Consider the following 54,193-nt stretch of genomic DNA (forward strand, 5'->3'; position numbering starts at 1 on the left):
AAATCAGAATTCTTGCAACAGCACTCTAAAACTGGTCCTTAATTCTAAATCAAGCTTCTCCTAGAGATAAGCTACGAAAAAGGGGAAATGTTAGGACAGAAAAAGAAGCTGAGGCTAATTTTTCTGCTGACCTTTAGAAACTTCTCCCTATTCTGATTTGTGTCAAATTCTCAAAAAGTGCAGAGTGACCTATTACTCTAAAGTTAGCCTCTGAAAGAAAATGACTGCTTTTACTAATGGAAGAGCCTGTCTGAAAATAATGAAATAGCTCATCAGAGAAGGCTTAGAAAAGAGTTGTTAAATAGTGGGAAATCTGCTTCATAGCTCTGTCTTTATAACTTCTCAAAGAAGAGGTGCAGAAATAGCTGCATCACAGAATACAGCTACCTACATGGAGAACTAAACTTCAATGAAGGTTTTTCTACAGTAGAGCAAAGGTGTAAAACTTCCAATGCCTGGAAGACACACACAGACACCAGGTCTGCAAAGGAAATAGTCCTAAAAACTTTTTACATTTTCATAGGATCCTCATTGCTGGAACTGCCAGAATTTCACAGAATGACTAAATTTTGTTAAAAATAGTCTGAAGGTCAGCTACCCCAACCCTTTGCTCAAGGCAGGATAACTTCAAAGTTATATCAGATTGCTCAGAGCTCTGTCTAGATGAGTTTTGAATATCTTCAAGGACAGAAATTTCTCAAGCTCTCGCTGTGACATGATCCACTGTTCAACAACACGTAAAGAAATTTTTTTTTTCCAATAGGAAATAGGAACTTTCTGTGATGCATCCCTCCCTTCTTGTCCTTTAGCATTGACATCTGAGAAGAGTCTGGATTTCTATTTTCTAACAACCACATACCACACTGTTTAATGTGTCAAGCAGTCCCCCTCAAAATCCTCTTCTGGAGTAAGAAAACCACTTCCGCCAGCTTCCTCTAAGAATGTCACATATTTCTACTCCTTTGTCATCTCAGTGGCCCTTCCTTGGACTCCTTCTAGCTTCCAGTTGGCAAACCTCTCTTGTGGGTAGGAGTGGGTGGAAATGGAGGCATGACTCTAGAGGCAGCCTCAGAATTGCATGGCAGAGGAGAATGATTGCCTCAACCTGCTGCTTATGCTCTTACTAGCTGACCAGTGTGCTGCAAGGCTTCATTGCTAAAGGACACACTGCTGATTCATGCTGGACCTGCTGCTCTCTGGGACTCTCCAGATGCTCTCCTGCAGGGCTGTTACCTGCTTAGCTCACCCACAGCCTGCACTGAGCATGGGGCTGCTTACCACAGATGCTCATGTCTTTGTGAATTGGACAAGTTTCCCTTCAGCCAGCTCCTCTAGCTTTTTGAGGTCTCTGTGCCCTTTATCAGAGTCCTGGCCCTCCATCCCCTCCCCCAGCTTGGTGATAAGCCTCAAGCTTGGCAGGAGCTCTTTTTTATCATTCAGGTTGTTAATGAACACGTTGAGCAGTGTCAGAACACTGATGTTGAAGTAGTGCCCATTACCTTCTGAGCCCAATGGCTCATCCAGATTTTCATGTAGTCTATAGGTCCCTCAACAAACTGTATCTACTCATTTCTTTTATAAGAATATAGTTCATAGAATTAGGATCAAATAACCTGATAAAGTCAAGATAACATCCACTACACTTCCTTTTCCACTCAGCCAGCTGCCATTTCTTCAGAGAAGGCAATCCAGATCATCAGGCATCATTTGCCCTTGGTATGCCTGTGTTAAATATTCCCAACCACTTTCTTATTAGTGTGCTTGGAAACAATTGAATTTTCTCCACAGTACTCTCAGGACTAAGGAAGAGATAATGCAATTTATCTGATCCTGTCTTTCCCTTTGGTTCTTGCTATGCTTAATATGGATTATCCACCCAATAACCATTTAGCTACAAACACTAAAAAAGAATGTTGAATCAATAAAAAATAAACCCATTCTTGTGGCCTCACTTAAAATCAAGGTGGATAAGAACAAATTCAATCCTTAATTTTCCTTGTCTACTCATGCAGGGTGGCAGTGAAAAAGGAAATAGACAATGCATTACTTTGGGCAAATTTCATCTTATGCTGTGAAATCCAGACTATGGTCAGACTGGAGAAGGGCAACAAAATGGTATGGAGGTGCATTTGCTTATTTTCTCTTGCTCCTACAATCTCTTTTATGTCAGTACTTCACTGTTTCTTCCAGTTCTCTTTTTTGCTATCCTATCTGTTACTACTACCAAGCACTTGGTGTAGAAAAATACGCACAAGCAATTATTTGGTTTCTGTATTCAATTAACTCTCATAAATAAATAAACAAGCAGGCCCCATGGTATTATAGTAAGGAATGGAAACACGTTTTTTTTCTACAATTGTTCACAAAGAATATTTAGTAAATCACTTTTCTGTTAGAGTTAGGGCACCTTCAGGAGAGAGGACTATCATCTTCTTGCTTCAGCCAAATGTGAGGGATATGGCTCCCCTCTATTGGTTCAGTCTTACTCTTACATCAAGTTATCCCTGGAGAGGGTTGCAACAGCACTGTTAAGGTTGGGATGAAATAAGTATAAATGCAAAGACATGTTTGTAAACACGAGAAAAAGGAACAACAGAGCAGGGATTAAGCATGACGTGCAAAAAGTAGACAGGGCAAAATTAACACTGGTAAAAGCTGAAGAATTTGCTGCTCATACCAAGATCATGGCAGGGATGACTCATTAGCTGTAGGCCTGTGCTCTGGTAGAGGAAGGGGATTTAATGAGTTTACAGCCCAGTGCCATTTCTCTTCCTGTTATTCAAACAAGAATATACTCTCTAGCCTGAAGTGCCCAAAGCAAGAAAACAACACAGCATTATCATCCTCAGTGTCACACACAAGTTATCCCCATCAGACTACTTGGACACAGGTATCTAGGAGTTTATGAATATGAAATCAAAGAGTCACTTTATCCAGAAAGAAAAATAACCTTTCCCTTCTCCAGTCTCACACAGTTTTCTTTCAATCCAATGGTCTTGTGTCCCTTTCCCCCCTTACTCTAAAAGACAATAAATGCTTAGAATGAAATCAAGAAAAGCTGAAAATTGTTTATACATATCACAATTTGTAGCAGGAATTAGTCCCTGTCAGGCAATTATCACTCTAAGGACTATTGTCACTACAAGAACTTTACAAAGATTACAATTGCCATATTGAAGCTCCAGGACTACTTAGAGCTACTCCTCTTAAGGATTTCATTACTATGATCATCAAATTCTTGCCTTCTATATCTTTAGAAAGAGAATTTGGATATTGCTGAATTATGATGGCCGCATCTGTTTAATTTTTATTGCATACTAATACAGAAAAGGTTTAAACCACTCATTCCTCTGTTCCCTGAAGACAGAGTCAGGGTCAGCCTGTGGTTCAAGCCCTTGAGCAGCTCATGACCACCCTGCTGCCAAGAGCAAAATACCCCATCACTTTTCTGGCTCAACAAAGTTCCCAGTTGAAGTTTCAATTTTCCACATTTGATTTTAGCACTAATCAGTTACATACCTGCAGGAAAACACCTTTAGACCAATTTCAAAATCCTGTACTAAGCAAATTGTTTTGGAAGTGTTATAAAAGTCAGAACCATCCCTTCCCCTATATATAAGTGATTTATATTAACAGTTGGTAGATGTGTGGATAAACCCAATGCTAACAGTTCCTGGCTACAAGCAGTTTGTCTGGAACTGTAGTATGTCTTAGAATTCCAGCTTGAGACTATACCATTTAAATGCAGCTCACAAGAAAGAGACAACAAGAGGAGCTGTGTCCTTCCAACACCTGAAGGATCAGTGTGTGAGCCTTAAAAGTTCAGTAGACTGCATCAATTAGCATTGCAGTGTCCCCTGTCAGCAAAACATTGCCATAAGGAGACAGCAGTGTCTACATGATGATGAGAGCAAAGCAAAGATCATCTGAATAAAATTACCTGACCAAAGTTACAAAAATAAGTTGCAAATACAATAAGCTATTTTATGGTGTGTACTACAAAAACATTGACTGCCTTCGAAGTGCAGATAAATTTGTGTTAGAATATTTGTACCTAAACCTTAATTTCCCTTAGGTTCAGCCTGTATGGACCTAAATGTCTATAAAGAATGCCTTGGGTATCTGCATTATCCTACCAGGCTGCAGCTCACCAAATCTGGAAAGTCAGGACAGTTTTCATATAAACAACACAAGACCCTGGCATGAACAGAAAGTATTGTTCCCTGAGGTATAGGGCTGCTTTTGACTGAAAACCCATTAGCTTCTCAAAATAAAAATAATAAATAAAATATAAACAGTCCAATCATCACAGAATCCCAACTGCAATCACAGCACTCTTTGTTTTGGCAGATTTTCACAGAAAACACAGGTTATTTGAGTTTGTGCAGAAATTCTCCATACTGCCATTCAAGCATATGAGAACCAGAGTTTTTCATCCACCCATCACCACCTGCAGGGAAGGCAGGCTACAAAGAACCAGTGGACATGGCTCTTATTTTTGCCCTACCAAACTGCCAAATTGTGACAGTCCCTTCTGTGCCACACTGCTTCACTGCTATCACTTCTGCTAGTAAAAGGCAGCTCATACAGCTACCCTCATATCTGGACATTCATATGTGGCCATTATCACAGCCATTTGCATAAATAAAATCTTCATCAGCTAACTTAAATGGTTACTGCTGCACCTCACACTCATGCACCAAGAAATCTTGGTTCCTGTGTTTGCATTAAGTCTCTCTTAGTGGAACTTGATGGATTAGCACAAAAAGAACTAAGAAGTGAACCAACTGGTAAAATTTTACCTGGGAAAATCTGGAAAGGAGCAGTGTGCACTGGCAATTTTAACAAAGCCCAGTGCTACTAAGGAGGCACATGAAAAATAAAAGTCTCCTTAATCTCTAGCTGAAGGTTCAACACAGTGTAGTGTTGAACTACAACAGTTAATTTGGGCATGTTCAGTCCAAGGGATATTTTAGAAATAGGATGTTTGCTTAGCTCATGCAACATAACTTCTGTGCTTGCAGGGTTGGATACAGACAGCAGCATGCTTCCTTTGCAAAGTTGTCTCAGAACAAGAGGAACTCAGCAATCTTAGCACTTCCAATAGGAGTGAAAAAGAGTCTGATTTTAACAAGGAGAATCAGCAAATTTCCTTCCTGAATGGGGGGACTTAATTTGAAGTACATCTGCAACACTGTTTACAGGATTTCAGTAATTGTGAGAATAGGCACCTAGTCCAGGACATCAGTTAGGGATTTTTTGTTTTTGTTTGTACTTAGGGGATATTGAATCATTTTCCTGGTATTTATTGGTTGCAATTAATTCCACCCAATGTCTACAAAGGAGAAAAGGAAAAACACTTGATGCAAAACAGCAGAAAAGGAATAACCTAAACTGTAACACCCTGTGGCACTGTATGTCAGAGCCAATCCCATGCAGTGGTACCCTTAGGGGAAGCTTGGTGAGGTAAAGCTGATCAGGAAGCAAGAAAGAAAGGCAATTCTGATGCTGTTTGTACATTTGATGAAGAGCTATAGAGTCACCACTCAGTGGCAGAGACATGCCTGGCATTACTGTGAGCATAAGTGTGCATAACACTGGACTGCCAGCTCCTTGAGTAGGTAATCACCCCCTTCCTTGGAGGTGCAGCCAATCTGTGATTAATGCTGCAGAAGAAGCTGGGCAAAATGCAATACTTCTGAAGGTACTGATAAAAATCACTCTCATCCCAGCAGCATTTCCTGCTGCAGGCTGTGCAGACCCATAAATGGTACAGAAAAGCCTCCTCTGCTCATTCCAGTGTCATTTCCTTCATCTCATCCAGCACAGATTGAACTTTTGGCTACTCATCTGACTTTTATTGCTAAAACATTCATTTCTCCTTGTGATTTTCTGTATATGCTTGCTAATGGATAGCATGAGATCCACTTAGCTACTTCCAAAGATGAATGCACAGAACTTGCACAGAACTGAAGTTTAATTCTGGCTGTGTGTCTCTGCAATCCAATGTATCCAGTTTTTGAGGAAAAGGGGTTTTCTCCTGGTAAGTAAGCTGCAAGTATTTCCATCAGAATTGTCTTTGCTTCTCTGTTGGTATTCTGTGCATCCGTAGTCAGACTTTATCTCCTTAGAGGTCTTTTAGAACTGAACTGATTGTACAGTCATTCAGTAGCTCATACACATTCTAGAGCCCAATTAATTCAATCTTCCTTACAATAAAAGTACCATAATTCTTAATTGTAGAAAGGGAAAAACTGTGTATTTACAAATTATAGAAAAGAGATTTTAAAATAAATTCAACACATTGAAGGACCAGAAACAAAGAGGAGACAAAATAGCTGTTCTCATTCTAGAAAAATATAACTAACCAAAATGAATGGTTGCTTAAACTAGAAGACATCCCAAGAAGCCAAGGCTGAGTGACAACATGAAACCCATACAAATGCCATAAAACTGTCCTGATACAATTTATTTAGAAGAATCAGATCAGTTCAGGACAAGGAAAAGGAAATTAATCAGCGTCCTCTTTAGAGAAAGTTACCCAAATATCTTCAGTTGCTAATTTTAATTAGTGAGTCTTGGAAAAATACTGAGTTTGTAAGGGAAGTAATACACAGACATAGCTGCAAAAATAGCTTCTTCTAGGAGACTGATCAGTGTGTACATCCACACAGAGAGATTGAAAGAGCTGCACTTATCTGAACACAGCATTTATCACTTGCTTGGCCAATAGTACAGGTCACCTGTTCACATGGGGACTGTGGACTCCAGCTCACACACACACACACACAATCACACACAACACCAGCAGTCAAAGTTCTAAGTCCCTGTCTAAAAGGCAAGGACAAATCTGCAGACTTGGTAGGCCAAAAACAGCAAAGAGCATACTTGGAAAAGGTCAGAACCAGTAAGTAAAATTATGTAGTTGCATTTTTTCATCCCTATAAAGTGCTTACAACACTTCTGAACAACTACCTAAGCAACCAATTCCCCCCTTTTATTTACTCTTTATTCACTGTTTGTTGTCCTGAGTTAATGTTTGTATACATTCCCTCTCAGTTTCCTAAATAAAGGCTAACTGAGCAGCAGTGTGCCCACGTAACCCAGTTCAGAGTGTGTGCCTGGTGGCAGCAAGGTCGGGTGACAGAGGAATACAGAGATGCTGCTCACCACTGGTGGGAGAAAATCCATGTGACCAAAGCTCAGATGGAGTTGAAGCTGCCAGAAATGTGGGGGGAAAAAAGCTTTTCCAAATATATTAATAGCAATAGTCAGTGTAAAAACAGCACCATCCCATTCCTGGATGAGGATGGTCACCTCACAAAAGGACAGAAACAAGGCAAAGGTGTTTAATGCATTCTTTAGCTCTGTCTTCAGCTCCAGTGATGAACCAAGGGGTTCTTAGAGCTCTGAGCTGACTGAAAGAATGATCAACTCCCAGCTGACCCTGAAATTTTGTGGGATCTGCTGCTCCAGCTGAGTCTCTATAAACCTGTGGAGCCTGACGGGGTCAGTCTGAGAGTCCTCAAAGAGCTGGCTGATGTAATTGCAAAATCTCTCTCAATTATTTTCAAGTGACTTGAAAATGGGAATTTGGAGCTGACTGGAAGCCAAAACCGACGTTGGTAAATGTTGTCCCGGTTTTCAAGAAGGGCAAGAAGGAGGATTTCAGAAACTACAGGCCTGTCAGTCTCATTTCAGTGTCTGGCAAAGTTACAGAGAAGAATACTTAGGGTGGTATTGAAAAACACCTGAAAGACAAGACAATCCTTGGTCCAGCATGACTTCATGAGAGGAAAATCCTGCTTATCAAACCTGATTTCCCTTTACAACAGGCTAACCCACCTACTTGGCCTAGAAAAGTCAGTAGGCATAATCTCTTTGGACTTCAGCAAAGTTTTTGCTACTGTCACAACATCCTTCTAAACAAAATGTCCATCCACAGCTGGATAATCAAGTTGAGGTTGGGTGAGCAATTGGCCCACAGGTCAGCACAAAGGGTTGTGGTGAATGGGGTGACATCAGACTGGGACCTGTCCCTAGTGGGGTTCCACAGGGCTCCATCCTCAGTCCTGTGCTCTACAATATCTTCATTTATGACTTGAGCACAGGACTGGAAGGGATACTAAGTTTGCTAACACTAAATTGGGATGAGCTGCCAACTCTCTCAAGGGCAGAGGGGCCCTGCAGAGACACCTCAACAAATTAAAGAGGTGGGGAACCACCAACTGTATGAAGTTCAACAAGAAAGTGCTGGATTCTGCATCTGGGATGGGACAACCCTGGTTGTATGTATACACTAATAGTTCCTGCCTTGCAGAGCTTTGCCTTTCTAAAGCATTTGAGATGACTGCATACATTTGTTTTGCCATTCAGCAAGTCTCCATAGCAGGCTGGCTGCTGGCTGCTGGCAGCACCAGCCTCTGCCTCCTGAAAAAGCTGTAAAGTACTCCTCACCTGCTCTTCCAGAAGTTATCCACATTCCTCAGGTGCAGCTGAGTAGATCTGGCCATAGCTGGATCTTATTACATCATTACAATTGAGCCAGTAGATTCCTCCTATGAGCACATAAAATTTTTCTTAAAATCAAAGCAGAATTTGGAGGCACTGAATTTGTAAAATTATGTTAGTATTTAATATTAAATATGTGACCAGACAAAAACCAAAAAAGGTAGTCCTAAAATTTTTATTCAAGTGCATAAAGAGTTAAAAAAAGTATTTAAAAAAATCCATGTGGAATGAAGATCTTTGAGATTGTGAGTCTCAAGATTACACAACCAAACTGGAAATGGTGCAGGGAAATCAGGGACAGACCAGGGAGAGGTATTGCTGATTATAGAGCATGACTCAACTAGTTCCAATAAAGAAAGAAAACGTACCAAGCACCCATTATGACAGGTTCCGAGAAAGACAAAGAAAAGGAAAATACTGGAAAGCAAAGCAGCAATTCCTGTCAGAATACACACCAAGGAAGTGTATTGCATGAGAACTGTAAATGACAAACCAGTGGAGAGTGGGAGCCAGATGTGCTCACTGTAGGTATCACCAGTCACAACATAGACCAGTGTTTTTCCTGAATTGTTCACTTTCAGAATTAGAATTTTGTAGCAAACTAAGGGAGTGGACTGTTCTTTTCTCTGTTCAATTCTCCTTTGATTGGAGGCATGTCCTTTGTGAGGAATTCTGCAACCATGGTTTCCATTTCAGATTTCAGTTGAATTGCATAAATATTACAGGAAAACCAGCTGTGCCTCTAATAACAGTCTAAGATTAGTTTTCCATTAATTATCTGATATCCAGAATAAAAGTCAATGTAGTAAGTAAAAGGGTGTGCTCTGGTCTGGCTATAATTCTGATTCATACAGAAATTTCACCCATAGCCTTGAAGAAATGTTGGTCCAATTAATCTTCAAGTGGTATTTTAATTCTGTACTTATTCTCAGCAGAACAAGCAGTCAGAGAAGAGAAGTGTCTTCCAGAATACAAACAGTATTTTTTTTTTCCCATGGAAAAAAAGATATCTTAGACTGTAAAAGAGATATTTGATCTTTTCTGTTTTAAAGCTCCAAGTCCTCCAGATAGCTGGCTTGTTTAGCTCTAACACCAGTAAAATAAAAAATGCTCTCTTCATTATCCCAAATCAGGATAAGAGCTGTGTGTTTGTGCGTGCATGCTCATGCACAATTCTGGAGGATGTTGTACAAACACATGACTGTTTTATACACACACTGGGGAACATCAGTATCTTAGCTGTGTTTGTGTTGTTTGCCACCCATGCTAAAATATCAGTGGTCTCACACTGGATACAGTAGATAAACAGTTTTTAAAATTTAGTATGGGAGAAAATCCAGGAATGTGATGTCATCAACAGAGTGATGATTCTGCTGTGTTCAGGGAGGGGCAGTAAAATCATAAGTTAGACTCATTCATACTAGAGAAGGAGCTGTTGCCAGAGACGTGTTGCACTTCACTCATTTGTATCTGCTCAGAGGTGAATTTTCAGTCAAGGTATGTTTTTTCACTTCTCTTTCATAGGAAAAGCTCTTACTATTTAAATTCAGTGTGGTTTGTTGCTTCTTGGAAACCACTTATTGAATTCTTAATGTGTTTCTGGTTCAGAGATAAGAGAGCAGATATTATTACTGTTCCGGGAAAATAGAGGAGAAAAATTACTTTTGCTAACACGGTTTTGTAACTTGTTGGGTTTTGCAGAGCTATAATATTTACAGAAAAAATTCTTTATTTCAAAGTATACACTTTGATACACTATCAAAGCCACAGGGTACTTGACCTGCCATAGATACTGGCTGGTGTGCTGGAGGGTAGGGATTTCTCCTATCCAAGTCACACTTCATGTCTGTAATCTCACCACGGACACTGTTTCTTTCATCTCACTAAAATAATCAGAAAGTACAAGCAGCTAACTTTGGTTTCAGCTGAGAAATTACCTACAAAATCGTAGGGAGAAGAAAGAGTCAATTATTTCCTGTATGTAACAATGTTTTTTCTCTGTTATTATTTTGATTGTAAACTTTGTTGGGCAGGATGTGGAAGTGCATGTCTGTGTACCTTACACTGCTAATCTGTCTCATCTGTGCTGATTAAAAGGCAAAGGCTAAACCTTTGAAACTTTTACTTGTACTAGAAGAAGAAAGGTTTGGGTAACTATTAAGCAACGTTATTAATTTATTTTCAAAATCCATAGGAAAATTTTTAAAAATCAGTAACAGCTTGACTTTCAAGATATTGATGAAAACAAAGAGCTTAGTAGTGGTACTGTAATTAGAATAAAAAAAAACCCCACAAAGGTTGAAATATTTGCTATACTTTTAGCTATTCATTTTACATTATTCAGTATCCTAAGCAGCCTTTTAGTGTAATAATAGCAAATTACCATACAGCCAAAAGTGTTTAAATAGTTAGCCATTAGAATTCTTGTTTTAACATTTTGTATGTAATCTGAGAGATGCCATCTCCTAAGATAGGGGTACACTTTTATCTTAAACAGCTGTACATATTTTTCTTAGAAACTAGAGGACAGTTATCTAGGTAAAAGAAATCTCTAATTTTACATATGAGTCTCTAAGATGGAAGTATCAACATATTGAGTAATATCAGTCATATGACTTTTATCTTGTCTCTGATAATGTGCAATCATTAAGAAAAAAATTAAGAGAAGTGTCTTAGCACTCCAGGTTCATTTATAGACTTCCCAATGCATTTGTCATGTTTTCAATGTGAACAGTGAAAACATAAACAGAAGGGATAAATACACCAAAGTTAATAAAGACCTGGGAATAGCAGATCAGAGACACTTCCAGTAAATCTTTGTCAGGTTTTCCACTGGGCCCCTGAGTACATGCGAGAGCAAGATTAATTGAGTTACTCAGTGTTACCTGAACATTTTGTACCAACAGTCTAACAAAAGAACTGCCTTTCCTACTGAGTTAGAGCTTCCTGAAATAAGTATCCCATCCTTGCACAGGAAAACAACTTTAAAAATTCTTGTAGCTATTTAATATTTCGAGTATTTCTCAGGCAGAAAACAAAAGGGATTTGGGTGAATTTTAGTACGTTCATTATGAAGACCCTAAAATTTATTAAGAATGGCCAGTGTTTGATAATCTGTTTTTAATTAAAAGAAGGGTGTAAAAATCTCTTAGTCACTCAAATGCCACTGTTTTTTAAGTCACAGGAGGAAAAATAATTCATATTGCAAGTCTAGGAACACTTATCAGAAGTAGAGCTTTGCTTTCAAAACAAATTTCCTTTCAGTAACCAAATCAACTGCAAAAGCACACCTGAACCCATTAGCAGCGCTAATCAGTATAAAGTCTAAAATTAAAAAAAAAACCACAGAGAAAAATGTAGTTTGGCTAAAATGTCCACTTTTCTTTAAAATTATTCATTAACCTTTTTCTCTTGTCACTCACGGTTTTTTAAACCTCCCTCTCAAGGACTCCACACCGATGAGCTGCCCCCAACCTTATCAAAAGGCTTATCTTCCCTCTATCTCGCATTTAGCATACACCAAGATGGAAAGTTATGCCTCTGCCTGGCTGAGGCATAAAGGAACAGGGGACTTTAAAGTGAGACCCAGGCTGTCCCTTGCCAGCCTTTCCTGGGCTTTATGAGGAGTAGCTGGTGAGGAATCACAGCCTAGAGCAGCCTTGGGGTGCTGACTCACACAGGGGTGGCAGGCACATGGCTGAGCCAGCTTCTGCCCTGGCTGGGTGCTCTGAGAGGCACAGAGGGCACCCCAGACCTGTGCCAGCCCCGAGGCACAGGGGATGAGAGCAGTACTCTACATTTGGCCACTGCAGGTTGGCTTCACACAGATCAGGCTGGAACTGCTTGTGACCACCCCAGTGGTGACACCTCGTTTATTAGAAGTAAAGCTAATGAATTGGGGCTGAGGGGCTTTGATGATGGTCCAACACCCCTCTTAGGAGTTAAATACAGATACAGACCGTATAAATACGGACACAGACCAGAGCAACACAAGGAGCAAAGTTGCCCTGCTGAAAGCTCTTCAGTCTGACGATACGCAAGTCCCAAGCACACGGACATTGCAGCAAAGCTGCTGCAAAACTTCACCAAAATACTTCAGGACTTTTGATGTTCCCTGAAAGGGTGGATTTTACTTACTTTTGCTGCTGTGCTATATTTAAATCCCTTACATGTTAACTCCTCAACTTGATTCAGCAAGGTTGGGTTGGTTTGTGTGATGCCTGCAAACAAATCTGATCATGCAGGTTTGCAGATTCAGTAGCTTTGCACACTTTTTTCCAGAATAGTGATAGTATTGCAAGGACACGGTTCAGACTATGGTTAATTTGCAGAGAAGGGAGTTGTTAAAATGCAGAAATTCATTTTTCCCATTCGTTTTATCTGAGATTGCAGTTAAATACCACAAAAAAAAAAAAAAAAAAAAAAAAAAAAAGGCGAGTGATCCATCAAGAGGGCAAGGTCCTTTTAACACTAACAGGATTGAGGCATGCATGCCCAGAGGCAGAACTGGTCATAGGTGCTTTTCCTCCTGCACTGCTCCTGCCTTGGCACAAGGAATAAGCCCTTTGGGACCGCACCCAGGTGCGGGGGTGGTCTGTCCCTCTCCGTGGTGTAGGATTTCCTACCAGCTGCCTGACTGAAGGGCTGCTGCTCTGAACTGCCTGGGTGACAAAAGGACAGCAGGTCCCTGTACCCACACACATGGAGCACAGCCGTGTGGCCCTTTCCTGATGTGAAGGATACACTCCATATAGGTGGTGGGCAGGCCAACAAACTGGAAGTGCTTCATCAGGTACCTTCATAATTCAAAGCTGGGACCTGATCCTGAAACAAGCAAGTAGGACAACAGAAATATTGTAGTACTTGTTGCTAGATTTTGGCTCAGCTGTGCATGCACCTCTCATCTCATTCTGCAGCAGTCTTTCTCTATAATAAAGCATATTCTACATTCTGTATTATAATTGGATTTTGCCTAGATTGGAAGGTAATTGAGGCACAGCCTGTCCCTGTGCTTACAGGACTTTTGCACACTGGTTTTCCCTAAAGCCTCTGCCCATCAGTGTAACACAGACAGCATGGCAGTGTCTCCAGAGCTGTGCTCCTGGTCCTACCTGCTAGACAGCAGCAAACAGTTCACCAAGAAAACAACCAGATGGAGGCACAGAAAAAAGACATACAAGAAATTACACAGGCTCAATTCTCAGCTGGACTGAATGCAGTGTCCTCCAAATCAGCATCAGGAGAGTAATGACAGATTATAGAAGATAAGGTCTTATGGATATAACAGCAGAGATGAGTGACTTGCTCACTGGTAGCCTGCTGAACAAACATATCATTGACACATTCTCTTGTTCTGGCCTCAGACTCCAGAGGGAAAGGTCTGTGAAAGGCTGATTTTCCTAGCTGTGAAATTAGGAGATTACAAAAATAAGTACGCCATACCTGTTCCTTTATCTATCAGAACAGATAAACCCAGCTCTGGAACACATAATATGCTCCAAATCAAAAGCCAGCCTTTGTAACTATACAGCTTCATTCACACTGAATTCAGCCAATGAATCTTACAATCAGCCTGCTGTCATCAGGTTGTTTATTTTAACAGTCTAATCTGTCTGATACCTGAGCTCAAGGATGAATTTTTCTTTATTTCTTCAGATTGAATCATTTAACACAAACCCACCTGACACTGTTTGTACTGTGGGGAGCCCTCCCACATGCTCCTCATGCAGAATCCTGTTACACCTGTCCAAGACCAGCTCCCAGATGGATGTTCACCTTGGCATCACCTAGAAAGGTTTCCTATGCCTGGTTCTACTGGTGCTAGGAGTGCACACAATTTTCTCCCTGAGTAAACAGCAAAGGAGCAGGCAAAAGGTGTGAGGCACTGAAGGTGACCAGGAAATGTCTGCTTTGTGGAAATTCTCTCTCCTCTCTCTCTGTACACACACATATACATATATATATATATATATATATATAAAAACTCATAAACACATATTTAGAATTATTAGAATCTTGTCAGGGAAATAAAACACATTCCTTTGCATATCCATGCAGCCCTGTGCTACCCATTGCTAGGGGACAATCCTACATGGAACTTCCATAACTTTCCTCACAGATTTTTTACATTGCTCAAATCAACTATCAAATATTTTCATCAGACATTTCTGTATCTATTCAGATCAAGACACCAGGTGTATTTCTGATTTTTTTTATTTATCTATTTATTTATGTTTGCTGGGCAAAATCAGTTTTTTGCTTTTTTCTTCTTGCAGTCAATGACTAAATTTCCAAGTCATAAGGAGCTGGGACCATCCCTCATGGGCAGATAGATAAGCAAAAGCAGTTATCTGCTTCCAAGACTGTAATCTGTAGAGATTTACAGTAAATAGCAAATTTGAATAAGACAAAGAATTTACCAGAACAAGGGAACCAGTTTAAAACTTAAGAGCTTTCTCCATACCTGTTTTTTTCCTTCTCCTCTGTGAGTTTCAAGTTCATTTTCAAAATTATACTAGTGCAATCTGACTAAAGCAGACATGATGAATCAGATGTGAATGCAGCTCATGAATGGCTGGGATATCTGCCACAGAAGTTTTAACTTATATAGATTTTTTTAAAATCAGCATGTGGAGACAGATCTCATAAGACATCTTTGTGCCCTCACCTTCTGATTATGTCTTTCCTCTGGGAAACCTTTCTTTTTTTTCTTTATAATAGTCACCTTATAGCTCATAATTTCCAGTCAGCTGAGACAGCAAAAGGGACACTTCCCAGAAGTAGAAGGAAGTAGAAGTAACAAAGTGGAGTCAGTTTTGTGTAAGAGTTTCCTGCAATACTTTGGGAACCGTCTTTTTTGGAAATGTAAGAAGACAGCAATTCATTTTCTTCTACAATAGATGTAGTCTCCAAATTGGCATTTAAATCATACTACAGCTCATATGTACAGTATGAGACGTCTGGATTTTCAGTCTTCTGCTTTTTGTATCATGTATTTCCAAAGACAGGTTAAGTAGTTTCCACTGCACACTTTTCTCTGGTTTTAAAAAAGGATTCAATGGAATATACTAATAAATTTTGCCTTAGAATAAATGTACTCTGGTCAAATAACTTTAAAAAAATCAAAGAAAAGTTTGACTTTAAAAACAAGAATCAAACTATTTCAGATTTTGGGCTATTTGTAAGCTGGGTAAAATACAGATCCAAACTGTGTAAATTACCTAAATTTTCTAACATTTTAAATGAAAATCCCAGATAAAGCTCCCATAAGCCTGGAATATACCTGATTTAGGCAGAAATCGTTATTCATTCTTTGGTTTACCAAAGAATTGGTTTTGCTCTTTACCCTCTTGGGAAATTAAACCCCTCTTTTTCCCTTCTTTCCTTCCTTCAGCTTAACATTTCTTCTTCTCCATCCTTCCTTTCTTTCCAACAGTAGTGCTTCTCCTCTGTTTCTTTTAGCAGCATTATGTTCCATTCCAGACCTCACATCCATTCATTTCCCCTTCACTTGCTCCTGTCCTGACATCCTGCTATGAGCCTTTGCTGCCTGCTGCAGAAAACTGTCACACAATCCTGCACTGTGCTTTCTCTTCTACAGTGGGGGCAAAAATGATGGGTCACAAGGTCAACAGTCATGTGGCTAACTTAAATCAGAATGTTTTACAAAATTAACAAAGCTGGTCAGAAGACATTTCTGTTCCAGAGAAAAACTGGTGAAGGGTCTTGACATTTTTAACAAAAGCAAGAAAACAAACCACGGAACAAATCACACTCAGAGAATAAATCTGCCTGGGTATGGGGAGCATGATAAGGGATTTTGAAAGAGGCATCTTCCTTCTTAAGCAAGTGCCTGAGGCATAAACTGTAGTGAATCAGGCTCTGATTTTTGGGGTTTTTTTTTGGACCTATTCCACTTTGCAAAGATATTAAACTCTTAGTTGGCCAGAGAGAGCAAAAGTGGATCTGGGTCACCTGCTAAACTGCAAGCAGTCAGAACATCTTCTTTGTTCAAAAAAAGAAATTGCAACTTTAAAATATTTTCTGTTATATTACCCTAATATTTTGTGAAAAATCTTTCTTTTAAAATCAGTTTCTCCAGGAATTTTCTGTTTTAATAGTCATTTTAATAGGAAATAAAATTTCCCCTCCTCCAACACTTTAAAAACTATCTCCTACATAGCTGTAGTAATATGTGAGGTTAAGGTACCAGAAACTATGATCCAGCAACTGCAGCAGAGCAGAGAGGCAGAGCCCCTCCCTTGCCCTGCTGGCCATTCTGCTTTGGCAGCAGTCTGGAACACAACTGGCTCTCTGGACTGCAGGTGAACTTTGCTGGCTCATGTCCAGCCTCTCATCCACAGCACCCCAAGTCCTCCTTGGCAGGGCTGCTCTCCATCCCAGCTTGTGTTGATACCAGGGGTCACCCCAACCCAGGGGCAGCATCTTGCACTTGGCTTGTTGAACCTCCTGAGGTTTGTGTAGGTTCACCTCTCAAGCATCACTTCTCTCTGGGTGGAATTCCTTCCCTCTGGATGAAATCCTTTCCCTCCAGTGTGTCAGTCACCTGCACCACACAACTTGGGTCACTGGCAAACTTGCTGAGTCAATGTCTGTGTCAATGTCAAAGATATTAAATTTTATCTTTCTGTTTGCTTTGGGTACAATAGTTCTTTGAAGGAGCTGTGGCATATACTAAGGGAATCTGTCTCTCTGACTAAATTGTTACCCTGTATTTTTTTGTTGTGTCTGACATTCTGGAAGGAGCAGATAGGCCATATCTTTTTTGTGAACACCAGTGCTCAGAAACTCTAAAAGCAGAGTGAAAAACAAACTGTCTGCACCAGGTTCCAGCAGGGCTCTGTCATCTCCTGTTGCTAACAAAAAGGATAACAATAAATTAATACACAATTTAATTTCAACACTGGCAAAGCATGAAAAGGCAAAATTAAAATTGTAATCCAAACACTGACTGTTGTAAATCAGCATTGTAAATTACACTGCCTCTTGGCTACAGAAGTGTCCTGAATCTTCTAGATCTCTCAGTGTTGAAAGTCATATCCATGTTTGTACAGTTCAATCACCAAATCCCTATCAGCATCTATTTGAACACTTAAATCTAATAGAGATTGGGTGTATTCCACTAAAGAACTGTTGTCATTAGAATTCCCCTGGGTTTTCAGTAGAAAAATAGTCTCCATTTGGATTACATCTATTTTCTATCTGTTGTTACTATCAAGATAATTACAATAGAGTTTGAAGTTCACGATAATGTGAATTACACACCATTTCTAACAGGTAGATCTGGTTTTGAGCTTTTCTCTGCAATATATAAAGTATGGTGATTTCTAACAATACTATCTGAAAACTGACCTCTTTCCCTTTGCACGTACTTAATGTACTGGCAAAGTGAGGAGCAGATACACAAAAATAATATGAAATTACTGTCCCAGCTTCTCAAGAAACAACAACACAGGAGGATGTGTTTGACCTAGGAAGGACAAAGCAAAATAGCTTTCTGAAGTTTATAATTTAAGAAGTGAAGGACATTACAGACTAGGCTTCTTCTTGAGGAGGGAACTCACCTTTGCTTGCACTGCCACACTCTGATTTTAGTTTTTAAAAGAATATGAAATTTAAACCCTCAAATTCTTTTTTAAAGACAACCTGCCATTTAGACAATGAGTATCATGTCACATTTGTATTCTCTTCCATGACACAAATCAGTGATGCTAGGGACCATTCTCTGCGATGATCCACAGGAAAACTGAGTCAGGAGGTTGAAATCTGAGTTTATAGTTTAGTGTTGCTGTTGTCAGCAGTTCTAAACTAAACTAGGACCATCTTCAGAAACCCACACATTAGAGGTGCTAACCTGAACAACCTGGCTAAATTTATCTCTTCTGGATTTCACCTGTTCAAAATTAAAGCCCTAATTTCACCTAAGTATTACACAGTTATTGCTAGATACTTTCTAGCCTATTCTGTTGTCAGAGCCTGAAGTGCTGTTTAAAAACTGTGCCATTACTCAGTGAAGCCATCCATATATCCTGTGGTGAAAGGCATTAAGATACTCAAGGCATTTTACTGATTTAAAGTCCTGTGCTGAGGTCTCCTCTGCTTGCACAGAGCCATCAGCATGTGGCTCAGCAATGGGAACAGCAGTAGTGACTGAAACGTCCAGCTGCTGGCAGGCATGACTGTGTAGTTGCAAATGTGGTTTTCAGACATAATGTGATGGGTTAAAATGTCTTCTATGTTTTTGCTAGTTCCAGAGAAGTAAAATCATTAGTTACCTGTATGGTAAGAAATGAGGAAAGCAGTAGCTTTCAAAGAAATAATTATTAGACTTTGTGACAACAGCAAGTCAGCCACACATACTGTGAGCTTCTTTGGGAGCTCTTTGCTGTTGGAGACACTTGGGCTTTCCTCAAAGGCCACACCTGTGAAAGACAGTGGTGAAAATGTGAGGGAAATGCTGCATTACTGCAAATACATGACAACAGTGTAACTATTATAGTGGCTGGAGGCACTTGAGATGGCAAATCTCTTCTTTTTTCCTAAATGGCTGCCAAAATGACCTCAAGGTGCTAGAAGTAAAGTGCTTTCATGGCACACAGCCAGTTCATATGAAAGGCAAATCTCTTCATTAAATATTTAATGCTCAGAGGGACCAATACTGAAAATTACTATTAGGCCATTAGACCTTCACATTTTACATAGTCATGAGAACCTAATGCTGTTACCCAGGGAAAAGAAGTATTGCAATTGCTAAGAGAAAGGTGTGGCTAAACTGAGCTGAAGGGGTCTGGTGGGAGCAATGCATCAAAGAACAAAGCTTTAGAGAGCATTCACGTGCACATCAGTGAGGGAGCCTGCAGTGGAGGTTTGTGCACTTCTGAACAGCTCTTCTGTGCTTCCTCTACAGCAAGAACAAATAAAAGAGCATCACTAACTAATATTCTTGGGGAACTGATGTTCTTCAGGACTTACAGCCTTTTACCATTCCACCTCTGAGACTTTACTAATATCATCCACTTCTCTCTGCAGGGTATTCCTATTGTTCTCTGTAATAAAGATACTGAGCAATTTATGTCACTGTCATGGTTCATCAGTGTTCTCCTGTCTTTCATATTGTACAGGACTGTAACCAAACTAGATAAACCCCAAGACCAGTTTTGAGAACCCACACTAGGAATGGCTCATCTCCTCCAGCCCATGTCATCAGCCAGGTGAAAATTCACCTTTTTCTTTTCCAGCTTAGATGGTTTTAGCCTGGTTCTTGCAATATGTTTGAGCTATCTGGGTTTCAGGAAAGGCTGGTTTCTAAAGCAGGAAATCCTCACTTTAAGAAAGAAATATAATCTAAGTGCACAAGCCACTCTTGACAGGATCACTAGCATTTCATTTCTTTATCACTGGATGCCTTAGCTATTCACTGGGCTCAGGGTATTGTCTGCCATTTCATAGGCACATTGTTTGATACCATCAGACCTGCCATTTCACATGGTATCAGAGTCCTGCAATGGATATTAAATTGATCTCACAATGTTAGTGTGTTAAGCACTTAATTTTGTAGTGGTGGTGGGATACAGAAATCCCTTGTCTACAGCAGAGAATTTTTGTTGTGTCTGCAGAGCTCAGGGAATAGTTACAACCACCTTTGACATTGTCCCAACTTGTAAATCTACACACCACATTATAAAACTCAGGAAGTTTATAGTCTCTTATTTGTCTTTGTACTTCAGTTAATTCATGCAAGCTGTGATCATTCAGCTGTCTAGTCAGACACCATGAGTGCAGGAGTGTTAAGGGACATGCAAAATTTCTGCCCCAGGACAAGATCAGGTTTCCCAGCGGTCACTGACACCCACCAGGGAGCCTTGTGAGGCTCCTGGGACCAAGGCATGTTGCTTTCTCTGCAAGCACTGCTTTGGCTGCTTCTCTCACTGCACCAATGTGCAGTTCAATGGGGGGAGATATTATCAAGCTAGGCAGTGAACCAGCTAGGAACAGGAATAAATTATGTTAATATATGTCATCTTCTGAGCAACAAATCCAGTGCCAAACATAAACTCTGCAAATCTTAAAAATGTAAGCAAACCCCAGTGTGATCATATCTCCTGTTCGCAGGAGGCCTTCCAGCTAACAATAGAAAATACAAAACATCATTTTGAACCAAGTATGAAAATCAAATTAACAAAGCCCAAAAGATCACAAGTCAGACATGGCTACAGACCTGAAGCTCAGTGCTATGCTCAGAGCTTTCTGAAAGCAAATACTAACAACAGATTTCAAAACAGCAGTATGCAAAAGTAGACTGACCCAATATCACATACATGGGAAAACACAAAGGACTGGTAAGACTCAGTGTCAGAAACATGTCTAATGCATGCATGGGCCTGACAGGGCTCACCCTATCTCTGAAAGAGCAGACACAGCCTATCACTCTCCCAGCCCTAACCAAACTCCAGGTGTGGGCTGGATCTTACTCCATGCATGGTTCTCATGAAAATGTTCTCAAGGATGAAGTCAGGTGGATGAGTGTTCTTCATTCCTGCAGCCCTTTTGCAGTCCCACTCCTACTGCAGCTCCTAGATTTCTCACTCTCCTGACATTAACCTAAAGGCCAGTCATTGACTGAGCTCTGGACAGTGAGCACTCATTATTAACCTTACCTGTTCTCATATGGGAAATGCCAAAAGAAACAAACCAAACTATCCTGCCAGCCCTGCAGAGTGAGCTTGTGGTCAGTTTTCTCCTGTTTGAATATTTTCCTTCTCAGTTGTCAAAATATTTTGAACAAACACACTACAATACACACAAAATTGTAGATCCAGCTGTGACTTGTGTTGCATAAGATGTATGTTCTTTGTTGTTAGGATCAAAAAGTTATCATCTTGGTTCAGGGACACCAGGCTGTGGAGCAGAATCACATTAAGCCTAAGGGAGCAGGATTTGGGTGGGTCCAAGAAGATCAAAATCCTGAAGAATTAAAGAGAAGAGCAGTATTCACAAGGAGAGGGAGGAGGAGTTGTGAGGTTGACATTATAAACTTCAAAACTGATGATATTTCCAAAGATTTAAGACTCAGATTCAATATTTATTTAAGTATTTATTCTAAATGGAAATAGCTTCATAAAGATAAATACTCTCAATCAACATTATCCAATAAGCATGTGGCCTCTTGGTATACAGGCATGTGAATCACCCAATTTCCAGATTTTATTCCAAGTTAAACAGAATAGAGATTTGGAAATGTATCTTTCATCTGCCCAATGACTACAAAGAGTGGAACAAACTGGCTTATATTTGTTTAACACTTCTATTTAAGACCCTCATATACTTCATTTCTTCATAGAAATATACTGTCTTGAGAAAGATGGAGATGAGGGAAAAAATAACTCTGTGAATCAGAACAGCTTAAACTTTCTAAGCTGTTTGAACAGCAGAAGTTGAAGTGTGTGCTGGGAGGATTTAAAAGGCAGTGATACCTGTTTTCAGAGCAGTTAGTTTTGGAATTAAACTTCTTTCTCTGCTTGTGAACTACAATTATAAAAGTGGCTGAGAAGTACAGGCAGTTCTACTTCAGGGTAGTTCTACTGCTTTCACTAATCCATCACATACAAAAAGGAAGGGAAAAGCTGCACAGCATAAACATAACAGAAATCTTCAGGAAAACTAAATGCTAAACCAGGCCTATTCAGATCTATATTTAACTTAGGGAATTGTTGCTGTGATCACATCACCATGCACATGTTTAGTATGTCTCACATTTTCAGTTCTTGATGGTTCCACAGTTGCAGTCCTTTACTTTATTGATAAACCCTCTCTAATATTAGCAGAGGGTTTATTGTTTATCCTCATATTTCATTCCTTCATCCAAGCTGTGCCTTGCTATGATATGCTTCATCACAACTCTAGATCAGTGTTCAATGGATTTAACATTTCCCATTACTTATTTGCTTCTACACTTCCCTTTCCAATTTAATGGTGCTTTGTTTCTCTGCAAAAGGAATGTCCTCACTCAGTGTATCACCAACAGCCATATTTTATTGGGGTATTTTCTATGGACTGGGATCTGTGAAAGATTTCCATACAAGATGAGTTACATAACTCCAAAGAACAGCCCAGTGAGTTAATACATGCAACAAAAGTGCAACTACATCTTTATGGCAAGAGTGCTCCATCTAGTCCTAGTGTTCATCACAGACTGGATGTGCCCATGTAGCCTCCTAACAGCCTGTCTGAGAAATTTTCACAGGAGATACTGAACCCACTCACTTTCATAAAGCAATCTTAGTAAAATTACTGTTACTCATCACAATAACAACATGGCATTTATAAACATTGCAACAGGAATGGTAGGTGATCAGACCTGTTCCAGAGGGGTTGGAATTGGAAGATATTTAAGGTGCTTTACAACCCAAGACATTCTATGATTCTAGGATTTTGTTGTTGTTGTTGTTGATGGCCTTAATCCAATTGGAATTTTAATTTATTAGCACAAGAAGTGCAAATTAAGGAATTTAGGATAATGTGGGTTGGGAAGGTCTGTAGGCCAACCTCTTGCTCAAAGCTGGGTCACCTACAAGATCAAACTATGCTGCTCTGGGTTTTTCCATCTGGGTCTTTGAAATTTCTGAGGATTACAAGGCTGAAATTTAATGATTTAGTGGCTGGAGAAACTTGCAGATTCTGTGTTTTAACCTGAAACAGCCTCTAATGTTGAAAGTGTTATTTCTCACTTTAGATTAAATAGAATTCTTGTACTAAATCTGCTTTTTCAGAATGACAGCAAAATCCAGCTTTGGTAACATTTGCAATATTTTGGAGGTTATCTTAATAGAAAAGTTTCTAAAATATTGATGGCAGCAAGTCAGAGGTCAAACATGGACTGACTCAAACATCATCACTACATCTGAACTAAATCAAAACTTTATAATGAGATGAGCCCTTTCCCTTACACAAAGGTTCTGTTATCAGGACAGTTCTTTTCTCTGAACCAGTTCATATTTTCCTCCTCCTTCAGTTTTCACCACAGTCCAGCCATGCTGTTCTTCTCCATTTCAGTTATAATTATTGTACACATTTTTGTCAGAGTCATCACAGACTGGGTTTTATAAAGAGTACTGAAAAAAATAGCATACCAGGTTTCTAAAGCTGAAAAGTATAGGGTTTGTTTAGGAAATTATAACCCTAGAGAGCTTAAAGTAAAATATTCAAGATTTCCACTTGGAAAAATTATGCTATGCAAAGTGCTTTGCATAAAAGTTATAAAAAATATGTTATGCATTGCACTTGATTAGACTTTGCTCTCTCCACATCTTTCTTTAGATAGAATTGGCTTCATCTCCCACACAGGGAGAAAAATGAGTAGCCTCTTCTCACCTTAGTTTCATTGTTATTAAAATAACTAACAGAACAGCTTTTCCCTCCCCCCCCTCCCCCCCCCCCCAATTTTTCCTGATATAGTTGATGTAGATATCTTTTATGGCAATTCCAGAGCAACAGTTTCTTTCCATTGTGTGCTTCAAGCTTACACAACAATAAATATCTAAAAATTAGACTTTTAAGAAGTACCTCCTCTGTATATTTTCTTTACAGAAAAGATGTAAACAAATGTTTCTTTACTGTCAAACTGTGGGCCTGATTTGTGTTTAAAAGAATTTTTTCTTTTGCAAGGTTACTTTTTCCCAGGCAAGTTGCTGAATCTGGTTCAACATGAAGCTTCATGAACTGCAAGGCCAGCCATAAAACAAAAGGGACAGTGAAGAGTGAATGAAAAGCAGGAAACCTTTAAGTTAACACTGCCCAGAAAGTGTCCACTGATCTACAACCTCAAATGTAGTAAAGCCCATTAGAGATTCATTATACAAAGATTGGAAATTAAAAATTAATGTTGCGGGATCCGTAAAAGCAGAACATTTTAGGAATGTTTCCCAAGCTTCCTCTACCTCTCCAAAATAACTAATGCCTCCACAGTAACACAGAATTAAAAGGAAATTCAGAGAATATTTCAGAACATGTTTCAGAGATGCCACAAGAGTGATGTAATTTTACCTTCCAATATTCGTCCATCTAAAGATATAAACCCAACCCATGCTGAAGCCAAAGAGAGGGTTGTGAGCAGTCCCACTGGGCTTGGATTAACCCTGTGAACTTGGGAAAGATGACCAAGATGATTTTTTCAGGAGTAAAAGTTGCAAGAAGACCAGGTTGAAATAGAAGCTTTGAAAATAAACTTTATGGAGAAGGTATAGAATTTATAAACAAGATGGTTTGCCTGTATTTTTGTTGATACTAGATTCTGAATGTAGGAGTCCACTACTGAAGCTCAATCTTCCAGCACACCTTTGGCTTCTTGCTGAGCAAAGTCTCAGCTTATGCCATCCCATCATGTGTGCTTCAGGACTGCTAGACCTGCTGGAATGGTTGAGGGAGAAATTAGGCATTGAGATTGTTTTGTTATTTTGCTAAACAAAAATACTAGTCTTCTTCACAATGGACATTGTCCTGGAACCAAATCCTCCAAAGCTGTTAAAATTAAACTTCTCTCTCCTTGACCAGCAAATACCTGTCTGATGGTCACAAATGAGGCAGTTTAGGGGACATCACCACAGCATCCTAACAACTTGCTGAGTCTGTCAGGTTTACACTCCAGGCTCCTGAGGGCAGCAGTACTTTCACAGTCAGCAGGACTTCCAGGCTTCCTTGCACAGACCACAGAGTAGAAGACCTCCCTTACCTACAGCAGCTTTTAAACTCCTGCTATTTCCCATTTCAGTCACAGCAGATCTGTCAGGCAAATACCCTTTTCCTCTCATGGCTCTGGCAGCTCCTGTGTTACATTTACTGTAGCTTTTATGCTGGCATGAAGAAGCAAGGCTGCCTGGCAAATAGGCACCACCAAGGTGTAGAAGAATAGTTTGTAAAGGATAATGTAGAAGGAAATTTTCCTCGATGAATTACAGCTGTATCAATTACTGGGAAGTGGAAACTGCCTTGCCTGCCAATGGGCATGGGGGCTATAAAAGAGTGGGTCAACTGGGCAAGAGTTAGTTGGAGTTTGGGACCCTGAGTTTGGTGCAGTTTGGGATGGAGGCTGCTGGCTGTGCTGTGAGGAGGAAGGGATGTGTGGTTGTGCAAGGGATGGACAAGGTAAGAAGATGCTGTGTGAGGAACAGACAGGGTTGGGCAGCTTGGGGTTTAGCCAGTCATGCAAAAGGAAGAAGGAAATTTGCAGAGAAGGAGTCAGTGCTGTGTGGAGCTGCCTGTGAGGAAAAGAGTCAGTGCTGTGTAAAGATGCCTTAGAGAAGGCATGAAAAGCTTTTAATAAAGGATTGGTGATGATGATAGTTGTGCCCATCTTGACATAATTACTACACAGGAGACATGTGGCTGCCCAAGGTGGGCTCAGAGATGTTAAGGTGGACTAATTCACACAAAAAATACAGTGTCAAAGCAGGTGGGGCTCTGCAGAGAAATAGTCAGAGGAGAGGCTGAGGCAGCCCTTGATATTTCTTTCTGTGGCTAACATATCTTCTAAAATACCACCATGTCAGATGCCAGCCAGTTTGCAACTACCCATTCAAACCCATATTTTTGCTCCCAGCTTTTTCTCTCCTCTGTGCCACTGACCCCCAGCTGTATGTGAAGCTCTATAAATGTATGGCAAGCCAGATCTGTGTATTTGAAAACCTTTTTGGCCACTAACAGCACTTAAAGCAAACCAGATAGTTGTAAAATTCAACTAAGGATGCTACTGTTTGGATGTAGCATGTCTACCCTTCACATGGTCTTGCTAAGGAATCCCTGAAATAAATGTAAAATAAGGCTGCTTTCTAGGCAACTTTCATCATGGCTAATCATCCATCAAAGAAATTCCTCATTTAGAGAAGACTGGTGGGGCCTTGAGCCCACTCTATGCTTTGTCCTTGCAAATTAGACTGTATAGGAAAACATCAGACCTGTGTATCTATGCTTTTTAATATTCTCCTTTGCTCCAACAAAGAGCATTATAGCAGTTGCCATCATAACAGCATTTACCTTTTCTAGGCTCCACCTCTTGTCTCTGAGGATGGAATTAGCAATGTTAATATTATGACAACCTCAGAATATTCTAATTGCAAATTCCACACGTTGTTTCTGCAAAACATGTAATTGGCCAAGTCACAACAGCTGTAAAATACACATTACAAATTCTCTTACTCCCACAGAGTAGATCACTGCAAGTAACATTAAAATGACCTAAACATGTATTACACATTTCAGAACTTTTCCTTATATAAGACATGACTAAGACCATCATGAGACAATTATTTATTCACTGTATGAAAATGTTTACAATAGTACAAAAGAAGATTAACACCAGCAGCAGTACTAATAGTCAGAGCTGAGTAGCTGTAGGGCTTCATCCAGACTCAAAAGAGATGTGAAAAACATTCACCTGAAGCAGCATGTCCAATCTGCAGAGTAAAGCTGTGCCAGAGTTTGCATTAACCCAGTAGCAGCATTAACTGAGCTGTGACCTTTTTCCCTCTATCCTTCCATTCCTTAGCTCATATCTCTTGATCCTTAGAGGGCTTTTTGATCCAATTCAACATATTCCCCTCCTTTTCTTTCAAGAGCTTCCATAGGCCCCAGCATGTATTGCTGTAACATGGAGATTTCCCTCCACATTCTAGGATTAACCACTCTGTTGGACTGTAGGTGTTATCCTTGGCTTGCTGATTAACTCTTGCTGTTTTCTGGCATGCTTCCCCCAGTGCCATACGTGTGGGTCACTCCTTGAGCAGCAGGACATCCCATAAGTTTGGCAGGTGACACCAGGGTGCCCTGGTGACTGCCCAGCCCTCAGAGTCTCAGGCTATGGCACAGGTCACCACCACCCTTTTGGAGTCCTTTTCCACCTGCTTGTAATGACAACCCAACAGTTGATTAACCCCTTCTTCACACTCCCTCTGCAAGGGTTTGTTGTTTGCAGCATTGGCAGGATCTTGCCAACACCCAAAATATCCCCCATGAGCCAACCCCAAAGCCTTCCTGCCTTGGTGAGAGCAGTGTCTGCAAGAGGCACAGGGCTGGCTGCCACCAGCACTGTCCAGGCCATGACTACCCTGAAACCCTCCATACTTTGTTCCCAATGCTATTAAAAAAAATACTCCAGAACAGCATGAGATAATGACTGACAGTGGGTTTTATAGGCTGTCAAGGAGGAGGTGACTCACAACAGGATTTGAACTCCATCAGGTTCAAATTCAGCCCCCACAGGGGGCCCTCAGAATCAGTAGTAATAGATTATCTCAGTTGGGCAGTATTTCAATCAAATATGCACATAAAATCTTATTTAAAGTCTCTGCTGAGATATTAGGCTTGTTGTGCATTGCACAGAAAGTATTTGTAGAAAATGTGTGAAAGGATCATGTGTGTTTTCATCAAAATATGACAAGAAAACAGCAAATCACTGCCATCACTGCCTTCTATAAGCTGTGGCTTTGTCAATCATAATCCATTCAGCAATCATATATTTTAAATGAGTCTCCTGTGTGGCATAGAATAGCATCAAGCAGATCATTTCAACCCTAAACATTTAGGTTTGTAAATCGATAATTAGTACATTTTCCTTGTTCACACCCACATTTTTAGCAATTCATTATGGAAGGACTGGAGCTCAGGATGAAGGAGGCAGGTTGCCAGAAGCCCCATGTGATGGAATTGGTGACATCCTAACTAGTCCCTGCACACTGTTCCTTGACCAAAGTTATACGATATAACTAATTTATTTTAAAGTATTCTAGGTCTTTCCCTTCTAAAACCAAAATCTGAAAGAGATTAATTGCAGAGAAAATACAGACAAATCAATATGCAGTTTTGGAGCTGCTATTTACTGTAAATTGAGTTAATGAGGGAAAATCAGAAAAAGTCAACATGGCCTTTATGACCACTCTCTGAATTACTAATGCTCATCTTATTAAATAGGTACTTACATCCATCCTCAAAGTGTAAAATAATGCACTTGCAATTTACTTTTTTCTGCTGGTTCACTGCCTACCAGCAGAGGAAACAGTTTCTGATAATTGCATCAGACAACAGAACTTCTCTATTCTCAGATGATCTCGTGTTGGCCATCCATTAGTATATCACTTCTGTGTTTTACAGTGAAAAGTGCCAGCACAGAAAGGAAGGGAGACTTGAAACTGCTGTTTGCATTTTGTTAGTGGCAGCTCTCACATCCACACAAGCTGGACTTTGAGATATTCAAGTGCTGCAGTGTTTTATTAACACAAAGTACATAAAATATGACCATCATTTTTCATCAATTCTGCAACCAGTAGCCAAATTTCTGTATGAATATTAAGCACTTACCAGCCAACAATTCCAGCAACCAGAAAACAAGTGAGAACCCTCACCCTTTCAGGAATTGCAAGTGTCCCTTTTCACTGCCAAGTTAACAATTGAATAGGACAAATGTCTTAATTAAAAATATATTTGAAAAGCTCCAGTCAAATGATAATATAAACAGTGGTTATTATAAAGACCTGAAAAAGATTAATACTATTTCTGTCAATCATTTTAGAGAATCATATGTACAGGGAAGCTTATCTTGCATTTGAATAATATCTCAGCATTTATTATCCAAGAACACAGAACAAGAAAACACAGTTAAGCTTTTTTCAGTAGTGAATGATGCTGCACACTCAACTTCTGTTTGGTTCTTGTAACATTTAAGTACACATCTGACATTTCTGCCCATAAATAGCTCTCTGTATGATCCCAGGCTGTTCTGGTCTGTAGAATGTTTACAGTGTTCTGGTTTTCAGACTGTGCTCTTGCACCCAAGCTGGCTGACTGCAGACAGATCCTGGCTGGCCAGAATGGCCATTGTCTCTACCAAATTGCCAACCCACCCTCTGAGCACCTCTTAAAACTGAGCTCCCTCATGAAGATTCTACCATTTTTCTCTTCTGTGACTTGGTTGCAGAAAGAGACTGCAACAGAGACAGAAACACACAGACAATTTCCATGAGAAGCTGAAAAAGGCAACTGCTGGCAAGCACTGATCCCTCAGTGTTCTCAATGCAAACTACAGCTGCAAACTAAATGTCTTGTACAGTCATAACATTTGAGAAAATATATGCTGTTCTTTGGGGAGGAAGCACCACTGAATTCCACTCAATTCTTGCTCTACAGGGGAGGGTGTAAAATGTTGCAGGATGTGACACAGAACTAGCAGCTTTGCCATGACCCACCTGAGACACAAGGTACACCTGTCCTTTAGGAGAACATGGATAATGAAAGAAAAAGACAAGAAGACAAACTAATGATGAACATCCTCAAAGAATTAACACACTTTCTGCAGATCAGTTCTAGTGAACAAAGGCTTCTAAATGTTCTCTTCAATTAACCCATTCATAACAGTATCTGTTGTTGCTACATCCCCTCTGTTTTACTTGCCTAAAATTGCAATGCAGTCCATAAATAATATATGCTGTCCATAGCAATGCAGTCTGTAAAACATTCCACAGACACACCCAGTGTCTATGAGAAGAAACCCAGGGAACTGTAAGCCTGTCCAAAAGCTATGCTTCTACGACATGAGGAAAAGCAAAAGACAGCTTTCCTTATTGTGTCTTTTGCAGCAATGAGCTAGATGTAGCAATCTTATGTCACCTATTTTTGTCTTCACAGAAATGGTTTCCATCACAACTGAAAATGATACACAGCTGTACAACATGACCACCCAGGAGCTCACAGTCACTCCAGAATATTTCCACAATAATTCAGGGCACCAGATAGGTCAAAATGGATGTGTTAGTGAAGATGTATGGAAATGGATACAGGATTTTCAGCCTGGATTTCTCTGGTTTATATTTGTTCTGGGATCAATAGAAAATTCCTTTGTGCTCACTGTCCTGTGTTTCCACAAGAGCAGCTGCACAGTGGCTGAAATTTACCTAGCAAACATGGCATTTGCTGACCTAATGTTGGTCTGTACTTTACCTTTCTGGGCCATTAATATTTCCAATGATTTTCATTGGCCTTTTGGCCTGTTTCTCTGTAAAGCTGTCAATATTATGAGTTACATGAACTTGTATTCCAGCGTTTATTTCCTGACACTAGTGAGCATTGACCGCTACCTGGCCCTGGTGAAAACCATGTCCCTTGGACGGATGAGACGAACCGTCTGTGCCAAATGGAATTGTTTTGTAATTTGGACATGTGCACTGCTCCTGTGCTCACCTACAATGGTGTTCCGAAATTTGCGTTCTTTTGAAGAGCTCAACATCACAGCCTGTGTTCTTCTTTACCCAGACAGCTACTGGGAGCCCACAAACAACAGCTTGCTGAATATTGTGGGGTTCGTGATCCCGTTCTGTGTAATTACCTATTGCACTGTGCAAATCATCAAAGCCTTACGAAGCAGTGAGCTACGAAACATGAAGGTAGTCCAGACAGAGAGGAGAGCCACCATGCTGGTCCTTGCTGTGCTCCTGCTGTTCATCATCTGCTGGCTTCCATTCCAGATCACCACTTTCATCGACACAATCCGTTACTTCTCACCCACTCTCAAGTGCCTGGAAGACATCAATGACATTCTGACCCAGATAGCCACATACTGTTCCTTTAGCAACAGCTGCCTGAACCCAGTCTTGTATGTGATTGTTGGGAAAAACTTCCAGAAGAAGGCTGTGGAATTCTACAAGGACTTGTTCACAAAGAGGTGCAGAAAATTACAGCCTGCGCAGATGGAAAACTCCCTGGACACTTTAAGAACTTCCATTTCAAGCGAATACCCAAGGAAAAAGTCAGTTATGTCATTATCCCAATAGCATAATTTTAGGAAATCCTTAAAGGAAGAAAGCCTTCTAACAGATCAGTCTCCATATCTGTCTGCTACAAGTCCACAGAATAAACACGTGCGTTCCTTACATGAGTGAAAACAATGGTTTCATCTTAATGGAAATTCCATAGAGACCTGGTTCTAATGTTATTGGATGTTTTTCATTATTGTTTTTCATGAATCCCATTTTGTAGCTTACTTTCATTTTCGTGGCTGAACAACACCAGGAATGTTTTTCTAAGGTTTTTCTGAACAGAGCCCCAGTACAAAAATTATTGTCAAAACTGTACAGCTACATATGGTAACCATAATAGTGTGTTAGATAAGATTTTTGATGTGGGAGGGGCTTGTATGTGAGTAAGTTCTGTTAAGTGAATTCTGTAAGATGCGTTTTTAGATGTTTCCATCTTTTGGGGTTTTAATTTCTCTCTTCAGTCATTTGAAACTATCTGATTCTTTCATTGGCAAGCAGTGCCTTTTTGTAACTGCTCCTGGTCAGTTACAGATTTACATGAGCAAGTATGAAAAGTGGCTGAAAAAAGGTAAAGCAGTAGTGGAAGGGAACCTGCACCCACCTGCCTGAAGTTAGCTGAGTTTTCTCTGTAGAAGAAGATTCCTTACCCCTTCTACCTTGGAGTGAAAGCATTCACTTACTCCTTTTGAGTGACTGAATGTTATTTATATTCATGCTTACACTTCAGCTCAGAGACTCGGGTTTTTAGTATTCACAGAGCAAAATTAATATTATTCAATAGATATTTAAAACCTCAGCAGAACTGGTATAATCTCACAAACAGAAGAAACTCTTGAAAGCTTAGAGAATTCAAGAATGGCCTTTTCAGATTCTAGTAATACCTACATTTTATTTGTAGAACTAATCTGTGAGATTTTAATACAAGATAACTTTTCCCCAATTGTCTATATTTTTGAACTAAGTTGATTATATGCCTTAAGAAACTCATAGTGTACTGAATTGTCTGTATGCACTTTAACCTCTAGGAACCTTGATCAAAACTGAGTGGAAGGTGACCTAAGAAAGCTAAGAGTCTTTGTTCTTTTCAAGGCACTTAAGGTTACAGCTTTTAAAGCTACCAAGGGAAATGGAGTTTGGTGACATGAGTAACCTCAGATGACAGCTACATGGTCTTTATCCGTCAGAGCTTGAATAGAGCAATAAAGTTCATTTAAGGTGGGAAATTTGTGTTAAACCTTCAAAAAACTAAGCTGAAAAATAGAAGTGTGGAGATGCGATTTAAAGACTATGGGATTTAGATCACTGTATATAATTTATAGGCAATTTCCATGTTTTTTTTTATAATCCAGTATACTCCTATGTCATAAATACTTCTATTGCCTATCCTTTTAATTGTCTGAAGCAACAGGGACAACTATGATGAAACACTGCAAGACTTTTTGTTATATTCAGTGTTATACTGTCTCATCCATAAGCAACCCTTACACAAAAGGAACTCCTTACAGAGGTTATCGAGGCAACAGAAGTTATTTCTGAGTATTTGGTACTGAGAAGTAAAATATAAAAATGTTACTATGTTAATATCACATTAATTTAAATTATGTAAATATATGGGCACTTTTTTTTTGCTATCAAGTGAGCATGTACAAAATAAAATAAAGTACTTTGAGAAATGTGATTTCCTGGCATTTTCTTCTCTAGCCTGTATCCTGTTACTAAGGAATGATTTGCCAGAAGCACAACTGTTCCAGATGCTTACCTCACTTCCCATTACACCAGAGGAAAGTGAGCTGAAACAAGAGAATTTTAGCTACTTTGAGCTCTTTCTTTTCAAGGCCCATTTCTAGTGCTGCTGACCACTCTGGAGCCTTTGGAAGTTTCAATCAGGATTAAGGCAGCTAAGGGTACTGAAATATTTTTGGTAGCTTTTCTCTGCCTGCTGATAGCTCAAGGTTCTATGCAGACACCAGCAACAATGGAAAGCCCCTGCAGCAGCTTCTGCACATCAGAGAACAGAGAGTATCAGCTCAGAGGCTGTTCAATTCCCATTTTACTGACTCTGCAGTGTGATGAAACGTTTGTGGTATTCACATGCACCATTTATACACGCAACAAAAAAACCCCCAAGAAATAAAGTGCAACATCCAAGCTACATCTGACCTACTGACAATTTACAGTCACACTTGGCTCTGTTCTGTTCTTAGAGAAACATGACAAAATATGAGAAGGATTTTTGGTAAAATGATATCAGACCTCATCCTGAGAATTTCAGAGCTGAAGATGCAAAAGAGTAATCATATCTTTTTATTCTTCTTTATCTTGCCCCCCTCTTACCTCTGCTCTCATCTTCTCTTTTACTGAGCTTGCCACAGCTGTTATAAAGAATTTGGCCAAGCAAAGAGCTGACTCCCTATTCAGCCTGGCAGAGGTGGGGCCATGACCAGGGGCATGGCAAGGACATCAACAGCCAGATGATAATTCTGACCATCAGTGTTTACAGGCAGGAATCATTCTCATTTCTCCACTCTCTTTTTTAAAGTGGATTATTGGCTTCACTTGAAAAATTGAGAGTTTAAAAGCTGCCACAAACCCTCTGGTACTCGCTGCAGACAGGAGAAGTTTGCTCTTTTTAGACAAGGTTTCAGTGGAGGAGTTAAGATCTTGATTCAGGTCTCCCAAATCCCTAAGGAGCCTTTAGCCATTAAATTATCTTTCCATTCCATTCTTCCATCTGTACGTTGCTGGTTTTTCAATCCACATTGGCTCCTTCATATTCTGCTCTTTTAAGCTCTGCAAACTGTAGTCAGTAGGGCTTGATTATCATCACACTGGTGGTACCAGGATCATTCTTTGGGAATTGTAAATAACTGCACCAGAGTTTAAGCTCTCCTTAACAATTTCTATAGTATATGTGATGAAATCCAACTAAGCTGAACAAAGAGTTTTACAGCAAAAGGTAATATTAAAAACCTTTCCTGCTGTTTCAGAACAAATGATATAGTAGATAATTAAGCTGATTTGCCAAACATTTCAATAAATAAAATGAAATCATTAAAACATACTGATCCAAAAATATATTTTTGTCCCAATCATTAAAGGCTCCAGCAACCTTAAAAGGAAGATTTTTAATGGCTGAACTGTTGGACCAAGAGCCAAAACTTTGGAGACCTTTGGGATTTTTGACATTTGTCTACCTTGTAATGTGTGTGATAATTAAGCAAAGAGTCTGACCTCTAAGTTCATCAACATGTTTGTTTAATCATTCTGATCAGAGAGTCTAAGCATTTGTAAACTCTTATGCAGCTCTAGAAAGTGTTTATTTTGTGCAGGAAAGTGTGCCTAGACAGTGTTACTGAAGATCATTCAAGCTTAAAACAAACCAACTTGCTGTGAGTATCCTGAGCTGAAGATGCCAATAGACAGACAGGTTTTTTATGGTAAAAAACCTTAACTATTGACTCTTACAGATATTTTTAAACTTATCCTTCACATTCCTTCAATTCATGGTCCATTACCTCTGTGCAAAATTTGAAATATTCTTCATATACTTTCTATAAGTTGAAACAAGGAATGAAGTTGTAAAGACATCATAAATTGAATCCCTTTTCAGTATAATGTTGCAACTTCTTCTGTAGATTTGTTCAAAGATCTTTAAATGCTGGAGCTATTGCAGTGCCTATTCACTTTTTCTACTAAATGCATAGACTTCCAATTTTGAATCACTCTCCATTACTGAAAAATGTTCCAAATATAGCAATGAAAAACAACAAAAAAACAAGAAACTAGATTTGCAAAGAGAAGTTGGATTTGAAAAACCAGTATTTTGATCCCAAGTTTTTGTCAGACTTGTTATTTGTCATATAAATTTTAGAGGCAGCTGCAGTTTTTTATCCAGTCTGTGAGTAAATGTGGAACTTGGCAGATCCTAGAGATTCATGTCCAAGCAAGGAAGAATTCCAAACTTCTTGTTATTGCTCAAATGTCCTTCATTATGGAAAAAATCACTTAAACACGGAAATGCAGTAATGTAAGCAAAGAGGACACTTTGGAAAGCCTGTGACGAAGACCTCCTGTCATATTGCACTTACCTTTATGAGTCAGTGTGAGATGGGTTGTTTCAAGATTTTTCGCCTGCAATTTGTTAGGATTGCTTGCATAATGTGTAATTCACAAATTTTACAAGATATTTTAAAAATAAATAAATAAATCTTGAGCCATTTAGAGTTTTCTCCATTGTGATGGTGCTAACTGGAACATTTTTTGTTTAGCAATTGTAGCACTGTTTCCATAACTAATTTACTATCCTTTAATGAATAAAAATTTGGAAGAGAAGCATTTTTCATGATAGGGAAGCTCATAATAAGGTATCACCATTCAGCCTCCCCTGCCTTTTCATTTTAACTTACTTATCAAACAAAAATGGACACAATTTAATAAAAATTGAGATAGATGGTGCATGTGTTGGTTAAGTAGCCAATGAGAAGAATGTTTTCATATAAGTAATTAGCATTTCAATCCCTTGATAATTTCTCATTGTTTTGTTTGTTTGTTTGTTTTAATTGAAAACCCACATTGTTTACATGGCTATACTTAGGACAGATTTGCATGTAAAGTCTGAGATGCAAGATATTATCTTTTTAGAATATTGCTCTAAACCAGTGGACAATCAGAATGAAAAAGTTTAAAATAATTTATAAACAACTACTCTCCGTCTATTTGGTCCCAGAAAGTAATCAGAAAAGTAAGAAGCTTACTTGGGTGCAAGCCTGAGAAAATACATCAGTCATCATGAATATTACTGAGAAGTAATATTCACAGACATTCATGCTCTGGACACCTATAGTGGGATACAAAAACCAGTGCTCTTCCAAAGGAATGGAAATGGGGTTTAGCATGGTTCATGTTTCAGCAGCCATTCCCACCTATCTGTACTGCTCTACCCCCAGCTCCTTGGCATGGTTTTCCCTCATGTCTAGCAGGGAAAGGAGCTCTCAACACAAGAAAAACCTAGTTCTAAGTTTGTCCCTGTGAGCATTGGCACAGAGAAGGCAATTCAGAGCTGTTAATGAAGTTATTATTTTTACAGACATTCACACAATGGAACTTTTAATTGCCAAGGACAATTTGAGAGCTTTAATTAGTGGTCAAAGGACGACAATAGTCATGACATATGGCTTGTATTGTGTCACAATGAGAATGAAATATTTCATGTCTTGAAAAATTACTACCGCTGACATTTGGGAAAGTTTGAAAAAAATCCTATGGCTTTCTTCCAAAATATAACATCACACACATGGTCTGTGGCCAACAAAACACTCAGGACAGCCCTCAGTTGCTCAGTTGTGCCTCAGGATGCATCTTTGAATTTTCTCAGTAACCTCTGTACTGCTGTTTATCAACTGTTTACGAATTTGAAACTTTGACTGGATTGCCAGGAAGGACAAGGAGTAGGTATGCCTATCTTTTTAACTGTATTATTTTTATTAAAATAATTTCTATATTTTATCTAAAAAATAATCTTTTGTGCTCTCAGTTCTGATCTGTGCAGTCTAGTAAGACTTTCCCTTTCTTTTTCACCACAAAAGTAATTCTGAAGGTCAGTATTAGTTTATGTGAAAAGCCACAATATATTTTACCTAATTGGTCTAACTGGCTAATCAGTATTAATAGTAAAAAGGGTAATAGATGCACTGTGCATAGAAATTCATCAGAAACCAGTTCAAAGTAAGAAAAAAAATAGTCATTATTTGTATAAAAGATGACTGGAATATGTTAAGGACAGAAATTGAAAACCACTCATGTGGCTAATTGACCATTAATTATGCAATGGATAATTAGTAATGATACACATTAGTACTTAATACTTCAAAATACTTACAGAAATGTGAATTTTCTGTCAAGAGAACATTTGGAGCTCAATTTATAAAAGGTTTGTGGTAGTGCTCAGACACTGATTATTAGACTATGAAGAAATTTTTGCAATGAAAAACTCTACAGAATCCTCAGGTACCATTGCTAGCTGAACAAGAATTTGGATTTAGCTGTGAATGAAATCTGAGTTGCCATGAAAAATAAAACTTCCTGATGTTTTTAGCTGAGCCCATCATGAATGAATTTGCATCTCAGCTGAGAGATCATGTCTGAAGTGTGCAGAGTGACTGGCATAAACTGATAGCAAGAAGTGGCCAGGAAAAGGGCAAGCAAGGACAATAAGCATTTCTTTTTATTCTATATTTAGTAAAATAAATAATTCTGTTTAGGTTTAACTTTTATGTGTCATCTACATTATTTTTTAAATATGAAGTTACAGATTTCCTGCTATTGTTCTCTCATGCCTCAGCCAATCTCCTGCTGTAACAGCATTTGATTTCTGCTGCCTCACAAAGAGCTCTTTGATGCTAATCAGCCATGTATTTGCTATATGTATTTTATCTGTAGTTTTAGATCCTCTCAAGTTATCTTAATTTGCATGAGAGGTCTGTGAACTGGGTAACATTCAGACTGTTGTGAGGGAAATTCAGGGGGTTGTGCTAACTTGGATTGTAGCTCAGCTCCCCGTTAAGGCTGCCAGCTTGAATGAGTTTATGAACTCAGATATAACTTTGCTGCTCACCTAATTCTGCAGTGATGAAAAATGTTCTTTGTATTAGTAGCAGATAGCCTGATGTGAAATACTTAACTTATTCCTAGAGGCACCCCAAAAATTGGCACTGCAAAGTGCTCATATACAGACATCACTGAAGCTGTACATATGTGTAAAAGAGATGAATGATGGTCCTAAATTCTTTCTTCAGAAATTCCATCATTAGCTGTCTCCTAGGTGTAAAATACAGAAACTGAAAGGGCAGAGTTAAATAGCTACAGCAGAAAGTCAACATTTAGAATCACTGATTGAAAAATATTGATTTTTTCAAGTAAATCTGTTTTTGTGATTGACATGCTCCACTTGCATATGAAATACTGAAATGTCAGATGGCAGAACAGGCTCAATAATAACTTGCTATAAAGTTCTGAGACTGAATGCCTGTAAAAACCAGAATCCAGGTACTATCATCATGCGTGGCAGCACCAGAATGAAGCAGGAGGCAGCTCTGACAGTGGATCTCTGACAGAAAGTCCAGTGGATTTTCATGGAGGATAAGTTCTTACTCCTGCATGATCTCACATGGAGTTACCAGAAAGAAATAAAGGTATTGCCAATGCTCTGATGGACTAAGTACTTTGGAGCATGGGACAGCCTCTCTCCAGCTGAGCTCAAATTAAACTTTTGAACTGGAGAAGAGTGCTGTAAATTTAGAGCTGCAGAAGCCTTCCCTCCAGGCATGATTTTTAGCATAATATTTTAGAGGAGTCTATGTTTTATTATTCCAACTGCTGATGTTTGAAGGCAGTAAGCTGTCTAATCTAATAGCAAATTTGAACCCAAAATTCAGGGTGGGAGGAAATGAGAAGGAACAAAACAATGCAAAGATCAGGTTGCAAGTGAGAGTAAGCAGCTTTCCCAGTTCAGAAAAACAGGAATGATCCTGCTTCAGCAGGATAACAGAATATAATAATATATTAATTTATATATAATACAGTATATAATGCAGTAATATAATAATGTACATAGCATGGTAAATAAGAGTAAGAGAAAGTGCAGGGAAGGATGCAAAACTGGCTTTGTGTCACCAGCATATCTTCCACTACTCTGGGAGACAGAATTCTCCCATATTTGTGTCTAGAGGAGATGTACAGAACTACTTACACTGATTTGTCACTTTCCCTCCTCTGTGCTACTTTAAACAATTGAAGCAAGGAGAGGAAACTTCATGGGATGTAGAGGAAATTCTATCCTTGCTAATAGTGGGAACATTTGCCATTGCTGCACATATTAAGTATGGATTGATCAAGACTGTAATAATCAGTAAGGACTAATAAAGAATTTGCAGCAGTTCAATGTTTGTTACACCACTCACGGGAGGCAACTTTTGCATTTTTATATTTCTCTTTTGCAGTCATTTTCTCTCATTTCAAAGACATCTCCTGTTCACTTCCGAATTTTTTAAAGAATGACTGAAACTCCTCTACTGAATATTCTCTCCTCGAACAACAGTGAAAATCAGAGTAACTCAACTGTTTGCCCAGAGCTGGAAAACTGGTGGAACCTCGTGTACTGTATAGTACCCAAATACCTCAACACTGTCTGTGTTATTGGTATGCTTGGAAACGTGTTTGTTCTCTCCATTTATTCACTGCACAAAGGCCCCCTGAAGATAGCTGAAATCTACCTTATGAACCTGGCTGTTGCTGATCTTATCTTCCTCGTGTGCCTCCCTTTCTGGGCAGAGAACATCAGTAATGAGTTTAACTGGCCATTTGGCACTTTCCTGTGCAGCAGCATCAGTGCCTCCATCACCCTGAACATGTACACCAGCATCTACTTGCTCGTGGCCGTCAGCGTGGACCGCTATCTGACTTTTGTCCATACCTTGAACCACAGAGAGACATGGAGCAAAGCTATGACCAAAAGGATCTGTTTGCTCATCTGGTTCTTTTGCATCCTTCTGAGCATCCCAGCTTTCATGTTCAGGACGGTGAAAGACTTTCCCCAGTGGAATATTACAGCGTGCACTTTGGACTTCCCCACCCCGTGGTGGCAAACAGCTGAGAGCCTGGTACTCAACGTGGTGGGGTTCCTGCTGCCATCCTCAGCAATCACCTTCCTCAATTTCTCCACCATTCGGTCCCTACAAAAAACAGCAAAGGCACGAAGAGCGCTCGGAGCAAAGGGTTGCAAGTGGCACAAAGGCACAAAGGCAACCAGGCTGATCTTCACTGTGGTACTGATGTTCCTTTTCTGCTGGACTCCTCACCATTTTTTTGCATTCCTTGATATGTTATTCCATAGAGAAGTGATCAAAGGCTGCTTCTGGGAGGAATTTATCAACTTTGGGGAGCAGTTTTCTTTTATGTTGGCTACCACCAACAGCTGCATTAACCCCGTGATTTATGTCTTTGTTGGGAAATACTTCAGGCAAAAGGCTTTAGAAGTTTTTTCACAGTTTATTCCCTGTGGATTTCCTTTGAGATGGGTATCTTTCAAAGAAATGTCTTCAAATTTCAAAGTGCTTCCAGTCAAGAGTAGTTTAACATAATGGTTCTCAGTTCCATCTTCATTTTGATATTTCAACTTATGTCACTGAAAATGGCATTAAAAATTAATATTAAATGCTCTGTTCTGGCCTCACAGACAAAGCTAATCATCTATTAAAGTAAATCACTTGGTTGACTGCTTATTTTTCCTCAGGTTTGCTTTTCTAATTCTGTGTTATCCATCAAATGCATAACATGCGATACCAGAATTTTATACCAAATGATCTAACCTGTCTTACCTATTAACAGTGGCTTAAAAGAAAACTTTTTGACAAAATACCAGAAATCTGGCTTCTTTGCAGAAAGCCATAAGCTAGCTGAATGTTTTGCTGCATGGTATCTGTTGATGACAGCTGCTATATCACCTATAACACTATTCAGAAAACTGCAACAGGTATTGCAGAGCAAATATGAGCTTAATCTTTGGCTGATAAATGCACTTGAGCAGGTATAGACTAACTTTGGTTATTTTGAACAATCTTTTAGCTGGTTTGCATGTTCACAGTAAGATATAGAGAATTTTTATTTTTTTGTGCACTTTAATTATATAGAGTGCATAACTATTGTATAAGATGATGTAACAAAAAGACAGGGTACATAAATTGCAAAAAAATGCAAGGTAACACAGTAGCCTCCTCAAAAGCTGACTTTTGCTGATCCAGTAAAGTACTACAAAATTGCTCATCAAGTACTGTAAAGATCCTTTTTATTTTTGTATGTGAATATATCTATGATGGCCATTGATACTGTATTGTTTTGAGGCAATTCTTTGGATATTTATATTTTTATGAATCAAAATTAATAAACTACATAACATTTTACTTCATAGTCTTGTTCTTTCTTATATTTATTTTTATATTTTATCTCTTTCTCCCCATTCCTTTGAGGAAGAACAAATATATAGTTCTGTGATTAAAAAATCTATGTTGCTACGAGAACACAAACTCTGGTAGTAGAAGAAAACTTCTTTTCCATCACAGCTACAATGGCAGAGTAGATGTAAGGCAACGGATATCTGTTTCCATAACTCTAAAATTATGTGTATGTACAGACATGGAAGAAGATAGTGCAGCCTTTTCAGCCAGAAAGACATTGTTGCAGAAGGGAAACATCCAGACACATAATTTCTGTAACAATTCATTTAACTACTCATTGTAAAGTCTGTTCAGTCTTGTACTCACTGTAACAGCACTGCATTTTCTGTGCTTCTTTTTAGTGTTTCCATTTTGAATATGTAATTAATCTCTTATTTGATTATAGAAATCTGCCTATTCAACTTCATTGCAGTAAGATTTGTGTTAATTTTTGATTATTCTTTCGAACTTTTAAAATCTGAACAGTGGAAGCCTTGTGATGACTTATCTTCCTGCAATGATGGTTTAAGAATTAAGGGTGGATTAAGGGATCAGAGAGGAAGAATCTCTCATAGGTTTGCTGCTTCCACTCTTTCTGTGACAGATGTTTTTAAAATAAATATCAGGCTTAAACACCAGTAGTAACAACAGCATCGGAAGTCCCCTGACTCATCTGAAATAAAATTCCTAATTTCCATCTATTGTAAATTGTTGAATGCTGCATCTGTTTAACACATCCCCAGCTGAATCTTGAATTCAAAGAACTTCCAAGCAGAGATATTTTCTGGGGGAAAAAAAGGGAAAAAAGAAAGGAGAAAGGAGAAAGGAGAAAGGAGAAAGAGGAGAGGAGAGGAGAGGAGAGGAGAGGAGAGGAGAGGAGAGGAGAGGAGAGGAGAGGAGAGGAGAGGAGAGGAGAGGAGAGGAGAGGAGAGGAGAGGAGAGGAGAGGAGAGGAGAGGAGAGGAGAGGAGAGGAGAGGAGAGGAGAGGAGAGGAGAGGAGAGGAGAGGAGAGGAGAGGAGAGGAGAGGAGAGGAGAGAGAGGAGAGGAGAGGAGAGGAGAGGAGAGGAGAGGAGAGGAGAGGAGAGGAGAGGAGAGGAGAGGAGAGGAGAGGAGAGGAGAGGAGAGGAGAGGAGAGGAGAGGAGAGGAGAGGAGAGGAGAGGAGAGGAGAGGAGAGACTGAAATAATGAAAAAGGTGCAGAATCAGAAGTTCCATTTTCCCACTACAGATGAGGACCTTTAAAGGGGAAAATATCTTGTCTTGTCTGACTAACACTTGTCCATGTTATGCAATGTACACAAATAAAGGAAAAACATTTCTTGAGTGTGGTGGCATATTTAGGCTATGAGATAATAGTTTGAAAATCAGTATGAAATCTGAATTTAATGGAAAACTTCCTGTTTCCATCCAGAACAAGTGACAAGGACTTTCATGAAAACACTGCTTCTTTTATATGTTCAACTGGAAAACCATCTGTAGATTAAATACTGCTTTAAACCACTAAACAGGGTCTTGCAAGTCAATGTATTTGCTCTCCAGTATGAATGCCTGCAATCATATGCATTTCTGACTGTGTGTTAGAGTCTGGTTCTCATTAGTGGCCACTTCTTGCTGTGGAGCTGTGCTGCTCTCCCCTGACTGAAGTGTGCCCAGGAAGGTTCTGGTGACAGCCACAGTGATGCTGCTGGGCTGGCAGTGGCCAGGACACTGCTGCTGTTCCTGTGCTGCTGTACTGGACAGGCTGGAGGAAAGCCAGTGTGATCTTGAGTTGAATGGGTGTGGATGAGCCCCTGATGGAGCAGAGATTCACCTGCAGCCCTTGGAGGACCCCAGGCTAGAGCAGGTGGATGCCTGAAGGAGAATGGGGCATGACCCTGTGAGATGCCTCTGCTGGAGTTGGCTTTATGGCAGGACCTGTGATCTTATGGGGGACCCACACTGGAGCAGTTAATGAAAAACTGCAGCCCTTGAGAAGGACCCACACTGGAGAATTCAAGGAGGACTGTCTCCTGTGGTGGGAACCCCTGCTGGAGCAGGGAAAGCAGGGATTCCCATCCAGCCCATGGTGGAGCAGTGTGCCCCTGCAGCCCATGGAGGAGGATGATGATGTAGACTATATTAATGGTGCACATCAGGGGGAACCCCTTGTTGCAGCCAGGCTGGGGTCAGGAGGAGGAGTTCATTGCAATGTTAAACCAGATAACCTGGTCCAAAAAAGGCCAAGGGTGGAGATTGGAATGGATGTGCCTTTAAATTGTTGTAAGCTGTGATTTTAGTTGCATGTTACAGGAATTAGAAACCACCTATATCAGTGGAGGAGAGGCCTTACAAGAAGAAGTTTGATTACATCAGGGACCAGACCTGAGCTGGTTTTGGTGCCCAGTAACTCCAAGGAACACAACACTACTCCTGTACTGAGTGACCACCAGAACAGATGGAGCCCAAAGTCATGGACTAAATGGGCTCAAAGTCCTACCTCATCAAGTAAAAATGTTGACCCATCAAGTAAAAATGGTGACCCTTTGCTCACAGGTCACAGGTACTACAGATTCCAGCAGTCAAATCCTCACAGAGATGTTTACACCTCTGCAGTTGCCTGTGACAGAGTTTCCCGGGAGATCTGGTCACAGAGCAACAGGACCCACTTCACTGGGTCAGGGGTGGAGGGTGTCAAAGAAACTGCTCATTCATTGTCCCAGTGAGCTCTTGGTGCACTCCCAGCAACAGGACAGGAACAAGTGACAAAAGCTGCACCAAGGACCAAGTCAAACTGGGGAAATGGGTGGAGTTTAAAGGAGAACAGAGAAATACCTGATTAGAGACTGGGAGTCAGGAAACTGAGGAACAGGCTGAGGCAAGAGAAGAAATAACCCACCAGTGCCTCTGTCAGCATCTTCCCAATGCTGGAGTGTGGGGACAAGCAGGGAGGTCACAGTGACCAAAAGAAAACATTGAGAGAAGAGACTGGCGGGACCAGGGGACAGCAATGTGCATGTGAAAGTGAAATGACTTTGACAATGAGCTGGAACAGAATTGGGACCTGATAGCAAGGAGGTCAGAGCAAAGTGTAAAAAAAGGGAAGAAGCAGTAGATATCTCAGGATGGTATTTGGAATATTGCATTCCCTAAAAAAATTTCTATCAGGATTGAAAACACTAAAAGAAGTTTAAAAAATTTGAGTTTAGGAAATCAAACATCCAAGGGCCAAGAAATATTTGACCTAAGACTGTCCCTGGAATCTCAGTGTGGTCTCCTTTAGGGTATGAGTTATAATACAGTCTTATGGTCCTATGACTAAGCTTTGAATTTCCAACATTGCAATTTATCCACTTCTGATTTAGCCTTGTATCACCCTGCCTTATGTAGTAGAGGAACTCACTTATGTAAACCAAACAATACCCTCAAGAAATTAAATCATCCATCCTGCATATTAGATAAAAACAGTGGTATTGATAACACAATACTGCCTTGAATTTGACACTAAGAAATCTTTGAGACAGCATATAATTAAAGTGAAAAATTAGTTTCAGTAAGATTGTCTAGAAGGAAATGAGTCCAATAATCATGCTTGATCACAACTGAAAACATTAGAAGACATTATAAAATAAGAGAAGATAGGGAGAATATTGTCATTATCAAAAATGCAGGAAGAAATAGCACCCTTTCCTTGTAGCACAGTAGAACTCCTGACAATGAATAGACACTCCTTTTGATCACTGGAAAAGATTTGTCAAAACACCTTCATCACAGAAGAGCAGGGCAGGGCTTTGGGTCTGTCAGGAGGACAGATGAGAAAAACTGGGGTTTCAGAAGAAATCCTACTCTGGGAGCTCAAAGAACAGATGGAAACACACATCCTGGGACTGGACCACGCAAGAGCAGTTTGGCTTGGGTTTGTTCTTTTCCTTTTCATGAGGGAATTTGAAATGCTCCTGCAAAGCAAATCCCTCTGAGTAAGATAGTTTACTTCAGTATTTTATCTGTTTTTTTCCTTTGAGTTTTGAGTAGTTGCTGTTCATTGCCAAGACTTTTATTTCACACACGACTCAGAGTGTGTTCATCCCTGGTGGAGAATGGCCATGGACCCATTTGGTCACAATTGCCATGTTCTGTTTGAATTCTCCAGAGGATATTGCACTGCAAGTATCCATCGTGATGAGTGAGAGAAAATGTTAGCAAAGCCCATTCTTGAGTTTCAGCTTGGTTAGTAAGCATGGCTTGAACAGATCCATCTTCCTCTCAGGCTCAATCCATGAGTAGCAATGCATCTGCCCAGATTTTGGCTGGGATAGGGTTTGTTTTCTTCTTAGCAGCTGGCACAGTGCTGTGCTTAGCTCTAAGAACAGTATTGATATCAAATTGATTGCAGCCAGGGGACATGCTGGGCATTGCTCAATGAGTTGTGAACAACTTACTGTGCATCATTTGTTTTTCTTGGGGTTTATGTCTCTCTCTCTCCCCTTTCCATTACTGTTATTGTTGCTACTATTATAATTTGTATTATTACATTTTACTTTGCTTCAATTATCACTGTTATTATCTCAATCTATGAGTTTTATCTTTTCTTTCCTGATTGTCCTCCCCCTCACACTGTCAGTAGGGTGTCTAGTTGCCTGCTGGTATTAAATCAAAATTACATCATATTACCTTGTGTGAATAGTAGGAGGGGGGAAGCCTGCTTTAGCAGAGCTCCTCCACTTTGGCCACACAACCTACTTTGGCCACTCTGTTGCCACACACTCAGTAAGTCCCTTTTGCTATCAAGCACTGCTCATGGAGAGTTAAGTGACATGGCAGTATAAGGAATCCATGAATCAAAAACTTCCTAGTTTTATGCATATGTGTGGTTGGTTGCAGTGCATTCTACAGGAAAACATTAGGAAGAAAACATGAAGCAGCTGCTCTAGAAAACCCTCTGCTGCCATCCTAACATTGTGCACTTCTGGTTTGTTCCAGAAAAATCTTCCCTGTCTGCTAGTGATATTTTCTTTCAGGAGCTGGGGCTTATTTTCCATTATCACTGCAATGTACAGCTACTGCTGGAAGAGATGTTCTCCTCTGGGAAGTAATTCACACATAGAAAAGTTCACATTTGGCTTCCAGCTCCTGCACAGAAAATCTCCAGGCACACATTAGGAATGAAACCAAGCGCCACCATTTCCCACAGGAAGAGCTGGAATAAATCTCACATCCATCACACAGGATTAATTCAGGAGATAACCTGCAAGGTCCAGATCCTTAAAAAACTTTTCAAATTGTCCCATTTTTATTACATGGATAAATGCATGTGCTATATAGCTCTGAAGTATCACTGAGTGAGAAGTGCCTTCAGCACTGGAAGGAGGATAATTAAAAATATTTAATGCCCCAAGCATTCCTTATCTGAGTGACAGAACTGTGCTGTAAATAACAGGTTAGAGGCCAAAACCTCACCTAATGTACATCACAGTAATTGAAAGCTGTGCATAGTTGTACCAGACAAAGGGCTAGTCCTGAACAGAGGTACTGACCCTGAGTGCTGATCATTATATCATTATGAAGTTATTGTAATCTTTTCAGAGACAAAAAAAATGACATAATCTTATAATTAGCATAATAAGCAATAGTCTGTCTATTTTTTTTTCTGTTATGCTCTTTAACTATTAAGCTTCTGATAATTATATTTTTGACGTGACAAAACTGCTGGTGCACACTGTAGAAGTTATTGGGGCTGATAAGGATTTGTCCAGGACAAATCATGACAAGAAAGTCCAGTGACAAAGTGAGACACTTGGAAAGCTCAGATTTGAAAAGGTAAGTAATTTTTTTAAAAAGGTAAGATACTATAATTAACAAGTTAAAAAGCAGCTAATGCATTTTCAAAAAATGAGAAACCAAATAAAATTTAAAGATTAGGCTGCCTATTCTGCAAAACTTTAGTCAGTCTCTTATGAGTCAGAAGAAGCACTGAGCCCCTGAGTGAAGCCTCTTGCCAGCATTGCTCAACTCTTATCTGCTGGTGGCATGCCAGCTCCCCAGCATGGATGCCAGTAATTCATAAGGCAATTCATCCACAGCCAGAACACAGAATATTTCTGACGTGGCAAATGGTTGTCACCCACAGCCAGAACATAGAATGTCTCTGACGTGGCAAGTGGTTGTCAGAGAATGGATGACAGTAGATCTGATGAGGCTTAACACCCTGCAAATATCCTTCTAAGGCAGACATTTATTGCAGTAAATAGTAGTCTACTAAAATAGCTAAAATTATTTTTAAGGTGTTATAAAGTCTAGCACAGTTTTCTCCTTCCTTGCCTCAGACTTTTGAATGTGAAGGGCTGCAAAGCACCATTGGATCAGTTAAATACAGTTTACAACTGTCCAAAAACTTTCAGCAAACTTTCTTCTTCCCATGGTTTGGGAAAATAGAAATGCTCTGCTTCGTTCAGCAGCAACTGCAGAGCTGTTAAATAATAAAACACCACTATCAGAATATCATGGAAATGGTTATCATTGCCCAGTTAAGAGAACAGGAAACTAATGATGGCAGAGGATTAATGCAGCAAACTGACTTGCAGGTATATGGAACATGAGGAACATTCCATCTCTCAATGGTATTAAAATCCCTACAGCCAGCCCTGGTGTGCTCTCATGACTGGATCATAAAGGAAGAAGAGAAACAAATTCAAGCTAACGGGGAAATACTTAGAAGCCAGTTCAGAAAATTGAAAGTGTTACTTTTCTGAAAGAACTCCTGGGTGTGTGGACTACTGAGACTTCACACATCCTGAACTTCAAGGCAACTCCTTGCTAAATTGTCACTGCAGATCAAGAGCAACCTTCAGGTGCTCAGTGATGCATTAAAGACACACATGGCCCTATTTAAACCAAGACTTGGCGTCTTTCTTAGGCTAATACATACACTTGGTAGCCCAAGGAGGGAAGACAGTGGTCTAACCACCAATTGTACATCCAGCATCTAAGTTCCCTAAAAGCACAGTGCACCAGCTCTGGTGCCAGCTATGCCTGCTCAGCCCTTTGGCTTTCTGCAGCAGCTGCATTAACACTCCTCAGCTGCCCTTGAGGGCTGGCTTTCAGCAGCAAGATTGTGGTGAAAAGCATTTCAGTGACTAAGGCACAAGGGGGGTTTCTGAGAGACAGTTTCAGCTCTTCCCCCTTCTATAGCCTTTATTTTTAAATCAGCAGATGGGGTAGATGAGGCTCTAATTGCAGCCTTGTTGGCTGCTCTAAGCTCTGTGTGCAGACCTGGGGTTGCTCCTAAATGTTCCAATGGTCACCCCAGAGGTGAGCCCTGGACCAGAGTGTGTAATCAAAAGGGCACTTTTGCTTTGGGGAAGCTGTGATCTGTCCCTAGACATAGCAGGATCACTGCCACCAGTATGTATCAGGTAACCACTAATATAATGGGGCTTCCAAATTTCACAGATGCCTTGATCTCTTGTGACACCTCAAAATAAAATAGGTATATGAACACAGAATAATAGAATGTGCTGAGTTGGAAGGGACCCATCAGGCTCATGGAGTCCAGCTCTGATTTGAACAGGACACCCCCATCAAAACAGCAAAAGGCATTCCACCCATCATATGTGAGTATATGGCACTTACTTTAAATGCAGAACACACCTAAAATTTTTCCACAATACCTGTCTTGCTGGTTGTTGCATCCTCAGAGGGGCTGCATCACTGTTGTTTTCCTACCTATGCTTTAGGTAAAGGGATAGGTTTGTATCTCTTAGCAAAATACTGTCTATAAAAGAAGTATTCATACATTTTACTGTGAGAATAACCACTTACTTAGAAAAGCAGGACAAAAATTAGCTTTGTTAGAACTATTCATATTTCATCTTTCATGCTCTGCCAAAAATCAGATATCCTACCAGTACACTGCACATTGTCCAAAGCATAAGAAGTCCTCTAAACAGAACTTGATGTCCCTGAGAAACTGCACAAAGCACCAGCCATGGATCACGTTAAAAGGAGTAGTCCATGGACAAAACATGCAAAGTAAGGGCACAGTTTCAGCAGAATAAAATTAGATGTATGATGCTAGACATGCATTGTTCTTCCTGCCCCTGCTCTGCTTCACTTCCAGGCATTCTACACAACCCATCCTGTTTATTCAGATGAGGTGTGAAGGGTCTGGAAGAGTTATTTTGGGATACTGTCCCAGGCTTTTGGAATACTGATGTAAAATAAAACTCCCTTCAGGCACTGGACTCTTTGTCTGCTTTTTTGTCAAATTCTAACCACTCAGACTAATATCAATGGAGTTATCCTGATCAGGAGTGTCCTGATTTTAGTGAAACACTTCCCTTTTCAGTTCAATATGTTGTTTTCTGAGGCACTGGGCAATATCTTATCCATTCATGTTGTCAAAGGCTCGTCTGGGGTCCCTGGTCACCAGTGGAAATCAGTAGATAATGGCAGATTATGTCCCACAGCCTCTCTCTGTGAAGCAGTTGATTCAGAACAGGCTGGCCCAGAGCAGGAAAGCCAACTACAGCTCTGTATTAAGGGACTATTCTGAGGGCAGAGAGCTGGGAGACAGGAGCCAACAGCACAAGACACATGTGATGGACTAGTCAAGCCATCTTCCTTTTAGGAATCACCAGCAGTATCTTCCTAGATGTCCAAAATAGTTTTGGGTTTTTTTTCCACACAGGCTAATAGGGAAATCCCTTTGTTTGCCCAAGGCTATTGCTATTTGAAGTGATGTTTTCTGTCCACCTTTCAGGAGTAAACAAGACAGCAAGGCACACTCTGTACTCTGAACTGTGAATATTCTCCTGAGAACAAAGAGAAAGACTGAGCAGCTCTGATGCTATTAGTCCAAATTAGATCAATGAATATTAGTGCTAAACTCATTGCAAGGACAGCAAGATAGTTCAAAGTTTGGGGGAAAAAAGTGTTTGTCATGGAAGGGAAAGTTAAATATCTCATAACATGACTGTGAGAGCAGGGGTGTTGGTGGAAGGCAATTGGGCTACTCCATCTGACATGGGATTTACAGCTGTGTTTCCTTGTTGAAAGAAGCTAAAGAGCAAGAGTCAGAAAACTAGAGGACTTGCCCTCCCTTGTCAGTCTAGGCCCTGAGAGTGACAGCACTAAATATATTGCATGGTAATAATTATTTAGCCATGTGTACAGAGACCAGCTCACAGCACAAGCCCATTAAGGAAGGTAAATGAAGGCAGGGCAGACAGTGGAGGCTGTTTCATTTGGTTGCTTTCTGCTATCTGTCTTGTCAAAAATAATTTGAATTATTTTGCTATGAATAGTTTCTGTGGTTTTGTATACATATGGAACTAGGACTAAAATACCTTTTAGTGTTTAATAATCCATTTCTACTTCTACAGGAAAATGGGGAGAAGCTACAGCGCTCTGTAAGGCAAATATCTTCTAATTAATGAGGTCTAAACCCCATCAATTTACCATTTGCATTATTCTAGGGCATTAGCTCTTCCTCCCTCCACATATGCACTACAATAAATACCCTAAATTTCCCTTTCAGCAAATTTGTTTTTAGTATCTGCTAACACAACTGACTGTAATTACTGTCTGACACTGAGTTATATGAAGATAGATGGGTTTGATTAGAGCTGGAGAACTGTTTCTAGACAAGCATTTTATTTGAAAAATACAGCCACTTTTTTTCCTTACTAAATATCTAGAGAATGAATGTGCTTTGTGTGTTTCGAATGCTCATTGTTTGGAATTATGCAGTAGATGGTATATATTGCAGTAAACTGAAGAATAATTAAGTCTTTAATCTTGCCTCTGGAAGTTTCAGATGCTGATTTTTGGTGTGGACAGCCACCCAAAGTGCCTACTTTCCTTTCTCTTCCATCAGCCAGGATCCTTTCAGACCAACTAAGCAGAGCCTCTTTTGACAGGAGAATCCTTCCACAGGAATAGTCAAGTCACTTTGTTCAGACATGTGACAGTAATGTTGGGGAAGTGGGCGAAGGGATATGTGAGTATGGGAAGGAAGAAAAGTGTCTCTTTTGCTTTGCTGGATTAGTAGCAGCCTCTAAAACTGCTCTGCCTCTGTGGTTCAGCTGGGCACTCCTGCCAGAACCTATCCAGATTTCTTGCACCCAACCTCTTTGAAGCAATTTCTGTGTCTCCACTCAGTCTACATAAAGGGAAATTCATTCAGAGTTTAAGTCTGTTTTTTGCAGCACTTACCAAGCTGGAGGAGACCTTCCCAACAGAAGAGCATAAACAGTGGCAATCTGCACACACAGCACTGTGTTGTGTCCTAAGGGACCTTCAGCATAGTTTTATCAGCAGCTGTTAGCCTGAGCTATTGACATATTGACAGGTATTAGGGGCTTTTGTTGAAATACATCTCTTCATTTTCAAGAAGAGGCCATGCTGCACATTCTGCTTGCTGCTCTATGCAGCTTACTGTGCTGCCTGCCAAGTGTGTCTCTGAAAGACTAATGATATTTACAGTGCTTCATCCACATTTGAACACAATATTTTCATGATAATTTAATCTAGAATTCAGACCACCCCATGAGCTGGCCTTCTCTGAGGAAAGAAAAAAAAAAAAAACCTCCTAGTGAATATGACTGGTAAAGCAATATAGAGCTTCGTGAATGCCTAATTTCTCTAAACCTTGTAAAATTGCAGTTGTAACTTATACAAATTTACAACTGCAATTTATAGCACATAGAAAGAATTTCAAAAGCTATCACAGCAGGTCTCTTGTGTTGCAGCCTAGACCACTGCTGCAGAGCTCTGTGCAAGGAGTGTTGATCCATATCAATTTTGTGTGACCTGACAAGCTAGAAACCCACTGTGTGCCCTGCCACCATGGGCATGCTCTTACTGGAAGTCTCTGTGAGCTGTGCTGTGCCTCTCACTCCTGCCCAGTGCTCCCAAACACCTGCCCTTCCCAGAATAGTCTGTGTCACCAAATTAAAGGCTGCAGCAATGCTGACATGGCCTCCTTGCTCCATCCCAATTCCTCTGCACCTTCACATCAATCACAGAACACACAGGCTGTCACTGCAGCACCTGACAGCTTAGATTAGAGGCTACCAGTATGAGACATGACAGTGCCACAGGGCAAGCCAGGTCCCCAGCTATGTACACACTGATGGAACCATGACCAGAACTGCCTGTTTCAGCAGTGAAATCACCAATATATATATATATATATATATATTAATATATATAACCAATAGGTTATATATAGAACATACCATTAGAGTTAATACACCTGAAAGAAAAATGGAGGGGAATTGTACTTAAACAGCAAAGTAGAGGGACCAGAAATGTGATTCTGCTTTGCTCATCTTGATGGCCTGTATTAGAAAAAAACCTGGAGCATCAGGCAGCTCCCAATGTCATCTGCTTTGTTAGATGGCCCTTGTCTTAGAGGTCCTCTGGCCTGCTTGCTCACCCATCTCTCATTTGCATCAAAGGATGATTGAAGGACAAGGTAAAGAAGTTTTCCTGAAAGTAAGTTAAAGTGCAGAGGCAGTTGCTGGGGATAGGTATAGGCATGGGGGGAAATACAACATTCATATTTTTCTTTAAGATTAGATGAAAACTCCTGCATCTTCTCTTCTCAGCTGTTGCAAATACCTTTCTAATTACCATCTATTTTGGGCCAATGTGATTGCTCTGAAGGACTTGACCTAGCAGTCAGGCAGTAGCCAGGCAGTAAACACCTGCACTCCATCTCTGTCCTCTAAAGAGCAGCTGTGTTCTCCCTTCCTCTCTCTCTCTGTTACCTGAGAAACTTCTGGCATTATTACTTAGGCCCACAAATGGAGAGCAGAGCTCTGTTAAAACACAAAAACAAAACTGAAAGCAGAAGCTTGTGATTCAAAGCAAGGTGTGCTCACTGAACAGGTACACACAGAACAGCCCCTGCTCTTTTCAAAGGCATGAGAGAGACCTACCTGTCACATACTGTCTGTAAACAACCTCCTAAGTCTTGTGCATTTTAGGAGATCATCAGGATGCCCAATTCTTTCCAACAATGCAGCAGACAATGATATTGCTCTGTGCCAGTGAATTTTTGTGCCACATGGCACTGAAATTCAACCAGTGCAAGATGATTTGAGAGGATGCCAGGTAACTGAGGGTATTATTGCCTTCCCATGGGTGAAGTGACAATGCTGTCAAGTCCTCAGAAAAGAAGAATACATTTAATTCATCAGCCATGTTTAAGTTGCTTCAGGAACATCATCAGTGTACCACAGTGGAAACATTGTCTTTTACAGAAGATGTGCATGTGAGTCCTCCAGAAATGGGACAGAGGGAAGCAGAAAGGCTGTGTGCAGGAGCATGCATGGGAGAGGAGCTGGGGGACTGAAAACTTATAAGGATAAAAGGTTAGTTCACATGGTAACAGGTAACAGTTCATGTCCTTCCTGCAGAAACACACTCAGAAATGCTGCTGCCAAGAAAGAGAGATGGGAAGGCCTCCAAACAACTGAAGAAGCCTGAAAAAGCTTCTAAGGATACTTATGCAGAATTTTGTGGCAAACTAAATTGTTTTGCATTACTTTTGCTAAGTGCATACTTTGTATGAAGCAAATCCTTAGAATTGCTTAGTTTAAATATGTTTAGGTATTTTATCCCCATTCACAGATAAAAGATGAAGGAAAAACACTGCTAAAATTAATGTTAGTAATCTCCTGAGATTTTAGCATTCTGCTTTATAAATATTCTATAACCATAGACAGATTGCTTCCAAGGAATTTGTACCTAGGGATGAAGTTCACATTATGAAATCACAGAATCATTTATTTTGGAAGAGACTCCCTGAGATCACCTAGTTTGGGTTTCCAGTCTGTCTTAGCTGAAGGAGAAGACATGAACAAGTGCCACACCTAACCCAAGAGCTGGCAGGAG

General features: G+C 39.9%; 2 protein-coding genes across 2 annotated transcripts; both read left to right on the forward strand.

Moving 5' to 3' along the window:
• The first annotated feature begins 9,759 nt into the window (after nucleotides 1-9,759).
• Nucleotides 9,760-31,581, forward strand: BDKRB2 (bradykinin receptor B2). Its single transcript, XM_079309576.1, has 2 exons — nucleotides 9,760-10,008; nucleotides 30,202-31,581. The coding sequence occupies exon 2, from the start codon at nucleotides 30,204-30,206 to the stop codon at nucleotides 31,341-31,343; it is 1,140 nt and encodes a 379-aa protein (XP_079165702.1). The 5' UTR covers nucleotides 9,760-10,008; nucleotides 30,202-30,203; the 3' UTR covers nucleotides 31,344-31,581.
• A 5,040-nt stretch (nucleotides 31,582-36,621) lies between these two features.
• BDKRB1 (bradykinin receptor B1) lies at nucleotides 36,622-42,096 on the forward strand. Its single transcript, XM_079309577.1, has 2 exons — nucleotides 36,622-36,779; nucleotides 39,326-42,096. Exon 2 carries the CDS (start codon nucleotides 39,380-39,382, stop codon nucleotides 40,463-40,465), a length of 1,086 nt encoding a protein of 361 aa, XP_079165703.1. The 5' UTR covers nucleotides 36,622-36,779; nucleotides 39,326-39,379; the 3' UTR covers nucleotides 40,466-42,096.
• Nucleotides 42,097-54,193: the final 12,097 nt, after the last annotated feature.

The sequence above is a fragment of the Erithacus rubecula genome, assembly GCF_903797595.1.
Source record: "Erithacus rubecula genome assembly, chromosome: 6".
Taxonomy (NCBI): Eukaryota; Metazoa; Chordata; class Aves; order Passeriformes; family Muscicapidae; genus Erithacus; species Erithacus rubecula.

Excerpts from the sequence above, each read along its gene's own strand:
- BDKRB2 (XM_079309576.1), top strand. The coding sequence starts at position 30,204 with ATGGTTTCCATCACAACTGAAAATGATACACAGCTGTACAACATGACC.
- BDKRB1 (XM_079309577.1), top strand. The coding sequence starts at position 39,380 with ATGACTGAAACTCCTCTACTGAATATTCTCTCCTCGAACAACAGTGAA.